General features: G+C 61.7%; 2 protein-coding genes across 4 annotated transcripts in view; one reads left to right on the top strand and one right to left on the bottom strand.

Annotated features, from left to right (window-relative positions):
* Window positions 1–13,337, bottom strand: part of KLHL36 (kelch like family member 36) — a 19,028-nt gene extending 5,691 nt beyond the window's left edge. The window contains exons 1-3 of one of the 3 annotated variants that reach the window (XM_051847336.2): window positions 13,178–13,337; window positions 3,666–3,744; window positions 1–85 (exon numbers count right to left, since the gene is read on the bottom strand). The exon at window positions 1–85 is cut by the window's left edge and continues 989 nt beyond it. In XM_051847336.2, coding sequence (XP_051703296.1) covers window positions 1–85; window positions 3,666–3,725 — 145 coding nt within the window. In that variant the 5' untranslated portion in view covers window positions 3,726–3,744; window positions 13,178–13,337. Of the gene's footprint in view, window positions 86–3,665; window positions 3,745–5,685; window positions 5,918–6,167; window positions 6,302–13,177 lie in introns of those variants that run through there. The other 2 variants (XM_008251504.4, XM_051847337.2) reach the window with 2 other exon arrangements.
* Window positions 13,338–26,736: 13,399 nt separating this feature from the next.
* Window positions 26,737–61,191, top strand: COTL1 (coactosin like F-actin binding protein 1). Its single transcript, XM_002723254.5, has 4 exons — window positions 26,737–26,954; window positions 27,044–27,126; window positions 46,460–46,617; window positions 60,032–61,191. The coding sequence occupies exons 1-4, from the start codon at window positions 26,878–26,880 to the stop codon at window positions 60,140–60,142; spliced, it is 429 nt and encodes a 142-aa protein (XP_002723300.1). The 5' UTR covers window positions 26,737–26,877; the 3' UTR covers window positions 60,143–61,191.
* The last annotated feature ends 4,222 nt before the right edge of the window (window positions 61,192–65,413 follow it).

Raw genomic sequence — 65,413 nt, 5'->3', positions numbered from 1 at the left:
GGACCACGTCACAGAAGAGGCCGCGGAGCCGCTGCTCGTTCAGCCGCTGCAGCACCGTGGTGGAGTGCTCCGCCCAGCGGTACACCTGCAACACAGGGAGCAGGTCACGGAGCGAAGCCGGCAGGGGCCTGCCACCCGCGGGGGCTCGTGACCAGCAGGTCAAGGAAGGCAGGAAGCGGAGACAACAGGGAATAAAAGACCCCAAGGAAAGGCATTTCCGGGTGCACGCGCGTTGCTCCTACGGCCACGTGCTGTGTGACCATGACCCCGTAAGCCACGCACGGTACACAGGACCAGGGTCCTGGAGGACTGCGTGGCTGCGCCAAGTTGCAGTCATTTCCATGGACAGTGACATCGGCCAGTGACGCCTCTCTCGGCACTGGCCCTGTCCTGGCACGGGGATGCCCGCCCGTTTCTCCCTCTCCCTCCTATTTCTCAAATACGGCTCCCACAACAGCATTCCTGAAAAGCCCGCGGCGTCTTTCCTGTCCCGACCAGCAGGCTGGAACCGCTCCGGGCACAGCGGCGGAAGCCAGCCGCGGTTGTGGTGGGAATCCCAGCTCTGCCGCCCACCAGCCGGCCGGCCGTGGGTGAGCCCCGGGCGCTCCGCGCTCCGCCCCTCCCTGCTCACAGTGGAGGACACCGGCACATCCCCGGCGTTCGGGCGCTGATGGGCAGACCTGATGGGCAGACCTGGCGAGCAGCCGGCCCAACAGTAGCCCGAGAAAGGTCCCCTGCTGTGGGGTACGGCGCCCATCCTCGCTTTCCTTTGTGTCTCAGAAAGCACTGGGCACCCTCGTTTCTACGGCTCGGCCGAGGAGGTGGCAGGGCCCGAGCCCCACTTTCCCATCCTAAGGCGCTCTGGGGACCCTGTGCTGGGAAACACGGCTTCCCCGGTTACCAGCAGGGTCCAGAACGTTCACGGGAAATGGAATGAAAAGGCAAGTCTATTTGGGTGCAAAACATCTTGGAACACGCACACATATGTGCACACCACACGCAGAGTGCGGGAACAGGGTCTCCCCAGGGACTCAGCCACGCCGAGCTCCGCAGGCAAGTCGGCTATCACACCCCCATTTTCCACAGGAGGAAAACTGAGGCCCGAGAAGACTAAGGAGCACAGCAGAGCCCGGCAGGCCCTGAGTGGCCAGGCTGCGAGGCAGCCCTGCTCTGACCACAGGGAACATGAGAATCAGCGCCAGCTACCACGGTGAGTCAATCCAAGTTGGCCGACACCCACGGCGTGCGGGCCCCGCCGCGTGCGCTGGTCTGCAGAGCTGTGTCAGGGCCTGGACGAGGGCCGCACAGCCCTGGCGGGTTGCTAGCGTCACCGTGCAAGGCTTCACTCACAAACCAACCTCAGCCTTCCAAACAAGGCACTTGAGAACGTACAGCGGGCGGCTGCTCCGTGCGGGGCCCCGGCCGGCTGGGCACTGAGCCTGCCGGGGAAGACGGCAGCCGAGGGCGTCTCAGGCGTCCGCCTCCCGGCACATGAGCTTCTCCCCGACATGGGCCCTGCGGCCCGTGCCCTCCTGGGCTTGTCACTCAGATCCCTTATTCCCCGTGGTCCTTCCACGCCCCGCAGAGGCCAGTACCGGACGTCAGCCAGCTGCCACGTGGCGGCTCCCAGATCAGAGAGCGAGGCTCCACGGCTCTCTCTCACGGCAGGGCGGTTCTGCAACCCCTCAGGGAGAGCCAGGCTGGCCTCATCTTGTCTTGGCTTCTACTTAGGTAGGGACGGTCTGTGGACGCTGGCCGTGGAGGTGGAGGGGGTGGGTGTGGACTGAAGGCAGAAAATGGAGAGGTCCTACAGCGCAGGTGAGTGAGAAGCCAGCGGGGGGTGCCAAGTGGGCCCTTGGGTGCCCCCACACAGCCCCAGGCTTTGCCATAGCCCCAGACTTCAGGGCAGGGACAGGGAAACCCAAACAGCTGCCAGGCCAGGGCGAAAAGCAGCTGTGTTTTGCCATCAGGCTCCACACTGCCGGCCCACTGGACGCGCCACCTGTCCCGACCACAGCCTGCGTGTGGTGTCTCCGCATAGCTGCACGGACGGCAAGTGTCACCCGGCCCAGATGAATGACAGGGCGCCGGCTAAGCAGGAACCCGGAACCCCAACCCCACCTTGGGATGGCACCAAGCCCATTCACGGCGTAAGTCACCACCTCAGAGCCATCACTGAAGGCGAGGCCCGCGGCTGACGTCAGAGAGGTCACAGAACTGAGCATCGGCGTGGACGCACACATTCCAGGTACCACGTGCACCTGGCGGCCGCACAGCCCAGCCGAGCAGAGCGACCGCCAGCACCATGCTGCAGCGTCCCAGAGCTTCCTGCCCAACACACACGGGTCCCCACCGTAATAAACAGGAGCCAGTCCAGCTGCAGGTGAAGCCACGGGGGGAGAGGCTGTGGGGCAGGGTCTTGTTTTGCCGTTCGGGTGCTGACCTGTGGGTGCCTCACGTCTAAGACACAGGAAGGGCACGGTTCTGACATGGGTGTGCTATAAGTCAAGCATCAGAAACGTAACCCACTGAGGAGCAGGGAGCCCCACTCCCGAGACCCGGCCAGGATCCAGATCCCGGCGCTGAGGGTCACGGGTTCCCTGGGCTTAGAGGGCGACTGTGCGGCCCAGCTCCGGAAGCAGCAGTCGGAGCTTTCTGGGCTCTCCGTGAGAGCCCGCGCGGCACGGCGGGAGCCTGCTTGGGAAGAAGCCGAGCGGGGGTGGGAGATGGAGGCTCAGAGGGCCACCTCCCTGGCACAACACAGGGGCTCCCCCGTTCCGTCTCCACAGAGCGCCCTTCCGTCCAGCTCGTAGACCTCTCGATCCAAAGCAGGCTCCCCGTCTTTGGTCATCATCACCCCCCAGACACCACCCACTAATTTTTCCCAACAGCCCCTCCCCCATCCCAAATGTGAGCACAGACACTCGGATGCCTGCTGGAGTGCCCACGGGAAACGCAGATTAGGAACAGACTCGCTCAGAAACTTTTCTTTCCGACCCATTTTTCCATGAAACCCGCACTACGCGGACATGTGCTTTATTCATAGAGAGTGTGAATTCTCTCCACACGCCCAAGAACCAAGGTTCACCGCAGAGGGACAATCCTGCCTCCCTCCCCCGGGCAGCAGCCCTTCTGCTCCCAGCGAGACCATAGCTGCCCCCTCACCCTGTCTGCGGCGGTGGGACAGGCCTGGGGAGTGGGGTGAAAGACAGCTCTCTGGTCCCCGCAGGGGTCAGGTGTGCGGGTCTGGGTACTTCTAATGAGACGTCCCCCTCCCACTCTCAGGGTGACCGCAGGGCCAGCGTGGCAGGAGCTGGCAGCCTGGCCCTGGAGGACCCCACCCTTGCTGGCTCCTAGGGTCCCAGAGGGTCACGACCAGGCCCTTAGCATCCAGGGTTAAGCAGCGCCTGGCCCTAGCCTGGGGCCGCCGTGCCCCTTGGTTCTCATCCTGTCCCACCCCTATCCTAGTGTGAGTCAAGCTGTGACGCAGAGGAAGCTCCGGAATGTCACCTTGCAGATAACAGCGTCTGGCCCTGGGGTCCCGGCAACCCTGCACGCCAGCCCACTCTGTGCTCTTCTGGCCCCCCGCCCACTTCTACCGCAGCCCCAACCACGGCTGGCCGGGCGTGAGCTGGGAGGCACGGGGGTGAGCGCGCACCACTGACCTTGGAAGACTCGCTGATCTTGTACGGCCGAGACACGCGCGCCTGCCTGCTTCCCTCCATCGTACACGAGAGCGCGGCCCTGCAACGAGAACAGGATCTTGAGCGGCGACAGCGGCTCCGGGTCCCCGGGGCACGGCTGGCAGACGAGGACAGTGATGGGGGACAGGCGCACCTCGGGGAGAGGCAGAGAGGAGGTGCAGCCGAGACCTCGGTGACACTGGGAGTGGCAAACCATCAGGTTGTCAGAACCGTTTAGGATGCGTAACCCCTGCTCCGTTCACCTAAAACTCGACAGCATCACTTCTACAAAGACCTACCTGTGGATGCCTGGCCGAACCGAGGCCTGTGGACCAGCTCAAGGTTACGCTCACGACAGCCATCGCTACACCTCCCAGACGTCCCAGACGATGGCCCTGACATCACGCCACCTCCTCAAGGTGGACGGATCACAGCCATGAAGCTGGTCAACAGCTGAGAACCAGGCGTGGGGCTGTCTGGCCTTAACACCAAGGCCCTCCCCTGTGTTGGACAGCTGAGGGTGGCCCAGCCTCTGAGAGCAGCACTTGGAAAATACTGTGGGGTTACACGTGTGGTGTGATGACTAACACGCGTGCAGAACACCCTAGACACTGCCCTAGCTCATCTAATCCCCACCACAGCCCCAGAGCCAACAGCACGATCCATCGTCAGCCTTCCTTCAGGAGGGAGAGAGCTGCATCCCCCGCCCAGCCTGACTGCGGCTGGGAGGGCGGGGAATCAGCATTCATGTAGTACCGACTGCATACCAGACTTCCATCAGCCTTGAGATAACTGGGTCCACACAGCAGGCAGCAGCGGGGTGGTTGCAATCCCAATCCGGGCCGGCGTCCATGTTCCTAACCCCTAGGCTACACTGCTTAGACAGACAGGCAGAAGTGTGCACACCGGGAACCTCAGGCCTGTCTGCAGCTTGAGCAAGTATATGAAGCTCTCTGAATCCCACCCCTGGCTCAACTTTCTGCCAGAGTTTAAATGCCAACAAGTCCTCACAACAGAGCCAGGCTCTGCAGGGACCATGGGAAACCGGGGATGGGGCCACCTCGGCGAGGACCCCGCAGACAAGGGCACGAACCTGGACTGAGGGTTTGCTATCTGAGTTCACGAAAAGAGGCAACTTGTTACTTCCGAAGCAGATAGCCTGTGTTCATAGAGAACAGCGTGACAACAGTCAGCACTGTTCTCAGATAATCCGGGACACAGGGAGGGGGCTCCAGTGTCCCTGGGGAGGACCGAATCCGGGCACGGTCCATCCTGTCCAACTCCCTGGGGGTGAGGGGGAAGCAAGGGACAAGCAGACAATCAGGACAAACTTGCCACTTTGTGATCTTAACAAGTTGTACCCACCCCCAGGCTTCCCAACTGCCCCCAGGCTGCTGAGAGAGAGAGAGAGAGAGAGAGAGAGAGAGAGAGAGGGAAACACCAGCATTTGTGTAGTGCCGACTGCATACCAGACCTCCCTAACTTACCTTCACCCTCTGAGACCAGTGCCACCATGATTTCCACAATGAGACACCCACGCTCTGGGTGCTGAAGGGCTGCCCCAAGGTCACACAGGCCAAAGTGCCAGGTGCCCCTCGCTGTACACCCCACCAACCTGGCCACCTGGCCAAGGCTGTTTTGCCCTCAAACGCTAGAAGCTTGTTCTAGGTCAAGACAACCAGAGAGAGTGCCCCAGGGCTGCACGGGCCCCTTTGATGCCCAGGGGTTTGGGGGGACGTCCACCCAGGTGTTGGATGCCCGCGGCCTCCCGTGCTCTGGAGAGGCAGGTGGGGATGGGGTCAAGGCCATCCCCACACTCAGTGATCACTGACCCCGGTGCATAAGGTCTTGAAGTAACCTCGGGACAGAGCCCACGTCCGGGACCAGGGTCCCGGGGGCGTCTCTGCTCCCGGCCCCCTCCAGGTCTCTATCCTGATCCCGGGCGTCTGCGAGGAGGAACCCGAAACGGCTGAAACCCGCAAGGCTGCCGAGCAGCACTCACCCGTCCCGGGTCTCGCTGGCAGGGTCTCTGGGGACACCGCTGTCGCCGCTCGGACCCCGAACTCCCTGGCGGAACCACCCGCACAACCGCCGCCCGGCAGGCTCGAGCCGGCTGCGAGGAGGCGGAGGGAGGCGGAGCTGGGTCGCGCCCGGGGCCAGAGCCCGTGGCGGGACACGGATCCTTTATCTACGCCCTCGCGGGGGGCGGCCCCAGAGGCCGCACCTGTCTCACCTGCGGGGGCGGCCTCTCCGGTGCCCCGCGCGCGGCCGACGGACCGTGGGCAAGGGTGCGCGCCCAGCCCGCCTACCCTGCGCGCCCAGTCGCACCCACCCAAGCACAAAGGGACGCTGGTGGTAGTGGAGGGACGCGCAGCTCTCGGGCGCTGGGGAGTCCCCGACCCCTGCCCACCCCCGCCCCGGCACCCCAGGGCGCCGCGCGCGGAGGCTCCGGGAGGGGAGGGGTGGGCGCGCGCGGAGGCCCACCTGGAAGGACGCGCTACGGACGCAGTGCGGGCAGCCCCGGCGGTGAGGCTGGGCTGGCGGTGCCGCGCGGCCCGGGCGCCGGAGCCCCTGGGCCGGCCGGGTGCGCAGCCATGGCTCCGCCAGGAAGTGCGAGGCCGAGGGCGGAGGCGGCGCGCGCGGCCAATGGCGGCGGCCGGGAGGAGGTGGGCTCAGGCGGCGCGAGGCGGGGCCTGCGCCCGGGGCGGACGGCGCGCGCGCGGGCGGGCTGGGCGCGCACCCTCGGCCGCCTCCTGGGACCCCCGACGCACCCTCCCGAGGCGGCCGCAACCTCGCATCCGGACAGGCCCCCTGGTGTCCCCGCGTCCCCGGCGTTGCGACGCGTCGTGGAGGGGACAGGCGAGGAGCCGGCTGTCGCGGGAGGGACCTGAGCGCGGGCCGGGGGCGTCCTGATGGCCACGTCGCCTCGTCCCCCGCCCGCGCGGCGGTGGGGCCTTCGCTGACCGCCCTGCGCGGAGCCACGGCCCGCGCGCTGCCCGCCAGCCCCGTGCCACGCGCGAGCGCGGACCCCTGCCCGATGTTTTCACACGGTTTGCGCCTCAGTTTGGTTTCCTGTCCGGCTGCCCCGTGAGAAGGCTGCACGGCACGGTTTACTCTGGGTTTTGTTCCCGGCTGGCCCCCAAGGTGCCCGGGCTTTTGTGGAGCTGCAGCCTGGACGCAGCTCACAGAGGTGATGCCGAGTCCACGAAGTCGCACGCAGACACGCACCGTGCTCGCCCGTGCCTGCGTGCGATGTGGGATTCGCAGGACAGACGGGAGGCAGAGCGTGGCCGGGGCGGGAGTGCGGAGAGAGGGGGTGCCTCCTGGGGCGAGGGAGTGGAGGGTACTTTGTGGTCTCACAACTCCGTGATTCAGCCAAGGACTTTTTTTTTTTTTTTTTTTTTTTTTAATTTTCATCCAGTCCAGTGCCAGAGCAACACGGAGAGGGAGATCTTCCATCTGCTGGTTCACTCTCCAAATGCCAGCAACATCCCCGTGCCTCCCCCTCCTTCTCTGTTCCGCGGGATACCTGGGTTCCAACTTCCTGCTGCTGCACTGGGAGGCAGTGGTTATGTCGTCCATGTGGGAGACCTGGATTGGGGTCCCAGCTCCAGGCCTCAGCCCAGCCCAGCCCAGCCCAGCCCAGCCCCAGCTAGAGCAGGCGTTTTGGGAGTGAATCAGTTGGTGGGAGCTCATTCTGTCTCTCAGATAAATCACATTTTTTAAAAAGGGAGGGTATCTTATGTTATTTGCATATGTCTCTGTAGTGCTGGTTTAGAAACACAAACCAATCAACCAACCAAACAACAACAACAAAAAAACCCAAGGCTCCCCCCCCCCCCCCCCCCCCCCGTGGCGGAACTGGTAAAGCCACTGCCTGCAGTGCCGGCATCCCATATGGGCGCTGGTTTGCGACCTGGCTGTTCCACTTCCGATCCAGCTCTCTGCTGTGGCCTGGGAAAGCAGTGGAAGATGCTCAAGTCCTCGGGCCCCTGCACCCATGTGGGAGACCTGGAAGAAGTTGCTGGCTTCAGATCAGGGCAGCTCCGGCTGGCGCAGCCACTTGGGGAGTGAACCAGTGGATGGAAGACCTCTGTCTCTCTCTGTGTAACTCTGACTTTCAAATAAATAAATAAATAAATAACAGAATGTTTCTTTCTCCCTGTTTCTTTTTCCATTTTGCTTTTCCCCTCCTCCTCCAGGAAGAGTTTAGAGCACCTGCCAGGGCTGCAGGAAACGCAGGGATATTCGGAAGAGAGGCCAGCAAGCGGGTCAGCAGTTACCACATCGTGCTCAGTTCTGTGTTGGGGTTATGGTCAAGGCTATGTGGGTGACTGGGACATATTCTTATTTAGAGCGCTCATATGGGCGCAGTTCCAGTCCTGGCTGCTCCTCTTCTGATCCTGCTCTCTGCTGTGGCTTGGAAAAGCAGTAGAAGATGGCCCAAGTGCTTGGACCCCTGCACCCGCATGAGAGACCTAGAAGAAGTTCCTGGCTTCAGATCAACCTGGTTCTGGCCATTGCAGGTATTTGGGGAGTGAACCAGCAGATGGAAGATCTCTCTCTCTCTCTCCCTTTGTAACTCTGACTCTCAAATAAATAGATTTTTTAAGCCGCTGGGGCAGGTGTGTAGTGCAGCGTTAAGCTGCCACTTGGCGTGCCTGCATCTCATGTCAGGATGCCTGGGTCTGAGCCCTGCTCTGCTCCTATGTCATCTTCCTGCTGGTGCAACACCCTAGGGGCAGCAGCGATGGCTCGAGTAGGTGGGACCCTGCCACGCACACGGGCAACTGGGACTGAGTTCCTGGCTCCCACTTTTAACCCCTTTGGCTATTGCCAACATTGAGGGGTGAACCAACAGATGGGACATCTCTATGATTCTACATACATAAATTTTGTAAAAAATGCCCCCTCACTGGTGTCTGTGCTGTGGCACAGTGGGTTAACGCCCAGGCCTGAAGCGCGGGCATACCATATGAGTGCCAGTTTGAGATCTAGCTATCTGCTATGGTCTGGGAAAGCAGTAGAAGGTGGCCCAGGTCTTTGGGCCCCTGCACCCGCATAGGAGACCCGGAAAAAGCTCCTGGCTCCTGGCGTCGGATCAGCGCAGCTCCGGCCATTGCGGCCAATTGGTGAGTGAACCATCAGATGAAGGACCTCTCTCTCTCTCTCTCTCTAGCTGCCTCTCCTCTCTCTGTGTAACTCTTTCAAGTAAATAAATAAATCTTTAAAAAACATTTCCCCTCATCAACTGTAAAAAAAAGAAAAGTGTTTTGCACCAAGATGAGCTGATCTTTTGATTTAATTTTCCACTCTTCAGAGCCCCCATGGATATGACTCAATCTATCAAGCAGTTCCACTATGGGGATTTTCAGAGGCCCTAACTCTACATTGCCATCAGCTGTCCACGTGCTAGCCTCTTTACGAATGAGAAGATAGGAAAGGGGTCTGGGACAGCTCAGAGATCTGCACACGACCTTGACCTGAAAGGTGAGATTCGGCCACCCTGGTGCCATCCCCTTCCCCCCAACAACATGGAGCAAACCACACACCCCACACCTTTCTCTTTAAGCTGCATCTCCTTCCAATCACAAAAGTAACAGATGCCTCACTTAACCGGAACGCACACAAGAGTTGCAAACAGAAGCACTCATTTGTATATTCCCTAAAACAATGCAGAGCCCTGCTGTCTGTGGACAAGTCCCCTCGCAGAATTCCTGCGCAACAGTGCCGGGACTAGCGCCAGGGGTTAGTGAGCTCACCGTTGTCCAATGCTCCCTGCGCCAATGAGCTCACCTGGTCTCCTGGGCCCTTTGGTGGAGGTATCGTCCCTTTCCCTGTTGGCAGAGTCATCAAATCTCTCACCCACAGTCACAGAGGTTGTAGGGAGCAGAGCTGGGCTTGAACTCGGGCGTTGCCCCGCCCTCTGCCGCCGGGGGCCCGTGTGCTACGGAAAGCGACGCCCGTTCAGCACAGAGCTAAAGGAGCCGACAAGTGCAGGTAAGAAAAGTCACCCTCCAGAGGAGAACACACCCTCCCATGGAGAATCAGCGTTCACAGACAAACCCACCCGACTCCATCTTTGGTCATCATCATCCCGCGTTATCCCGCAGTGTGGACTGTGCCCTGGACTGCATGGTGTACCCAGCTGGTGTCTTAGGATCGGTGACACCGAGGTGCCTGTACCCCCGTGCGCCTGGCTGATGGTGAAGTGCAGGTGCTGGGTCACAAGGAATGCATGTGTGTTGGGCTCTAAGCCACTCCCTTCTCCCAAAGGCTGTTCCCAGCGATGGCCGCATGCCGCCATTTCTGAAATTCAGGCAGCATCCGAGGGAGGTGGGAGCAGCTCCATTGTCTGCAGGGCCCGGTGTGGAGTAAGAATGCAGGGCCCTTGCTCACCTAGCAGGGAGAAAGCCGCTCTCGCTCCCCCGCAGTCGCTGCCCCCCCCCCCCCCGTCACGGCACTCTCAGGGGTAGGTGCACACCCGGTGATTTACTGGGCGCTGTGCACAGCGCACAGACCGAGCCCAGGCCTGCCTGCACCTGTGCCCAGGCCCCCACCAGGTGGCAGTGATCACCGCGCAGGGCTGAGGGCACCTGGGGAGGCAGGGAGGTGACGGGAGGGGGATGAGTCGGAGCCAAGTTCTAAGCCCCTGGCGATGCTCCCTGGCCCACAAAGTCAAAGACAAAACTTTTGAGAATTTCAAGACAACAACCCCAGGGTATTGGACCCTGAGTGTGAACTTTCTGGCTTGACCTCGGCTTCACACCCAGACTCTGGCTGGTTTCCTCGCTGGGACAGCGGGAGCTGTCACACAGGAGGAGCTCGCCACGCTTCTTCCCTTCCAGCCTCGATGCCTCACTCAGGAACAAATGCAGAGCAGGCGTTGTACGGCAGCGGATTGGGCCGTCACGTGAGATAGCCACACCCCAGAGCAGACTGACGGTTTGAGCCCCGCGAATGCACCTGCGAGGCCCAAGTGCTTGGGCGCGCGCCACTGATGTGGGAGGCTTGGATGGATGGAGTTCCTGGCTCCTGGCTTCAGCCTGGCCCAGTCCAGGAGAAATGTCCACCCTCTGGTTCACACCCGAAACGGCCCCAACAGCCAGAGCGGAGCTGGGCTGCAGCTATTGACCTGCGACTCCTTCCAGGTCTCCCAGGTGGGTGGCTCTGACCTGAGACCCTGGGCCATCACCTGCTGCCTCCCCAGGTGCATTAGCAGGGAGCTGCATCAGAGCGGGGTAGCAGGGACTCAAATAGGCCCTCCGAGACGGGAAGTGGCAGCACCCACTGTCCCACAATGCTGGCCCCATGAGTCCTTTCTTTTTTTCAAGCAAAGAATGTCACAGTACAGGACCCAGCCTAAGGAAGTGCCTCATCTACACACCCAGCAAAGCAAAGGGTAGGGGGCCGGGTCGGTCAGGCCCCGTCACGCGTGGTGACTCCACCAGCTGGGGCTCACGGCTCTGCTGGCTCACCTGGCCGGTACTCACAGTGGCCCCAAGGGCCCGTGCTGTTATCATCCCCACTTCCCAGATGGGGCAGCTCAGGCCCCGAGCAGTGAGACAACTCGGCCAGCATCACTAAGTGAAACACCGTAGGGATCGGGCCAAGGAGCCAGGCTGGTTAGACCAGCGTGCCGTCAGCCAGCGAGCTGCCCTCCCAGGTCGCAGTGGGTCCTGAAGGCAGGTGCTTGGAGGGGTGTCACCCAGCTGGACCCAGGAAAGCTGGGTCTGGAGGGGCAGGGCCTGGGGGCCTCCTTGCCCCAGGTCCCAGGTCCCAGCTGCAGGAGGAGAGGCAGGGAGGAGCAGGCGGACTTGCCTCTCGAGGTTTGTCCTTCCCAGCTTCCCTGCCACAGCCTGGCACAAAGGAGCAGGCCTCAGGGACCACATCCGCCTGTGGAGTCCTTGGCCCCCGGAATTCTGTAAGTTTGTAACCCCCTGGAGGTCTGGAGGCAGTGAGGCCGCCCCAGGGACCAGAGCAGCCCAGGGGCAGAGCAGCGGCAGGTGCCTGGGCCCATCCCTCAGTCGGCAGGAAGGGCACGCCCCCTCGGAGCCTCCTCCCCTCTCCCTCTCCCCCTTTCCCCTCCTCACTGGGACTGAGCTAAGCTCTGCCTGCATCTGAGCCCTGGCCTGGCTTCCCCCAGCTCTGTGAACCCCAACACCTGTTAGCTTTGCTGTGCCTCAGTCTCCCCAGCTCCACATGCGGTCATACTTGTTCCCCTCAGGGGTGTGGTGCAAGGTCAGGGGAGGAACACACACTGGCCGCATGGACCAGGCCCCGGCCGTAAGTTCTTGTGCTGGCAGGAACGCGGGTTCTCTGGGCGGAGACTCTGGCTGCTGGTGCGTAGAAACCGTGGGGAACATGCTCAGAGCTTAGCATCGGGCATTCCCTTGAGATCACGTCAAGGCTTGGGGGGAGCGGGGAGGCAGAGGCCAGGCCCCAGGGAGAGGTATGGGGAAGAAGGGGAGGGAAACAGGTGTCAGCCTCCCTGTCTCACAGGGGGGCTCACTGGCTGCTCCCTGCCTCCCAGGTGGAACCGACACGCGAAAAACTGCCGTGGGCCTCTGTGTCTGTGCCACACCTTGCCGTGTGCTGTCCACGTCACGGGATTCAACCACAGCCTCAACCTCTGCAGAACCGTAGTCGCCAGCCACATGCAGCCGTCTCAACCTCGACTTCAATTCCAGTCAAAATACAGGGGCTCGGTCACACGAGCTGCTTTTCCAGTCTGAGTAGCCACAGGCGGGCGGCTCGGGGGTGTGGTGCTGGACAGTGCAGCTCAGAACGCATCACAGTCACAGACAGTTCCAGCGGATACTGGAGTCCCAGCCCGGGCCAGCACTTGGTGGCTGTGCCCTTGACCAAGATGCCACGCTGAGCCTCAGGGTCACCACCTGCAAAACGGGTTTAATGGACTCACCAGGACACACTTCGCTGAGCACCTGCTGTGTGCCAGGAACTCAGGTGCAGAGGAGGCAGCATTAAACAGCACAGATTTAAATATTCATGGCCCTCATGGGGCTGAGGCTGAGCTTGTAGTTTAGGGACAATAATAGCATTTATCTGAGGGCTAGCTTGATGATTACATGAGACAGAGCAGGAAACGCATTTAACATGCCTGACGTAGTCTGAGCGCAGGGTAAATGTTAGCCACTATCATTCCTTGTAATCTGCCCCGCTCCCTTTTCCATGGCTCTGCTGCTGGGGACGATAACAAGTAGCATGCATGCCTCCACTTTTCATCTCATGCCCATGGCAGACATTGCTAATTGATTGCAGCACATCTTCCCTCTGGGATTCTGAGAGCAGGCCAACAGGCAGCACTAACCGATGCAGCTTCCCAGAACTCACAGTCACGCTCTGCAACCAACACCTCTTGCATTTCCCGACAAACTGCCTGCCCTGCACAATCCCACAGGCAGGACCCCTGCAGGTTCAAGTTCAGGCTCCTGCCTTCCCCTAGGGGAAACAGCCAAGTGCAAAGTCAGTACCTGTGAGCTTAGCGGCTGCTCCTGCTCTGAGCTGGTGCCAGAAGCGGGCTTCCTGCTTGGCTGCCTCAGTTGTGGAGTCTGGTTGTATTCCAACCAGGAGTTCTGGAGCCCTGGAGAAGGGTTGCTTCTAGGCTGGGCAAACAGTCCTGGCCACAGAGGGCTCTGTGAGTCCCGACCCTTGCTTTTAAAGTGGGAGAGCCAGACACGTGCTCACACAATTGTAACATAGTGAGATAAGGGCAGGCAGAGCTGGCCCTCGGCTGTGGGAACCAAGGGAGGGAGGAACGCAGGGTTCCAGGGAGTCTGCTTTGCAGAGGGAGTGCCCTTCCTGACCGCAGCCTCCCACCTGCAGTCAGGTCCTCCTCTCCCCCAGCCCAAACTGACCCAGAGAGCCCTGCCTCCACAAACGGCTGCCGCAGTCACGGCTGCACCAGGCCAGGAGCCAGGAACTCTCTTCAGGTCTGCCACGTGGGTGGCGGGGACCCAGACACTTGGGCCCCCCCTGCTGTGTTCCCAGGTGCATTAGCAGAGCACCTGACCTTCGGCAGAGCCGCCGGTGCTCCCATATGGGTTACCGGTGTCATAAGCCGAGGCTTAACTCCCTGCGCCACAGCACCGACCCCATGCGCCTGCGTCTCAGAAACCTGACCCACGGAGCCGCGGGTGCGAGTGTGTGTAGGAGCAGGGCTGTGGCCCCCCACGGCTGCCTCTCTTTTATTCCTGCCAAGACATCTTCTCTTGGTCCAGGTTTTCCCCAAGGCAGGTGCTGGGGTTAGGATTCAGGCTCAATGGTTCATTTGGAAAGCGCAGAAACCGGGGAGGGGAGTGAGACAGGGAGCGGAAGGAGCCAAGGCCCAAGCCAGGGTGCCTGGGGCCTCGTGCCGGAGGCAGCTCCTGGCCAGGGTGGGACCCACTCCTTGGTGCCGTCCCACCCAGGAGGAGAGTGGGGGCAGACACAGGGATCCCATCCAGTGTTGCCTCTTTATTAGCTTGCATTCCAGCCACAGTCTGCAAATTTGGAGAAAAGCCTTGAGGCCCAGAGGCACAGATCCTGGAGCCGAGGGGTGGGTGAGTCCCCAGGGATTCGGACCGAACAGGAGCAGCACTGCCCTGAGACTCTGCTGACACCACCGTCCCCGCTGAAGCCGCCCATCTCACAACTCCACAGAGCTCTGCGCAGAATACAGGCACAGCCCAGCGCTCACCAAGCCCAGGAGCTTCTACCTAGAAGACAGTGACTGCCCCAGCGGGTGGACAGAGCCAATCGGGTTCCTTCCCTGAGATTTTATACAGTTGCTGGGAATGAGGTCAGCTCTTAGTGCTGTGCGTGCAAGTAGCTCATGGGCGCCAGAAGTGGAGGTGACCCCTGCAGTCACAGGGAGAGACAGAGTGACAACCATGGCATCCCCGGGTTCCGCTGTGCCTCTCCTTTCTGCGGGGTGGTGACACGCACAGCGGGTTCCCCATCTCTGCCCACCCCGAGCTTGCCCTAAGCTGGTGGCACCGAGTCCTGACTACTGCAGGTTCTAGCAACGGTTCAGTCGCTCAACTCGGGAGCGGCCGTGCCTCGGGGATGAAGATGGACCTGCTGGCCGAGGGCCTTGGCTTCCGGGTCTGCGTGCTCCAGGACAGGCCATTCTTGTGTTGTAGCTTCCAGAGGCCTGCGTGCAACTGGCGAGCTTCATGCCTTTCTTTTCCAAGTTACGTAACGCGTGCGATCCCAGGAAACAGGAACGTAGCACGGGGGCGTGGGGCAGACGAGGGGAGCCGGCCTGGGAATGTCACGCCATCCTGCGTTCCCGGGGCTGCGTGGCCAGCTCTGAGGGACTTCCCAGGGAAGCTCAAAAAGCCACACATTGGTCTCCGGCTCCTGCATCAAGGCCTGGGCAGGACAGCGGCTACGCTGCAGGGGCAGAGGGGATCGGAGGGTGAGAAGGGGGCAGGAGTGAGAGGTGGGGAGAGAGGCTGTGAAGGGGCCATGGAGAGCCCTGGCCCGGACCCTGGCCGCCCCCTGACGGCTTCTCGGACTGGCACCAGTGCTGCCTGGCGGGTGGGTCCTCTCCCTGTGCCGTCACACCCTCATGGGTCAGTCTCAGAGAAACACTAACATTTAAAGAGACAGGATGCTCATCCTCACACCATGGAAAGTAGGGTGGGCTGGTGGCTCCTCCACTGTCCTCCGGCTCCACTCTCTCCTCTGCCCGCGTCCTGGAGTGCTCGCCTGGATGGACAGCACCGCCTGCCTCCTTCCCCCGTGACGTCCTGTTGGGTTTGGCCAACAGGAGGCATTGGAGGGGCTGAGTGTGGGGGGAAAGGGGCCAGCGCGTTTCCTGCCCCTCTCACTGCTCCAGGCCCAGGCCTCCGGTGCAGCGTCCTGCCAGGTCCCCTGCTCCCAGCAGACCTTCCCGGAACTCGGGAGTGATTCTGCTACTTTCTGTAAGATTGTCGCAGTAGTGGAATCAGCCTGAGCTCGACTCCCAGGACAGAAAAGGCGGCCGGGGGTTGCCAACTGGCCAGCAGAGCCAGGGCTGGGCGGGTGTGAAATCCCTAAGACAAGACGTCAAGGTCAGGGGTGCTTGCCAAGTGCACAGACCAGGACTGTGGCTAAAGGTGGGCCAAGGACTCCGACGTCGGGGTGGGCGGGTGATGCACTGATCGGGTATCAGGGGTGGGGAAGTTCTCCCTAAACAGGCTTCACGGGGTTCTCTGCCAAAGACTCGGGGGCCAAGGTCAGACAGAGGTCCAGGGAGCTGGCCTGCCGTTCAGCCCAGGAGGGCATCCGTGTCTGGGCCCCGGCACAGCTCCGTCCTCCCTGCCTCTGCCCGCCCCCGGTTGCCTCCGCTGCCTCGTTGGTTCTTCTCATTCGCACTGGAATTCTCTCTGGAACCCACCTGCCTGCTGGCCCCCTGCCTCCGGGCACCGGGACACTCTGACTTCCAGTCCCCTCATCTGTCCTTTCCAGCTGGCTTTGAGAGTTGGCTGCGGCCACCCCGATCTGTCCACTTGCAGAACCCGACCCCGTCTGCCACAGGGGGAGAGACCATAGCTGCCCACACAGGCCAGGCACTTTCACTTACTGTGTGTGGGACCATGGTCAAATGGCGGAGCCTCAGTCTCCCCAGCAATGAAATGGGCACGATAACACTGGCCCTGATGGACAGCCTGCAGTATGTGCTGTGTCCAGTGTTGGGGGTCACAGTGTGTCCAGAGTCAACACTGTGTCCAGTGTTAGGGGGTCACCACGGGGATGTTTGCTGGATGAAAGCCTGAAAGACTGGGTGAGATGAGCTGGTGTAGGAAAGACACCTAAGACGTAACCAACCACACCTTCATCTTATCCATTTAGGTTTCTCAGATGCCCTCTTGGGGCCGCCGCTGTGGGGTAGCAGGTAAAATTGCTGGCTGGGTGGACATCCCATATGGGCACCAGTTGGAGTCCCGGCCGCTCCACTTCCCATCCAGCTCCCTGCTAACGGCCTGGGAAAGCAGTGGAAGATGGCCCAAGTGCTTAGGTCCCTCCCATGTGGGAGACCTGCAGGAAGCTCCTGGCTCCTGTCTGGCCCAGCCTGTGCCATTGCGGCCATTTGGGGAGTGAACCAGCAGATGGAAGATTTTTTATTTTAAGATTTATTTATTTTTATTTGAAAGTCAGAGTTACACAGAGAGAGGAGAGGCACAGAGAGAGAGAGAGAGAGGTCTTGAGAGAGGTCTTCCATCCGATGGTTCACTCCCCAATTGGCCGCAACGGCCGGAGCTATGCCGATCCGAAGCCAGGAGCCAGGAGCTTCTTCTGGGTCTCCCACGTGGGTGCAGGGGCCCAAGGACTTGGGCCATCTTCTACTGCTTTCCCAGGCCATAGCAGAGAGCTGGATCGGAAGTGGAGCAGCTGGGTCTCGAACTGGCGCCCGTATGGGATGCTGGCACTCCAGGCCAGAGCGTTAACCTCCTGCACCACAGCGCTGGCCCCAGATGGAAGATCTCTCTCTCTCTCTCTCTCTCTCTCTCTCTCTCGCCATTTCTCTCTGTGACTCTGCCTTTCAAATAATAAAATAAAATCTTTTTTAAATAAATATAACTTCCACGTAAGTGACTTGCCGTGTTAGCAGGCTCGTCCTCTTTGTGGGTGACACACGCACACTAACAGGTGCCCGCGGGGTGCAGAGCCCTGGTCCTGGGGACGTGTGCCCCGGTCACCTGGTTCGTGCTGCCTGTGTGCCTGGAGGCGGCTGCGCAGGCTCCAGGGCGGCCATGGCCGTTACCGTCCTCGCTGCTGTACAGACCGTGATGGCGTAGGGGAGCACGAGTGTAAGGAAAGGAGGAGGAGGCGCTGTGTCCACCGAGGCTCCAGAATGCTGGAAGGCAGGAGCGCTGGGGAACACCTGCCCTCACTGCCGGTGGGGCCGGGAAGACCCGCGGGGGCAGAGCAGAGGGCTGGGAGGCCTGGCGTGCACAGACAGGACCCGTGTGGGGTCTTCAGAAGTCCACGGCAGGGCTGCAGTGGCGCAGTGGGTGAAGCTGTTTGTGACGCTGACGTCACAACTCATTCAGTCCCAGCGGCTCAACTTCCGATCCAGCTCTCTGCCAGTGCACCTGGGAAAGCAGCAGAGGGCGCTCAAGTGCTTGGGCCCCTGCACCCACGTGGGAGACCTGGACCGGACTCCTGGCTTCCGGCTTTGGCTCGGCCCATCCCTGGCTGTGGCTGACATTTGGGGAGTGAACCAGTGGATGGATGATCTCTCTCTCTCTCTCTCTCTCTCTCTCCACGTCTCTCCCTCTGTCTCTGTCATTGAGCTTCTCAAATAAATAGAATACATATAGTTTTTAAAGTTCAAGGACCATGGATTTCTAAATTTTTTACACTGAAATAAACTCATCTTTTAGAATGATTTATTTATTTGAGAGGCAGAGAAACACAGATAGGAGAGATATAGGAGAGAGAGAGAGAGAGAGAGGGAGAGCGCGCTCCCACCCACTGGTCTACTCCCCAGGTGCCTGCGATGGCTGGCGTCAGAGCTGGAAGACAGGAACTCCACTCTGGTCTCCCGTGCAGGGGGCAGGGACCCAGTCACTGGCGCCATTACCGCTGCCCCCCAGGGTGTGCGCTAGCCGCAAGCTGACGTGGTGGGCAGGTGTCCCAGCGGGCGTGTTACTGCTGGGCCGAAAGCCCGCTCCCAGCGTGTCTTCTCATTCCATTTTCCAAACCTTTCTGCGGTTCCCTTGTATGAGGCCCAGTTCAGGAATCAAAGAAGGAAACCACCCCCCCCCGGGGGGTCGGGGTGAGCCAAGCTCTCAGAGGAGTTCCAGGTGACTCCGAGTGGGCTAACGCCTGGTGCTCACGGTTGCTGGTGGACCGGGGCCCCAGCAGCACGGGCGAGGCTTCCGAGGTCGTTGGCCATGGCTCTGTCCTGTTCTGGCCATTTCTCTTTTTCTGTGTTATTTCCCCTTTGTTTTGCTCTATCGATTATCTGTCCAATGTGGAACTGCAGATTTAAAGTTTGTTGCTGGGCCGGCGCTGTGGCGTGGCGGGTAAAACCGTTGCCTGTGGCATTGACATGCCATGTGGGCACCGGTTCGAGTCCCAGCTGTTTCACTTCCGATCCAGCTCTCTGCTGTGGCCTGGGAAAGCAGTGGAAGGTGGCCCAAGTCTTTGGGCCCCTGAAGCCGTGTGGGAGGCCCCTGAGGAAGCTCCTGGCCTCAGATCAGCTCAGCTCCGGCCGTTGCGGCCATCTGGGGAGAGAACCAACGGATGGAAGACACCCCCCCCTTGCTGCCTCTCCTTTTCTCTCTGTGTAAATTCGCCTTTCAAGTAAGTAAATAAATCTTTAAAAAATAAAGTTTTTTGCAGATTGCATCGAGTGGAGTAGTTTCTGGTGGTTAACGTGCTGGGTGTTTCTCCCAGTGCCGCCTGCTGCTGTCCGGCTGCTGGAAGCAGGGGGAAGCGCGTGATAGCAAACACGGCAGGTGTTTGTGATTTTCGGTTTGCCTTTGGCCCGTGTCAATTTCTTCTTTCCCACCTCCCCAGCATAGCTCTCCCCTTTCTCCCCATGGGCTCAACATCCAGAACCAACCCCGGACGAACCAGGCTTTTCGCTGCCGCTGCTGATGTTTGCTTAGTCAGCAGACGTAAAACAAGCTCCTGTCGGAGACCTGCAGCTGGGCGACAGGTGCAGAGGTTCAGCTGAGGACCCGCCCCCTGTCACAGACGCCTCTGACAGCAAGGGGGCAGCCAGCTGGGAACGTGACAGTGGCCCGGTGGGGAGGGACGCTCAGGAGCCCTTTGCCGTGACCATGACGGGGACCTCGCCACCTCCCAGGGGCCCCTCCCACCCGCCCTGGGAAGAGCCTCTGTGTACGGAGCCCAGCACCATTTCTGCAGCCGCTGTTCTGCTCAGCAGAGGCTCCTGGGAGAAGTGGCGTCTCCCTCGGGATGGGAGAGCCGCCCCTCGTCCGAGTCCCTCTCCTGAAGGCAGGGACAGCATCGGGGCTGCTCCTCCTGCCCCAGGTCTGCTGTGTGGCGCCGGGGCCCTGGAGGCCTGTCGGGACGCTGTGTGCATCACAGAACACACACGGACTCCCCGGTGCTGGGGGCGAGTCCTGCTCAGAAGCTGTCTGGTCTGCCCCAGGCTTTTGCCCTGCCTGCTCTGCTCTGAGTCTCTGGCAGGCTGGGGGAGCTGTGGGGGCGGTAGGGGGAGCCCCCCACCCCTGCAGGCTGTGTTTCCCAGGCTCCCTGGTCACTGGCTTGGGTTGGTCTGGCCAGAGACTGGAGGGGGCTTTTCACCCCTCTCTGGAGCAACCCCAGTGGCCACACTTCCTCTGCACCCCAGTTTCCCTGGGGGATCCCAGTCCCTGGGCTCTGGTGCCCTCTCCTCCCTCTGCCCGCAGCCCAGGGCTGGTTGCTAATTTCTGGGCTGTGGCCAGGCTTGGGGTCCCTCCCAAGCTGCCCAGTGTCTTGGCGCTGCCATCCTTGGTGTGGTTAAGACCTGCAGCAATTTCTCCGTACTTGAGACTTGAAAACATGTAATAAACACAGACACACACTGGAGTACACAAGGTCTTCAAAACATCCATGGAAATCGGAGTTACACAGACAGATTAGGAGAGGCAGAGAGAGAGAGAGAGAGAGAGAGAGGTCTTCCATCCACTCGTTCATTGTGCACTGCATTTGCCCTGAACTTTTGAGATAGTCCCTAGTGTGTACCTGCGTGTGTATGCTTATGTGTCTGTGTGTGTCTGTGCACGTCTCCATGTGTGTGCCTGTGTGCGTGTGTGTCCGTGCATCTGTATATGTGTGTCTTTGTACATGTGTGTGCATTCCCATGTGTGTGCGCATGTGTCTGTCTCTATATGTGTGTTCTTTTGTGCATATATGTATATGTCTCAGTGCACGTGAGTGTATGTGCACACCCGTGTATCTGTACGTGTCTCTGTGTGTGTCTTTCTCTGTGTTCACGTGTGCAACTTGTGTCTGTGTCTGTGCACATGTGTGTCGATGTGTGTGCACATGTGTCTGTGTGTCTGTGTCTGTCTGCATGTGTACCTGTGCCAGCACGTGTGTGTGCGTGTGTGAGATTATTTCTGTTTTCCAGTGTGGAGTCCAGCCCCCCCGCTGTTCCTAGTGCCCACACACCTATCAGGGGGCGTCGTGTTCCTGTACATGGGTTCTCCACGCAGCGCCTTCAGCAGTCCCTCTGTGGGAGGGGCTCCATTGCATGGAAGAGGAAACTGACAGGGTCCTAGTGAGTGCTGCCGAGCCTTTAACCACTAGGCCACACTGCCCCGGCAGTGCCTGGGCCCTCTGCCCTTCTCCCTGGCAGTTAGACCCCCAGCTGCAGGGCCCCGGGAAAGACCACCCTGCAAAGCTTCCTGATGCCTCTTTGCCGCGTTCTGACAATCGCTGAGATCTGGCACGGCCGGTCAATACCGTGTTCTATAATTACCCGCTCTGCCCAGGGCGCCCGCGGTGCAGCGACAGCCACGCTGCGAAGGCAGCTGCAGGATTGCAACTGCTTCCGGGTCTCTGACTACAGCGGAGGTGGGAATTCCGGGGTTTTCACTTGTAGCCCCGAGAACATGAAAGGCTGGCCACTGACTGTGCGTGTCTCCGCAGAGAGCAAAGCTGACCCTGCAGCACTGACGCTCCTCACCGGCAGCGCCAGTTTGCCTGCTTTGTCCATTTTTTCCGCCTCTTTGCTGTAGGCGCTAAGACCCCTGAGGTCAACCATTGCCTCTGCAACGCTCAACACTGGGGGCGGAGCCTCTGGCTGAGAGCTTGGGGAGCCCTGGGCGTGGTGCCAGGCGCCTTGGAGGAAGACCCACTAGGCTCACTCCCACAGGATACAGTTGCTACCTGACAGTGTGAGATACAATGTAATTACCACCGACCACACCGGAGACCTCCGGAGGGCGTTGTCCGTTTCCTGGTCAACAGCAGGTTTAAGAATCCTTGTGCCTGTCCCACTGCCCCGCCCACTTGCTGGCTCGCCCCTTCTGCTCTGCCTGACCTCCCCAGCCGGGGTCCTCTCTTTTCCAATGTTGGGAGCCCCCATTGCCTGAAACGCCTCCTGTCTGAGTTCCTCTTCTGTGACAGAGCCCAAGACCGGTGACAAGTTCATCTTGGCTCGTGGTTCTGAGGCTGGGGCAATCAAGAGTGTGGTAGGGCCCCTTCCCAGCGTCTGGTGAGCACCTCGTGTCGCAGGCGGGAAAGCAGAGGCTGTGGGGCCGGCCTGTGACGTAGTGGGTAAAACCGCTGCCCACGGCACCGACATCCCATATGGACACCAGTTCCAGTCTTGGCTGCTCCACTTCTGATCCAGCTCTCTGCTGTGGCCTGGGAAAGCAGCAAAAGATGGCCCAAGTGCTTGGGCCCCTGCACCCACGTGGAAGACCCAGAAGAAGCTCCTGGCTCCCGGCTTCAGGTCGGCCCAGCTCTGGCCGTTGCGGCCATTTGGGGAGTGAACAGCAGATGGAAGATCTCTCTCTCTCTGCCTTTCAAATAAATAAATATATTAAAAAAAAAAGCAGAAGGTGCCCAGGAAGAGCCAGCCTGCTCGCTCTGTGATAACTAATCCAGTCCCGGGGGACTCAGCCAGTCCCAGAGAAAGGCCTGAGTCCCTCCTAGCACACAGCCACGCCTGAGAGCCCCCGCCGGCACTGTGATTTCAGCCTGAGTTTCAGGGGGCTCCCCACGTCCTGACCACAGCGTCACCCTCTCCTCTCCTCCCTCCCTCTCTGGAAGTCCTCCTCAGCTCCCTGTGCAGCATTTTTTGTCCCTCCATACTGGGCTTTTGGGTTCCCTGTGTCCGAACTCTGTCCAGGTAAGCGCCCTTCCTTGGCCACATCATGGGAGAGGGACCAGTTGTAGGATGTGCTCAGTCACCTCTTTGCCCACATCCTGGTCACCACCCACAGCTCCCACCCAGCGTCTGCCCCGCACCCCTCACTTGCAGGTACCTAGATGTCATTTCCCCGTCACACCAGTGCTCCAGAGCCGCGGACCCCAAACCAGACACGTCTGCTGCACGTTCTCAATCTGTTTTCCACCCGTGTGTTCAGGCCTCGCCCTGAGGGCCTGCCTTGCTTCTTTTCATTTTTAGCCCCAAAACATATTTTGAGTGTCCGATTCAGCTGGGACTCGAACCAGTGCCCATATGGGATGCCAGCGCTACAGGCCAGGACTCTAACCTGCTGCACTACAGCACCTGCCCCACAACTATCTTTTTTATTTTTTAAGATTCACTTATTTACTTTAAAGTCAAAGTTACACAGAGAGAGAAGGAAAGGCAGAGAGAGAGAGGTCTTGCATCTGCTGGTTCACTCCCCAGATGACTGCAACAGCTGGAGCTGTGCCAATCTGAAGCCAGGAGCCAGGAGCTTCTTCCGGGTCTCCCATACGGGTGCAGGGGCCCAAGGACTTGGGCCATCTTTTGCTGCTTTCCCAGGCCATAGCAGAGAGCTGGATGGGAAGTGGAGCAGCCGGGACTTGAATTGAACATATTTTGAGTGTCCGATTCAGCTGGGACTCAAACCAGTGCTCATATGGGATGCCGGCACTACCGGCCAGGGCTTTAACCCTCGGCACCGGCCCCACAAGTATCTTTAAAGCCAACTGTTTTGTGCAGGTTTCAGTCCTGGCTGTTCCACTTCCACTTAAGCTCCCTGCTAATGCACCTGGGAGGGCAGTGGAGGATGGCCCAAGTGCTTTGGGCGCCTGCTACCAATGTGGGAGACCCAGAGGAAGCTCCTGACTTCTTGTTTGAGGCCATCTGGGGAGTGAACTCGGAAATGGAAGACTTCTGTCTCTCTGTAACTGCCTTTCGAATAAACCACTAAATCTTGAAAAACAAAAAAACCCAACCCTATTACACTTTCATCCCAGTAGGGGGCGCCCGCAACAATGCAGAGAAAGAGAACAATTGAAGGAAGGGCTGTAGGGTGTCCCAGCCACGGCACACTCAAGAGTTCATCCTGGCACGCCGCACCCTGAGACACCCATCATGCCCAGTGTCACGCGTGGGAGGAGGGCCACTTGGGTTTCTGGTAACTTAACACGCTGGACGGATCTGGCGTTCACAAGGTTCAGAAGCAAAATAACTCCAACGCAAGTCGGCGGCGACCCCTCCCCTGCAGCCCCCTGGCCCCCGGCTCTCTGCTTGGCCTGCTCCCAGGTAGGCTTCTCCTCCGCTCTCCCCGGGGATCCCGTGCGCACACAGGCCAGGCTCCACAGTCACGCTCATTCCTTCCGCCCCGAGGGCAGCGTGGTTCCGTGCACCTTGCTCTGTACCCAGCACCGTTTACCATGGATCTCGTCCACTGCCCCAGTCAGAACCCAAGGGCGCCTCACAGACATTCACTGGAAGCAGAATTTAAAAGATATGTTTCTGGGCCGGTGCCGTGGCTCACTAGGCTAATCCTCCACCTGCGGCGCCAGCACACCGGGTTCTAGTCCCGGTCGGGGCGCCGGATTCTGTCCCGGTTGCCCCTTTTCCAGGCCAGCTCTCTGCTGTGGCCTGGGAAGGCAGTGGAGGATGGCCCAAGTGCTTGGGCCCTGCACCCCATGGGAGACCAGGAGAAGCACCTGGCTCCTGCCATCGGATCAGCGCGGTGTGCCGGCCGCAGCGCACCAGCCACAGCGGCCATTGGAGGGTGAACCAACGGCAAAGGAAGACCTTTCTCTCTGTCTCTCTCTCACACTGTCCACTCTGCCTGTCAAAAATAATAATAAAAAAATTGATACTGTAAAAGATATGCTTCTTTGGTGTAAAAAAAAAAAGCTGAAATCCACGCATATAAGGGGTCTTCAAAACACTCTTGGAAAATGTGTATCATGGAAAAGCTATGCATGGGTTTAAAAATGTTTTTTTGCATCCAAACAAACTCATTGTTTAGTTCCGTTTTCCCATGAACCCCAGGCCGTGCTCTTAGACAGACAAGGTCTCCTTCTTTTTCCTTTCACAGCCTCCTCCTCCTCCCTGGCACGCCTGCGTCACCGTCCACTCGCCCGGTCCCCAGTGGAGAGGCGTGAGGCTCATTCCTGGCCTGCTCTCTTAGAAACAAAGCTCTCGCGCAGGGCAAGGCTCCCGCAGCCCCAGGCACATCCCAGGCACGGGCAGGCCACCCCCACCAGTGTCTCTGAGCGTGGGACCAGAGACTGTGACTGCGGGGTGCAGCCAGGGCTGCGCGGCAGGTGCACAGGTGCGCACACAGCTCTGGGACTCTGCTCGACACGGCCACGCGGCCTCCATCCAGGGTTGTGTGGACTGCCTCTCCTGCCAGCAAGACGCGGGAGGGCCTGGGTCTTCACAGCGTCCGTCAGCAGCGAAGCAGATTTGTTGCCAAGCTGCCGGTGGCGCTCTAACTCCGTTCCCCTTCCTAGGGGCTGAGGCCGAGGATCTTCCCCTGTGTTTAAGGGTTGTAGGATGTGCTCAGTCACCTCTTTGGCCCAGTTTTGTTTTTTGCAGGTCGACCCCTGCAGGTCAGCAGGATGGAGATCTGCGCTCCTGGGCTTTTCCCTGCTTTGTCTCGCAGGTGCACGGGGCGGAACCTCCTCCCTACAAGCAGCCTTTGCATGTTGGACGGAGCAATCGGCGCGGTGGCTCCTGATTTCCAGTTCTGGCCGGGGAGACCTTTCCCACTCCAGGCTTCCGGAGGAAGCGACCCGCACTCTGCTCCGGCCAATTCCTGTTTCCATCTTTGAACGCACCGGATCATCCGTGAGGAGGGGCCTATCCTCTGTCCCCTCCCAACAGCCCATTGTCCGTCCCCCTTATTGAGGAGCGAGGAAGGAACCACTCGGGCTGCACCGAACAGGAATCGCTTTGTCTTCCTTACGGCACATCTGTTCCACTGGTCTGAGCCGAGCCGCCTGCCCAGCCGCCCGCCCAGCCGCCCAGCCTCCGGGTCTTCATTCACTTGTTTCTGGTTTTGTTTCTGCTGACTGAGAATTCTAACAATAATTGGAAACTGTCGCTGACTGTCGGCTGTGGATTTAGGATTTAACTAGTTAATCACCAACAACATGTCAGTTACACCGGAACCTAAGCCGGCCTCGCGGGCATGAGAGGGGCGACCTCAGGGCTGCCTGGCCTGCGGCCGCAGGAGAGAGACAGCCCACTCTCCAGGGGCTGGCCTTCGCACCTGGTCTGACTCAGCGACCTGGGGGAGGGACAGCATGAGTCAGCTCTTGTGCCCCTAGCAGCCCGGAGCAGCTGGAGGGGCAGCTAAGCACTAAACAGTGGTCCCACCACCACCGGAGGCCGGGTGCTCCCTACTCCCCTGCTTTCCAAGCCCTCCCCACCCAGAGTCACAAAGCCCAGGACTGGACTGGGGGCGGTGGCCAGCGGTCATGCAGGAGGTCAGCCATTGGGAGGGGCCTGCAGCCTGGGGGGGGGAGGGTGGGGAGAGGAGAGGGGGAAGGGAGGCGGAGGGAGCGAGGCAGGGGAGGGGGTGGGGTGAGGAGAAGGGGGAGGAAGGGGAAGGGGGGGCCTGGGGTAAGGGGGGAGTAGAGGGGGATGCAGTGGGGGGGAGGGAAGGGGAGAGAGAGAGGGAGGGGGGGAACCTGGGCAGGAGGGTGGGCTCTGCAAGCAGAGGGAGGGAGCAGAGAGGAGGGCACAAAGTAGGGGGGAGGGGGCACGGGAGAGGACACAGGGGGTTAGGGAAGTGGGAGGAGCAGTGAGCGTGTGGGGGAAAGCCTAGAGTGGGGGGAGGGGAAGGAGAAAGAGGGTGTGGGGGGAAAGGAGTTGAGGAAATGAGACGTGGAGGCCTTGGGGACGAGGGGCAGGAGCGGCGACCGGCAGCGGTGCGGAGGAAGCTGCGGGGCGGCGCTCGGGGAGGGAGCGGGAGAGGGACCAGGGAAGAGCCCCGCCTCCGCCCCCACCGGCGCAGTGTTGCGCAACCCGAGCGTGCTGGGATTGGCCGTCGGGGAGTGGACACGCCCCGCCCCCGAGGCTGGGCTGCCAATGACAGCCAGGAGGCGGGGCGTCCGCCGCCAGCACGGCCAATGGCCGGAGGGGGCGGGGCGTCCGCGGCCCAGGTCCCCGCGCGCTCCCGGTCCGCAGTCGGAGCGGTCGCCGCGCTCGGAGCCCGCATCCCCGCGTCGCCGCCCGCCTGCCCGCCTCGGCGCGTGCCCGCCGCGCTCGGACTCCTGAGGCCGCGCGGGGCGCGCTCGGTGGCTCCGGCAGGACCCGCGCCGCGGCGCAGCAGCCATGGCCACCAAGATCGACAAGGAGGCTTGCCGCGCGGCGTACAACCTGGTGCGCGACGACGGCTCGGCGGTCATCTGGTGAGGCGCCCTCCCGTCCGCGCGCCGCGCCCCCGGGGCCGCGCGGCGCTCGGCCGGCTCACGCGCGTGTCTCTTGCTTCCCGCCGCAGGGTGACGTTCAGGTACGACGGCTGCACCATCGTCCCCGGCGAGCAGGGAGCCGAGTACGAGCGCTTCGTCCAGCAGTGCACAGGTAGGCGCGCCCGGCCTCGCGCGCAGGTGCGGCGGGCCCCGCCGAGGGCTCTGCCCGCGCGGCCCGCGGCTGCTCCCCCGAGGCTGGAGCCCTTCGCGTCCCCTCCTGCGCCCCCGCCCCCAGCCCTTGGGAGAAGTAACCCGGTTAGCGAGGAGGGGGCCTTTTTTTTTTTTTTTGAATTTGGAGACCACAGAGCCGGATACAAAGGAGCGCTCGCCGTGAGTCTGTGTGTGTCGGAAATCCGGCTCTGTCAGTGAGAAGTGAGAACCGCGGGGGCGCGTGGCCCTGGGCGGGAGGGCGCGCGGGATGCTCCGGGAGCTGGGGATGTCTCTGGTTTTATTCCGGGAGGGGCCCGCAGGTGTACGCTTAGGTTGAAAGGTTCCCGGTGCAGGTAACGCGCACGGTGCTGTCTGTGCTTCCCGGCGCCCTGGACCGCGGAGGGGCGGGCGGCACCGGGTGCAGCCGGAAATCTCAAGGCACAGAGGGAGGCCAGAGGACCTTAAGAGACCGAAGGAGGCCCTGACCCTGCCCCCAGCCCGGGGCCTCAGGTTGGGAGCCTGACTCCAGACAAAGGCGGCATAGCCGGGAGGTGAGGGCCGGGCCACCTGGGTCCCCAGGGCCACTTCCCTCGGGCATGTGGCTTCGCCTAACCCCACCCCCCTCCCCGGGGGAGGCCTGGGTTTCCTCGGTGTGCGGTGTGTGCGTGTGTAGTGGCCAGGGCGGTACTGCTACGGCTGCCCAGCCTTTTGTGAAGTGAATAAACCCAGAATTGTGCCAGCCGTGGCGTGGGCGCCTCTGTCCTTAGCTGAATGATATTTCCTATTTAGGTAGATTCCAAGCATATTTACGAAGTATCTGCTGTGGGCTGGGTGTAAGACGTGTGTGAGTGTGTGTGTGAGAGAGAGAGACAGAGGGAGAGAGAAAGAGAGAGGGAGGGAGGGAGGAAGGAAGAAGAGGACAGCTTGGGGGGAGGGGAAGGAGAGGTTTCGGAGAGAAGGGGGGGAGAGGAAGTCCCTGAGGAGGCCCCCACCCCATGCACGCTCCTGTTCACATGCAGATTGCACGTGTGTGTGTGTGTGAATTCCCCCCCCCCCCCAGCTGCCTGCGCACTCTCGGTCACGGTGGCAGAAGTGCACTTTGGAAGGTGTGCAGGGCCACGCGGTGTCAGGATCGGACCTCAGGCTCTGCCTCTGGAGCCCTGGCGCCCAGCCCCCTGGGCAGCGAGGGCACGAAATGCAAACTGCAGCTCCGCCCCCCGGCTGCTCACCCTCACAGCTCTCCCTGAAGCGGGGGAGGGGACATGGCCTCTGGTTCCATGCACCTTGCAGGGTTTCAGGGACTGTGGCTTCTTCCTCCATTCAGTGTGTGTGTGTGGGGGGCTTCCTCAGGGGCTTTCTCTCCCGGCTGCCACTCCCTCCTGGGCTCCCCCACCCCCCGCCCTCAGGTGATAGGGAAAGACACTGTCCTGTTGTCCTGTCTTTGTGGTCCCAGCCGGTGCCCGGGCCCGGGGCACACGTGGTTCCCCAGTGGCTCCGCGGCTTGTGTTCAGGACCCCTGTTCCCTACACGGTGGTGGGAGTGGGGAGTCTGGCGGGGGAGCTAAAAATGCTCTCCCTGCTGCTTGTTGGTCCCTGAGCCGGGCTGCTGCAGCCGGAGTGTGCCTGTGCTCCGCGGCCATCTGTCGGACCCGCACGTAGGCGAGTTCTGCTCGTGGGTCTGTTTTTGTTCCTCTCTGAGAACCTTGTCCCTTCCCGCTGCCATGTCCTTACCCTGGTCCCTGTGCCTGTCGCTTGCTGCCTGTGGTCCCTGCACCTGCCACACCTTACCTTGGGTATGTCTCCGAAGAGCTCTGTGCCACCGGTCCAGAGACCCGTCTGCCCTACAGGGAGGCCCCGAGGGGTTAAGTGGCTTGGCTGAGATCACACAACCGGGGAGGGGAGAGGTGGCAGGGAGGGGAGAGGTGGCGGGGAGGGGAGAGGTGGCGCTGAGCTGGGCCTCGGGCTGTCTGTCGCCAAGGCAGTGGTTGGGGTGCTCACCTCTGTGGCACTGTCTGCTTGCTCGCTCCACTGCAGGGCGGGCTCTTTGGTGGCCCTGAGTCCTGCCAGGTATCCTGGGGGGGCTCAGAGGAGAGATGCCCCCATCCCTTGGGCCTCTGGTTCCATGCACCTTGCAAGGTTTCAGGGACTGTGGCTTCTTCCTTCATTCATTGTGGTGGGGGGGGCTTCCTCAGGGGCTTTCTCTCCCGGCTGCCACTCCCTCCTGGGCTCCCCCCCAGCCAGCTCTGGGAAGTTCCTTCCCCAAGCCCTCAGGCCTGCTGTCTCTCTGTTCTAGGCACTGCCTGCCCACCCAGCCCTTGGCCCGGCCTCTCCCTGCAGCTGCTGCCGGGCTCCCTCTACCTCCAGGTTCTTTCTGTGGGCCCCGCCCGGTGTCTTCCCCGGCACCAGCCTGGCTCCGGCATCCCAAGATGCTTGTGGCGCAGTGGGGGAAGCCCAGCGCACACTCGTTGAAGCCAGACATCCCCGTGCAGCTCCTGATGAAGATGCAGTGTTGGTACACAGCGGCCGGGAAGGCTGCCTGGGCCCCACCTGGGGTGCTGCTGCTCCACCTGCCAGCCCCGGGGGCGGCGGGGGACGCTGGCTTGGGTGGGGCCGCCAGCTTTGATCTGTGGGCAGGGCTATCCAGGTGGAGCCTCTGCCAGGGGTCCTGTGTCCATCTTCCAAGCTCTGGGGGACAGGCCTGGGTCACATGCCACCCGCTGGAGTGGGGGAGGGGGCAGTGCCACCCAAACCACAATGCTGAGGGCTGGGGGCTTCCTGAGGGGAGGGTGGGTGCTGCTTCCTGAGGGGGGCAAACCAGGAGCAGGTGCACCCTCTGCCCCTCAGCCATCCTGGTCTCGGGGGCCTCCGTCTTCCTTGTCTTGTGTCCCTGCTCCTCATTGCCTGAATAACTCTCCCCAAAGCAAGCTTTTACCCAAGTCGCTCTGCTCGTTAACCTTCTCTGGCTGCCCGCTGCCCACTGAACTGAGCGCAGGCTATGGGATCGGCTTCCCAGGTGGCTGGCCCCCACCACGTCTCCAGCCCAGTAGCTGTGCAGGGACTTTTGTGCACCTGCAGCCCGGCACTGGGTGACACACCCCCGACAGGGAACTCCTCCTCCCTGTCTGTCCCAGACTCCGCTGCTCACTCAGGCCCGTGTGATCCTTCAACTGCTGGGGTACAGTGCAGTCAGAAAGTTCCCGGCTCTGCCTCGCACGCGCTGTGTGGCCCTGGGCGGCTGCACCCCTGCCTTTGTGGCAGGCTTCTGATCTGGGACAGGGGCTCCTTCCTGCCAGTGCCTAGGCGGGTTAACTGAGACGGCTTCCAAGGTGAGAGCCCGGGCCCCTGGTGTGCGGCTGTCCTCGTCACTGCTCTGCAGCGGGAGCTGGGCTGACCGTGGGCTTTGCCCGTTCACAGGCTTCCTGTGCACGCCCAGCTCGGTACACAGAAGGTGCCTGCCCCAGGCTGCCACGTGGTGGGCGTTTGGTCAGTGTGGCACGCGTACGAGTGTGCCTGCACGAGCTGCCAGTCCTTGGTGAGTGTTTAGCACAGTGTTTAGTACAGTGGCTAGAGTTTAAGAACCTGCTAGTCACATGACTGGGGCCGGTGAACTCCTGTAACCCTGGTGCGCCTCCTGCCACGGTGTGGGCACCGGGAAGCCGCGGTACCCAGGACACAGTAAGTGCTGTGTGATTGTCATTTTGTTTGTGGGGCTTAAGTGCCGCCAAAGTAGAGCACACGGCAAGGAGGGTGGGGCGGGGAGGGGTGGGTGCCGTGCCCCACCGCGCCGGGTGGGCCGTCTCTGGGTCACCAGCAGAGCTACAGGCAGGCAGGAGGAACCAGGGCCCCAGGCGGCAGAGGCCAAGGGAAAGGGCCCTCAGCCAGACAGGGCGTGTGACCGCTGGCCGCAGTGTAGGGACTTGCAGATCACGGGTGGGTGGTGAGACGGTGGCCTGGTCTGTCTGAGCAACCACGTTCCGTTCCTGAGTCTTAGCGATGATGCGTGTTCCCTGTGGATCACTGTGGCAAAGCCAAGAAGAGCGCGGCCCAGCTAGTTCATTCGTTCAGTGTATGTGGGTGGCTGCCACAGGGGCCTTTCCTGGGCACTGAGGGCAGGGGAGGCCCCCGTGCCCACGGACGGAGCTCTGCTCTCAGCACCCAGGACGGAGCACTCAAGTTCATCTGTGTTCCTGAAATGTTCCCCGCGTGTATTTTCCACTAGAGAAAGGGATCCTACAGGAGGCCCCTCCCCCGACTGTGGCCCCCGCTGCCCTCTGAAATCCTCTAGGGTGTTCTCCCCTGGAAACACCACCTAGGGTAGGGCCCCCAGAGGCCCTGCGGCCGGCAGTTTTATTTTGGAAGGAATCCGGGCATCCGGGAATGAATCCAGTTTTGGGCTGGCGCGGATTTCAGAGCACCCGCGGTGAGGCCATGTCTCACCCTGAACTGTGGCCTCCTGCCCGCGCTCCCAGTTTCCCCCTCTGCCCGGTGGGGTGCTGGTTGCATGCAGCCCTCAGGTGTGTAGCCAGGGAGACGTGGCAGGGTGCATGTGAGACTGGCAGGGCGCTGCCTGGGGTGCAGTCGTGCCCGGTGAATGTGCTGTACGCCAGCGCACTCCATGGATAGGTCGGCGCTGGCTTGACGTGCGGGTGGTGCCCAGAGAAGGTTCACTTGTGGGGGTGGTGTTGGCTGAGAAGCCTGACTTGGGGTAGGTGCCCTGTGATGTTGCCGGGATGATGGCACAGGCGATATTCCCATGATGCTCTGGGCCGCCTGTAGTGTTCAGCCCAAAGCGTGGCTCACGGAGAAAGACGTAGGCGTTGAGGTTTCTCCTTGCTGCATCTTCTGTTTTGGGGGACTCTCTCCCTTCCGTTTCATCGAATCCTGCCCAGGTAGTGCCATTCCAGTGGGACTGAGCTTGCTCCTCCCCATTGCATGGACACATGACCCGGCCTGGCCAATCAGAGGAAGCTGTGCCCTCTGCCAACCAATTGGTGCAGTTGGGTTCATGTGGCTCCAGCCAATCACCTCTGTCTCTGAGACTTTGGACAGAGTTGTTGGGAAAGGGTCCCTTTATCTTTTGTCTGGGATTAAGACTGGGAGAATAACGAAGGCCCCCTCTCCCTGAGGACGCTGAGTGGCGCTGGAGGAGGGAGTGGCACCTGGATGGCAGGGTTCAGGCTCTTGCTTCCAGCCCTGCCCCGAGCCCTCGCCTTAGACAGTTCACTTGCATGAGCTGATTACTGTGTCTTGTTCTGCAGCCTGCTTGAGTGGATTCTGTGTCCTGGTCGGGGGGGGGGGGGCAGAATCCAGGCTGGGCAGCGACTTGAAAGCCTTTGGGGTGAGCTGGAGAGCAGACCCCCTGGGGAACGCAGTGTGGGGGACCCTCACGGGGAGGGGTGGGCGTCATCAGTGTTCCTCTTCCCACCCTAACCCCACGTGGCAAAGGGGGCTGAACGATAGACGTCTCATAGATTTTGGGTTGATGTCACAGGAGGTAGTGAGATCCCCGTCACAGGAGGTATGTCAGGAAAATGGACTCACTGCTTGGCATGGTTGTTAAAGCCGCTGGGAGAGACTGTCCTTGGCCGAGCACTGTCCTCTCTTATCCCCCCCCCCCCGGGTGGGGGGAGTGACAAGTGGCTTCAGCAGAGGCCTGGGTGATGGCCCTCTGAGGCGGGGTCAGCCCTACTTGGATGACGGGCACTGAGGGTGAGCGGTGGCTCCTGAGGAAACCAAAGGAGAGAACTGGGAGGCAGAGGAGGCGCTGGCCGTGTGGAGCCTCCGGGCAGCTCCCGGCACGGCACACGTGCAGTTGGCAGTGTCCCCCCCCCCCCCCACCGGCTGCGCATGTGCAGGGATTTCAGGTGTCCAGGAAGGAAGGGCAGGAGAGAAGCTGCCCGCCGGGCCCCAGGAATGTGACACCCAGGAGAGCGTGGCCTCTGTGACGGTGCCAGGACGACGGTCTGTCGGGCTCACGATCAGCAGAGATCGCCGGGCGCCCGCCGAGTGCTGCGAAGGCTGCTGACTCAGGGCCCGTGCGCTCTGTCCGCTGCCTGCCTGCCCCGCACCTCTGCCGGGGTGGGGGGGGCCTGGGGCCCCATCGCCGGGTGTTCTGTGGCAGAGGAGCGTGGGCCTGTGACGGCGCCTTTGTCCTCTGACTCGGTAATCTCCGTGCTCGCTTTTGTGTCTGTGGCCGGTCTCCCGGGGTGCAGGCTGAGGGGCGTGGTGGGAAGCGTGGGTGTCCCGGCAGGACTCGGTGGGTCCGCAGAGTCGGCGTGCAGGTTTGGGGAGCGCGCTTGTGGGTTTTGTAGGGGCAGCGGCCCGCCCAGCTCCCATCCTTCCCTCTCCCCGTCGCGGCCGGGAGCCACGCGGTGCCCAGGTCCAGTGGCCTTTCCTGGTCTCGGTTGCACTTTCTCCCCCTCCAGCGTTCATCAGTGGTGCCGCCCCCCCACTTCCGCTCGTCCCGCGCGAGTTCCCCTTTTGTGTCTGTCTTGTCTTGTTCTCACTTCCTTCTGCAGCCTCCCCTTCCCCTTTCTGCCCCAAGCGTGGGTGTTCCCCGGGGCCCCACCCTCGGGCGTGGCCTTGTCCCCTCTTGTTGAACCTGCTGGGTGCCACGCCAGACATGGTTTTCGAAGCTTCAGGTCGGTGGCACCCCCTGCCCCAGAGCGTTTGTAGCGCCCACCCGGCAGGGCCCCGCGCGCAGACAGCGTGGCAGGAGCTGGACAGCTCTGTCCGCCCGGCGCGTGCGCCGCCGGGGACTCTGCCCACGTTCATCACGCGGTGCTTTGCCTGTGTTTGCTCGTCTGCTTTTCCCATGAGGACATAACAAGTGTGCTGGCACCTGTGAGTGGGACTTGTCCCCATCTCTGATGAGGAGCTGACCCAAGGTTGCTGGCTTGAGATGGAGCAGGAACTGGCTTCCCACCCCGCACCTTCCCTGTACCTTGTGGACAGCTTTCCGTCGGCCTGCGCCGGGGACTCCCACACAGCCGTCAAGGCCCGTGCACGTGTCCCCCCATTCACACTGTGGCTGGCTGCACGCATGTCTGCTTCAGTTCCTTGTCGAGGGCCTGGAGAGCGGGCTGTCTCTCGGGTGCCGGTCTTCCTGGAGTGGGCCCGAGCCACAGGCCATAGCCTGGGCGAGCGGTTTTCTCACTGAGTGCTGGGTCTTCCTGCCTTTGTCTCTTGCTTCCAGAACAGCCTTCGAAGCCACCTGGGCTCCCGTCTCAAAGGGCTCCTTGTCCCGCTGTGACTGCCCTGGGCCCCTGGAACCCCAAGGCCTGGCTCCTTGGAGGACCCCATGGAGCACAGCCCTAGGAGGTGGGGCTCACAGCCTCACTCTTGCTCCCCAGGGGCCAAGGGCTCACCCGGGGGCTTGAGGGGCTTTTTCCGTGTCGGCTCGCAGCCCTGGAGGCCAGAGCCCCGCACAGGGCTCACCAGGCTCCCTGGGCTCCCAGGCGCCTGTGGGCGGGACTAGCCGCTCTGCAGGCTCCAGGTAGACGCCTTTGCCAGTCCTTGCCTCCTGGCCCGTCCCTCCGTGGTCCGTCTCGTGATGCCGTCTGCTTGTCTGGCTCAGACCCTCCCACCTCCCTCTCCTTCCTGTGATAACTTTGGGCTCTTTGTCATCCCCCCACCTCCGCCGCCGCCATGCTCTCTCCATTTGAGAGCCTTAGCTTCCACCTGCACAGCCCCTTTTGCCACGGGAGGTCACGTGTTCACAGCTTTGGCGGCTGAAGCCCTGCCTGCCGCCGCCATGCCTCGGAGTTTCAGTTCATCCACACCGTGACTCGGCGTCGGCAGCACTGTTGTTAGGCCCATTTTGCAGATGAGGAACTGAAGCCCAGAGACAGGAAGGCACCTCCCCGTGTCGTCCCGAGGCGGAGCTGTGGCTGTTGCCTGGCCCCCAGTCCTGCCACCTGCTGCTCCCCAACACCCGCAGCCTAGTGTTGGAGGAACACGGAGAGGGGACACTGGAGGGGACAGGAGAGGGGATGCTGGGGGGGGACAGGAGAGGGGACACTGGAGGGGACAGAAGAGGGGACGCTGGAGGGGACAGGAGAGGGGACAGGAGAGGGGATGCTGGAGGGGGCAGGAGAGGGGACACTGGAGGGGACGCTGGAGGGGACAGGAGAGGCGACGCTGGAGGGGACAGGAGAGGGGACACTGGAGGGGGACAGGAGAGGGGACGCTGGAGGGGGCGCTGGAGGGGACAGGAGAGGGGACGCTGGAGGGGACAGGAGGCACCTCTCGCAGCTCAGGATGGAGCATGTCCTCTGGCCGGCTGCCTGGGAACGTGCTGCCCTGGGTGATTTTCCTGCCTTTGTGGCTGGAGTGGAAAACCTTGGGGGGCTTCTGGGAGCGACCCTGGCTCCCTCGCAGGCTCTGCTTCCCAGAGAGGTGGGGGAGGCCCTGGAGGTCATCGCCTCTGCCCAGGAGCCATTGGGTCTCCTTTCTTGGGTCTAAAATGTGCCGTATTGTTCGGGTCTGCGGGTGGAAGAGCGGGAGCCCCCGGCAGGCTGGGGTCAGCTGGAGGCAGGGGAGGGCTGCAAAGACCCTGGCTGCAGAGGCAGGGAGGGGCCGACCCTGGGGGCCCGCGGCAGAGGCCAGCGGGCCTGTGTTCACCGCGTCTGGGCCTGGGACGCCACTCAGCCTGTGTTCTGGCCCTGGCCCATCCTGGCTGTGGCCTTCCTGTCTGTCCCGCTGGTTTCCGTTTCCTCATCTGTCCGTCCGTCTGGCCATGCGCCTGTGCACTGAGGGCCCACTGTGTGCTGGGCGCTGCCCCTGGAGAGTTCAGTGGGGTGCGTCGCGGCGCGTGCCGTGTGGCTGGACCGAGGGCACGTTTTATGTTGTGATCCCTCAGCTTCTGAACACAAGGGGAGGAGGGCCCCCTGTGGCGGCGGGGACGCGGGTGCGTGGGTTTTGCAATTTTGAGCCCCCAGATCAACTTACCTTTTGATTCTGTTTTCACGCACTCTCTGAAGTCGTCGCATGAAGGGAGCTGGAGCCGCGCTCGCGTCCGTGGCTGACCTCGGCCTCCGCTCTGTGTCTGCAGGGGTCAGCCCTGCCCGTCCGTCTGTTCCCACTCTCACAGAGATTGCACTTGAAAGATTGATTGATCTGAAAGGCAGAGCAACAAAAGGAGTGTGAGGGGCGGGGGGCCAGAGAGAGAGAGAGAGAGAGCGAGCGAGCGCCATCTTCCATCTGCCAACTCTTTCCCCAATGCCTGTGACAGTCAGGGCTGAGCCCAGGGGCATCCAGGTCTCCCCCGTGGGCGGCAGGCGCTGAAGCCTTGGGCCATGTTCCGCTGCTTTCCGGGGAGCTGGAAGCGGAGAACTGGCGCCCGCCCGTAAGAGATGCTGGCTCAGGCGGCCGCACCACAGCCCAGCCCTGAAGTGGCGCCTTTAACATCCCCAGAGGAGGGTTGGTTTTATTCCCATAAGACGTCACCCCCCCACCCCCGAACGAAACTCTGCCGAGCACTGGGTGAGGACACTTCTAGGGAGTCGGTGAGGATGTGTGGGTGTCTTTCACTTACTCCACAACTTCGTGTGTTCCAGAAGTGTTTACGGAGCCCGGCACGGGGTGTCGGAGCCCGCCCGCCCAGGCACCTGCGACACAGCAGGGAGCAAGCCCGCCTGGAACAGGAAGGGACGCGCTGAGCGTGCCCAGCTGGAAGGGGCCTCCTAGGCAGAGACAGAGAGGGGCTGGTGGCCGAGGGGCAGACCCCGTGCGGTCCACCCTCCCTCTGCAGTTGGGCCGAGCCCCTCCCTGCCTGCCCTGGCGGCGATGCCTTCTGTCGACCCAGACCACACGTGCCCTCCTCGTGAAGCCCGCTGCGGTGTAGCCAGGGGTAATTTGCTCCTTCCTCTGCAGCTCCTTGCTGGCCAGAAACCTCCCTTCCTGCGGCCTGCCTTTGTCCTGTTTGCTCTGCTCGGCTGTGTCGTCTGCAAGGCTCTGTCTCACTCAGCAAGGCGGCCATCCCAGACTGTTGGTCGGGTGGCTGAGTGACAGCAGCGGAGACACAGCGAGGCTGTGGAAGCGGAGGCCCGGACGCGGAGCAGCGCGCAGCGCTGTCCAGGGCCCTCCGCCGCCGCCGCGTCCTGCACACCGCGGGGGGAGTCGCACACCTCGATTCCGCGCCCGCGCGTGTTGTCAGCATGGGTATACAGGGCCACTGCTGGCCCACTCGCTGCTCAATGTGGGTATCCAGAGCACGGCCCCCCTGGGGATCGGCAGCGTAATAGCCTTTCTTTGCCTCTGGCTGTTCCGGCTCCGCTTTCTGCTGCTCTCTGGCACACCAGCAGAGCTGGGTCGTTCGCACTGATCGCTGACTTGCTTAGTTGGGGATCGCTGGAGCAGCTGCTGCTGGGGGGGGGGGAGTGGGCGGGACCACAGCCGCGGTGGGGGGGGCCACGTAGGGAACAGCATCTCCCCCGGCGTCTGCGAGAAGCAGGGCTTTTATTTCTGGGTAATGGTTTTTATTTTATATTTATACTTCACAGATTTTCAAAAATTTGAAAAATTTATTTGGAGGGTTTTAAAGAGACAGAGATAATGAGTGTCCTTGGGTTCATGCCCCAAAGTCCCACAGGGACCCAGACTGGGCCAGGCCAAAGACAGGAGGTGGGCCCTCCCTCTAGGTCGTCCACGTGGCGCCCAGGGACCCGAGCCATCGCCTGCTGGCACCCAGGCTGTGTATTAGCAGGAACCACAGCAGGCACCCCGAAAACGGGTGTCCTGGCTGGTGCCGCCCCTGCCGGGCCCGAGGCCTGCCCCTGCAAAATTTGTTTATTGTGGGACAGGAAGCTTTTGGGTTTTGTTCTGTTTAAGGTTTCTGCAATCAGGGGAAATTCTCAAAGTGACTTTGAGACGAGAGAGCGGGCGACGAGGGCCCTCGGGGAACCACAGCTCTCCCTGCAAGGTCAGCAGGGGATCCGGGCTCTGTCCAGCCTCCGGCCTCAGAGCCCAGGCAGCCGAGCCGCCTTTCTCTTGGTTGCCGGGAGGCCGCTTGCCCGGCTCAGGCCTCGCCCCCTCTGCCTGACACCCCCTTGCTGGGAGCGCCTGGCAGCTGGGCCCTGCCCTGGGCAGCGGGGTCTCAGCACTCCCGCCCACTTCCTGGCTGGGAGCTGACGACTCAGCTCTTCGGCTGTGGGTTGTTTTCTCCCTGGCTGAGCCCTGTTTGCATAGCTGCTCCGAGTCTATATAAGGTAAGGTCATCCTCAGAGTAGCGGCTTCCTCCTTTCTTTTGTCTAGCTCTGAAGTTTAGTGCTGGCCCGCAGACGCTGTGTGGCAGCACACTGAGATCAGTGTGGGGTGCGACAAAGATGGGCCCCCGGGAGACACCGGGAAGACCAGGAGCACTTGTGTCGCCCCCTTGCCAGGGGCTCCCGGGGGGCGAGAGCCATGGTTCTGCTTGTTGGCGTTGCTCCTGTCCCACACGGCCTGTTGTCTGTGAATGAAGAAGTGGTTGTTCAGAGCAGTTGCGGGAGTGTTAGGAAGTGGGGCGCTGCCCCTTCACGCAGGGGTTGGACCTGGGCAGGGCGGGCTCTGGGGACAGCAGAGGAGACTGGAAACCCCCGCGGCAGGAGGCAGGGACCCGGGGTCTCTGGTGAGAACGCTGGGTGAGGAGGTCAGCAGCGATGCCCTGAGATCGCAGATGGCGTGGGCGTGGCAGGGAGGGGCGCGGGGAGTCCCACATGCGTGGGGGGTTTGTGTGCCCTTCCTAGTTTTGGGCACTGACTGGAGGGCTTGTGTGGGTGGCTTGGTGATTCCAGAGAACCCTGGCTCCCCCTTTTTGCTTTGTTCCTTCTCCCACCGCATTTTTGTTGTCATTCTGTTTTCTCCTGCCACTCAGCACCCCTGCGTGGTCCGCACTCACCCCTCTGCTTTGTCACTTCTGCCCTGTGCTTATCCTGGGACTCTCCGCCCTGCGCACCTCTCCCTCCTCCTGATTCCCTCACTTTGTTCCAGCGCTGGCCAGAGAGGTCTGCAGGAGGGAAGAAACGGAGGGAGGTGGCACACTCGTGGAGTTGGAACACTCGAGGAGGCACACTGGGGGAGGGACACATTCGGGGAGGAGCACACTCGGGAGGAGGCACACTGGGGGAGGGGGCACACTGGGGGAGGAGGCACACTCAGGGAGGGAGGCACACTGGGGAGGAGCACACTCAGGGAGGGACACACTCGGGGAGGAGCACACTCAGGGAGGGACACACTCAGGGAGGAGTACACTCAGGGAGGAGGCACACTCGGGGAGGAGGCACACTCAGGAGGAGCACACTCGGGGAGGAGGCACACTCGGGGGGAGCACACTGGGTGAGGAGCACACTCAGGGAGGAGTACACTCAGGGAGGGACACACTTGGGGAGGAGGCACACTCGGGGAGGAGCACACTCGTGGAGTTGGAACACTCGGGAGGAGCACACTTGGGGAGGAGGCACACTCGGGAGGAGGCACACTGGGGAGGAGCACACTCGGGGAGGAGCATACTCGGGGAGGAGGCACACTGGGGAGGAGCACACTCGGGGAGGAGGCACACTCGGGGAGGAGCACACTCGTGGAGTTGGAACACTCGGGAGGAGGCACACTGGGGAGGAGCACACTCGGGGAGGAGGCACACTCGGGGAGGGGCACACTGGGGGAGGAGGCACACTTGGGAAGAGCACACTGGGGGAGGAGGCACACTTGGGGAGGAGCACACTCGGGGAGGGGGCACACTCAGGAGGAGCACACCCGGGGAGGGGCACACTCGGGGAGGAGCACACTCGGGAGGAGCACACCCGGGGAGGGGCACACTTGGGGAGGAGCACACTGGGGGAGGAGGCACACTCGGGGAGGAGCACACTCGGGAGGAGCACACTCGGGGAGGAGGCACACTCGGGAGGAGCACACTTGGGGAGGAGGCACACTCGGGGAGGGAGCACACTCGGGAGGAGCACACTCGGGAGGAGCACACTTGGGGAGCTGGCAGGAAATGCATATTATGAACTGTGCGTGGGTTTCAAAGATTTCTGGTATCAAATTAAACTTGTTTTTAGTAAAATTTTCCAAGAACTTTTAAGATTTATTTACTTATTTGAAAGGCAGAGTTACAGAGAGAGAGAGAGAGAGAGAATCTTCTATCCTCTGGTTCACTCCCCAAATGACTGGAAAACCTGAGCTAGGCCAGGCTGAAGCCAGGAGCCAGGAGCCTCCTCCAGGTCTCCCACGCAGGTGCAGGGACCCAAGGGCTTGGGCCGTCTTCTGCTTTCCCAGGCCACAGCAGAGCTGGATGGGAAGTGGAGCAGCCGGGACTGGAACTGGCGTCCCCATGGGATGCCGGCACTGCAGGTGGAGTATTAACCTACTGAGCCACAGCGCTGGCCTCTCTATGAACTTCCTGAAGTACCCTTGTGTGTGAAGTTATTTGTTCAGTAAATGAAGGAAGCGAACCCTGACTGTCCCCTTTAGCTCCTCCTGGGCTCGCCTGGGACTTCTGCCCTGGGGGACTTGCATTTAGGGGAGCGGGTGGTCCCGGAGCTGTTTCACAGGGGTGGGCCCCTCTTGGCCCGTGATAGACTGAGGGGTCGTGCTTCTTGGAGAGTGGAGTTTTAGCATCTCTGACTGCACAAACAGGACTCTGCCTGGGCGGGAAGGGGGGTCCACAGACCCTGAGCTGGGGACACGGGGTGGCAGCAGCCTGGGCTTTGGGTGCCCAGCGCCGGCCGGGAGACGGTCAGCTGATAGCTGAGCATCCTGTGTCGCCGTGACAGCCCCTTGCGTGACACAAGCAGGAACCCGTGGCACAGGTGACCGCCGTGCCCAGCGTGCCACTCCGCGGCTCTTCCTAACGGGTTCGCCCTTTGCTGGGAGCAGTGCGAGGGCGAGTGGCTGGGGCCGGCCTGGGTCTCGGGGAGGGGGGAGGGCTGCTCGGGAGCTCGCCCTGCTGCGGTGGGGGGGGAAGCACCGAGCTGGCCGGGCCTCACTTCCTCCAGGTGCAGGCGGACGGGGTGGGGTGGGGGGCGGCCCCCTGCCCCCTGCCCCCGCCCCCAGCACTTGCTTGTGGAGTGGCCCTGGGCATTCCCTCGTCTGGGTAGCTCCTGGGTGCTGGGGCAGAAGGGCTGCTCTCCGTGTAAGCGGAGGGTTGTCTGGTACGAGCTCACCTCTCTGAGCGCACACACGGTGAGGTTTAGCCGCGGGAGCCTCTGCCTGTGTGCAGAGACGTCGGCAGGGGGCCGTGAGGGTGGGGGCCAGCCACCGTGCTCTGGTGTGAGGCTCACAAGGGCAGGGGTCCAGCGTCGGGGGTGCGGGGCGAGAGGCCGCAGGTCTGCCGGGTGGTGATGTGGCACTGCTGGATTTCTGTCACCAGCCTCGGCTGGCTTCTCCCTGTCTCGCCAGATCGCTAGCGGCAAACATCAGTAAGCATAACGTGACTGCTGGATTTTTAAAACCACATCAGTCAGCAGTCTTGGTGACCGAGCCATTGTCAGATAAGCACGCCCAGCCGCCCTGGAGCCTGGGCCCCTCCCCACCCCTCCACGAGGATTTGAATGACGTCAGCCTGTGGTTCTGGAAGGTCCCGGTGTCCTTGGGGGTGGGGTGTGACTGACTGGCTGGGGTCTGTCTGGTACCAGCGTTGGGGCTGGTACTGGGGCTCCCACTGGGTGAATGCTCAAGGCCTCTCAACAAGAATTGGGGACCGTAGAGGGGACGGTGCCGTCCAGGGTCAGCTGGGGAGGCCTGAAGAGGCATGGGCTGGGCGTGGAGGGTGGGAGGCGTGTGGCGGGGCTGTGTGGAGGCCATGGGGAGCCTTGGGGACGGTGTTGTGTCGCAGAGCCGCTGGCCGGAGCGAGGGAAGGCACAGAGAGGGGCTGGGGGAGCCGAGTCCACCAGGAGGCTCTCGCTTGGCCGACCCGTGTGCGGGGTCTGCGGAGTGGCACTGGCAGCTTCCCCACATGGCCAGGGATTGGCGTTGGACCCAGATGCCATCCTGGGAGCCGGAAAGTCCACACTGAGCTGGGGGATGTGGGGAGAGGGGCGTGGTTGCCACGGACACATGCTCCCCACGCTCTCTGGCCAGTGAAGTCCAGTGGGGGGCACCTGGCAGATGTGGCTCCCCCACCCAGGTCAAGGCTGCAGGTTAATGGAACACCTTGGTGCTGGGTCTCTAACACCCAGGACAGGCCGCTGGCCATCTGAAGGCCTCTCCTGTGCTCCCTGTCCCCACCAGCCGCATGGGGCCGTGTCCCTTGTCCCTTGAAAGCTCCCTGCCTCAGTTTCCCCAGGTGTGTGTGCGCAGCTCTGTCCTGTGGAAGTATCTTCAGGTAGAAGCTTCCGCTGTGTTGTGCCAGGGCATTTTTAAAAAAAGAGAGAGAGAGAAGTCTTCCTTCACTGGTTCACTCCCCAGATGGCCACAATGGCCGGAGCTGGGCTAATCTGAAGCCAGGAGCCAGGAGCTTCCACTGGGTCTCTGTGGGTGCAGGGGCCCAAGCACTTGGGTCATCCTCCACTTTCCCAGGTGCAGCAGCCGGGGCTCCAGCAGTGCCCGTGTGGGGATGCCAGCGCCGCAGGCAGCAGCTTTCCCTACTGCATTTTGACATTTCATGCTGAGTCCCGGTAGTCGGCCGGTGATGGCAGTTGTCACATTGCCCCCGATTATTTTTCAAGTGCTGAATAACCAAACAAGGTCCGTCCATGCTGTGGGACAAGGAACGAGGCCCGTGCCTCAGCAGAGGCACCTGGGGAGCTGTGGAAGCGCCCAGACATTCCTGTGATGCACCCAGAACAGGCGGCTCCACAGGGACAGAAAGTGGGTCGCTGGTGGCAGGGCTGGGAGGGGTGGGGTGTACAGGGACTGCCCTGGGGGCAGAGTCCCTCCTGGGGACGTGGCATGCTCAGGGGTCAGGCAGTGGAGACGGCTGCACAGCATGGTTGGCTTCGTGGATTGCGTGCCGCTGAGCCGGGGGCTTTGAAACGGTTAACCTGGGAAATTTATCTTATGTGACTTTTATCTTGATAAAGAAAAAAACCAGTTGGCAGGAGAAGAACGAGTGCCCCATTTTTTAGGAAGTCAGTATCCCTGGGGAGAGAGAGAGAGAGAGCGAGCGAGAGAGCCGAGCTCCTGCCCTGCAGGGCCCCCTGTGGCCCCAGACTACGGACTACCCCTTTCCTCTCCTGTGTGGCTGGTTTCCAAGCCCTGTCACTCCCCTGTGAAGCGGCTCTGAGACCACCCGGCCCCCCTCACACTGACCCCCACGGGCAGGCCCCATGGTGGGTGCCTCCAGAGTATCACGGCCGTGTTGGGGCAGGCTCCCTGAAGGAGGCATCCAAGTGTGTGACCGAGAGATCATCCATCCGCTGGTTTACTCCTCACATGGCTGCAGTGGCCGGGGCTGGGCCAGGCTGGAGCCAGGAGCCAGGAGCTTCTTCCAGGTCTCCCACGTGGGTGCACCTGTCAGTACCCTGCAGCGCCCTCTCACTCCTGTGGGAGGCCAGGATGGACTTCCTGGCTTCTGGCTTTGGTCTGGCCCAGACCTGTCTGTGGAGGCTGTTTGAGGAGTGAATCAGCAGATGGAAGATCTCTTCTGTCTCTGCTCTCTCTCGTTGCTCTGCCTGTTAAATAAATAATAAATACATAAATGTTATGTGTATATAAAACCTTAAAAACAAGCAAGCCCTGACAAGCGCTGGGCGGGCAGGAGCGCTGCTGGGGATCCGTTTGCTCCCTGGACCCTGAACTGTGGTTTGCGTCACAGCTCCCCGGGGAAGGTCCGAGGGGTTACCCATTACACAGAGGGCTCCTCCCGGAAGGTGTGCCGCCGATAACTCCCTCCTGGGGCTTGAGATTGTGGCCAGGAAGTGAGCTTTATCAGCTCAAGGCTGTGTCTGCTGTTGACAGAGGGTGGTGGCTGGGTCACGGGCTCTCACGTATGTGCTGTGGGAGTCAGCGTGGCCAGCCTGCAGGGACTCGGGGAAGAGAGGTGTCTGGGATTTTCTTTTTCAAATCTCCAAGTGTGGTCCTTTGCCAGGCAGCCTTGGCATCAGCTGAGAGCCTCTTAGAGGAGCAGACCGGAGGCCACCCCACACCTGCTGCATCCTGCCTGATTAAAAGCAAAGTTACAATGTATCGTCATTTTACTTGAAAGAGACAAAGGGCGATCTGTGCGTCTTCCATCCCTCAGATGCCTGCAGCAGGGGGCTGGGCCTGCGTGAGACCCCAGTCGGGAAGTCAGTCCACATCTGTGCGGGGCGCAGGACCTGAGTGCTCGGGGCATCACAGCTGCCTCCGCGGGGTGCGGTAGCCGGGAGTGGACCGGAATTTGAACCCTGACACTGTGATGTGGCACGCGGGTGCCGCCAGCTGCGCGTCAGCCCCCGAGCTGGACACCTGCCCCGGCTCTGCTTGGGAGACCCCATATTGGAGTCTGAGTTCTGGCTCCTCTGCTTCCGGCCCAGCCTCCTGCCAGTGTGCACTCTGGGAGGCAGCAGGTGGCTCGCGGGCCTGGGTCCCTGCCACCCACGTGGGAGACCTGGTTGAGTTCTGGGTTCCTGTCTTGGCCCAGCGCAGTCCTGGCTGTTGTGTGTATTCGGGGAGTGAGCCAGCAGATGGAGGATCTCTGCTGTCTCTTTCTTCCTTTCAAACGAAACAAAAACAAATCTAAAATAATTTTTATTTTTGTTTGTTTGTTTGTTTTTTGACAGGCAGAGTTAGACAGTGAAAGAGAGAGAGACAGAGAGAAAGGTCTTCCTTCCGTTGGTTCACTCCCCTAATGGCCGCTATGGCCGGAGCTACGCCGATCCGAAGCCAGGAGCCAGGTGCTTTTCCTGGTCTCCCATGGGGTGCAGGGACCAAGCACTTGGGCCATCCTCCACTGCGTTCCCAGGCCACAGCAGAGAGCTGGCCTGGAAGAGGGGCAACCGGGACAGAATCCGGCGCCCCAACCAGGACTAGAACCCAGGGTGCCGGCGCTGCAGGTGGAGGACTAGCCTAGTGAGCTGCGGTACCGGCCTTCTAAAATAATTTTAAAGAGAAAAATGCTGCAGTGACCCGAGTCCGTGTGAAGTGCGAGAGGCAGGTGCACTGGGCTCAGTGGTCACTGCGAGCCCGAGGGACCCTCTCAGCCTGGCGAGGATGGACGAGTTTCACTGCGTGGACACGAGATGGGCAGCCGTAAACCTGGCACTCGCCAGTTGGGCACTGCGGTGAGATCTGGCCGTGGCAGGTAGAAGGTGGATGCCTCGTGCAGTCAGCTGAGCACGGATCTGAGTTCCTCGCCGAAGCGCGGAGCTTTGCTGGGAGACACAGAGGGGATCCTGCATGAAGGGGACAGTGTCCACGCCAGGTTTCCAGCCAGGCCGAGCACCCCGGACATCTGGCAAAGCCTGGGGGGAGTTCTGAGTGTCGCCCTGAGGGTGCTGCTTGCTTCTCCAAGTCCTGGTGCACCTGTCAGCACCCTGCAGTGCCCGGGGCACCCACTCAGAGAAGTGCCCAGTCCGGGATGAGAGTCAGGAGGGCCGAGGCTGGGGAATCCTGGACTGTGCTAGTGGGACACACGCACACATGCACATGTAACGCACACACATGTACACACGTGCCCACATGGGTACGTGTCCACACAGGCCATGCCCAGGCACGCACACGCATCACTTTAAAAAGGCAAGGGTACCGCTGTGGGTAACTCATCCCGGTGGAGTCCGGGGGAACGTTAGCAGGAGATCTGGGGGAGATTCTGAAGGTACCGTGGTGGTGAGCGAACAGTACTGAAGTTGGATAAGCTCAGCGAAGCGGCCTCCGAGTGTGGAAGTGAGCGTCTGAGGGGTAGCAGGTGTAACACAGCCAGTGGAAGCACCGTGAAACCCCGCCCACAAGAGGGCCCCTCTGCCTTGGGCTCCTCCATCCCTCTGTGGCCCCCGTGTGGCTCTCGTCTGTCCCCACAATGTGGCTTCCATGTTCCAGGAAGGGGCGCCCAGGTTGAGGGCGGCAGGAGCCGGGTGACTGCTGCCCGCTCCATGAGGTCAGTGACCAGAGTCTTGAGTTGCTGGGCCAGAGGTGTCGCCTCCAGAGAGGCCGCGTCCACACCTCGGTCCACCCAAGCAGCCTCTCTGGGCCTCCATGTCCCAAGCGTAGAGTGGGCATCAAAGCCTCCAGAGCCGTGGTCAGGGCAGAAGCGGGGCGTGCCGGCAGGGGTGGTGTGCGAGCCTGCTCCCTGCTGTGTGCACCTGCCGCTCCTGGGCGCCTGCGCGGCTCTGCGCCTCTCCCCGGGCACGCGGCCTGGGTGCTGGAACTGACCACTGCGTCCACTCTGCTGTTGGCCACAGATGACGTGCGGTTGTTCGCCTTTGTGCGCTTCACCACCGGGGACGCCATGAGCAAGAGGTCCAAGTTTGCCCTCATCACGTGGATCGGCGAGAACGTCAGCGGGCTGCAGCGGGCCAAGACGGGCACGGACAAGACGCTGGTGAAGGAGGTGGTCCAGGTACTTCTCCTGGGGTCTTCTGGGGGCTGGGAGGGCACAGCTCCCCGCAGGCCGCCGCCCAGCAGGACAGAGAGGCCCCGTGCAGCCCCGGTCCTGTGTCTCTGGGCACAGAGCCGCCGCTGGGGCCAGGTGACTGTGTTTGCTGTGCTGAGCTCACGTCCAGGAAACAGTCGGCGGCCGCCTCGCTCTGCCGCTGGTGCCGGCGGCTCCCACAGACGAGGGCCCGGGGACGCCTGCGACCTGGCTGCACCATGGACAGCTCCCCGCGGTGACCCGAGGAGGCCGTGTGAGGATGTGCGTGAGCCCCTCGGCTCGGCAGCGTCACCGGGCAGGGGTTCCTTTTGGCTCTGGTGGCGGGGGATGCCGTAGGCTGGGTCTGCTGCTATACCGATGCCTCCTGGGTCCGAGACGCCCCCGGTGGTGCATGGGGGGGGGGGGGGGATGTGGGCTTGTGCGAGACAGCAAAGGCTGGATTCCGCATCCAGGAAGTGCGGTGAGGGTGCGGAGGGAGGGAGCGCTTCCTTCCGAAGGCTGCACTCTGCGGAGGGATTCCTCCTGGCCCCGGAGCCACAGAGCCCCACCAGCCCCACTCAGCACGTTTGCACCGCTCCTGCAGTGACCAGAATTGCCGTGTCGCTCGCCTGTGTCTGTGGCAGAGGGCAAGGGGTGCCGTCACCCCCTGCCACCACCACCATGCACGTGCTGTTGTTTTTTTTTTTTTTTTTATATTTATTTGAAAGGCAGAGAGAGAAATCTTCCATTTGCTGGTTCACTCCCCAAAAGGCCACAACAGCTGGAGGTGAGCTGATCTGAGGCCAGGAGCCAGGGGCTTCTTCTGGGTCTCCCATGGGGGTGCAGGGGCCCAAGCACTTGGACCATCTTCTGCTGCTTCTCCAGACACACTAGCAGGGAGCTGGATGGGAAATAGGGCAGCCAGGACTCGAACTGGTGCCCATATGGGGCACTGGTGTCGCAGACAGTGGCTTTACCCACTAGGCTGCAATGCCAGCCCCAAGATGCATGCTGTTTTAAAGACACAGCACCGTGGGACAGGTCCATAATAAAGGGTTTTTAAATCACAGGCAAATGATGGGGTGGTGCAGTATTTCCTCCAACTGCTGGTTCACTCCCCAATCCGTCACGATGACTGGGGCTGGGCCGGGCTGATGCCAGGAGCCAGGAACTCCACTAGGTCTCCCATGTGGGTGACGGGGACTCAAGTTCTCGGGTCGTCAGCTGCTGCCTCCCAGGCGGGTTAGCGGGGAGTGGATGAGAAGTGGGGCGGCGCTCTGACAGCCGGACGCCGGGTAACTCACTGCGCCGCAGCATCAGTCCCAGGCTTCCTTTTCCAGGTGATGTTGGCTGTTACAGGGGTCGCACCTACCTGTGCACTGTAAAAGACAAACCAAAAAAGTCAGCTATGGTGCCGGCGCCGCGGCTCACTAGGCTAATCCTCCGCCTAGCGGCGCCGGCACACCAGGTTCTAGTCCCAGTTGGGGCGCCGGATTCTGTCCCGGTTGCCCCTCTTCCAGGCCAGCTCTCTGCTATGGCCAGGGAGTGCAGTGGAGGATGGCCCAGGTGCTTGGGCCCTGCACCCCATGGGAGACCAGGAGAAGCACCTGGTCCTGCCATCGCATCAGCACGGTGCGCCGGCTGCAGCGTGCCAGCCGCGGCGGCCATTGGAGGTGAATCAACGGCAAAAGGAAGACCTTTCTCTCTGTCTCTCTCTCTCACTGTCCACTCTGCCTGTCAAAAAAAAAAAAAAAAAAAAAAAATCAGCTATGGTGTCCTGGATCAGACCCCAGAACAGAAAAACCAGTGAAATCTGGATCAGTCCGGAGTTCAGTGAAACGCAGCAGGCTGAGGCTGGCTTCTCGCTTGTGACGAATGGACACACATAAGATGTCCACGCTGGGGAAGCGTGTACTGCGTGCGTGTGCGTGTCCGTGTGCGTGTCCGTGCCTGTGTGGTGGGCAGGGACCTCTTTGTACTGTCTCTTCCAGTTTTCCTGTTAACATAAAATCCGCCCAAAGTAGAACTTTTATTTGAAACTGTAATGGGGGTGGGCCTTTGGCCTGGAGGGTAAAACACCCGCTGGAATACTGCATCAGCCCCAGGTGCCCGAGGTGGGGTCCCAGCTCCTGTCCTGCCCCTGTGCACCCTGGGAGGTGGCAGGTGATGGCCCAAGCAGTCGGGCCTCTGACGCCCGTGTGGGAGACCCACGTTGAATTCCTAGCTCCTGGCTTTAGCTCCCATTGTGGGCATTTGGGGAGTGAACCAGCAGATGGGAGGCTTATTTGTCTCTCTGCCTCTCAAATAAATACATATTAAAAATAATAATAGGAAGTAATGGATCCATTTTTCCCAATACTGCCCACTTTCCTGTCCCTGTGGGTGTGTGCACCTGCCCGTCTCTGCACTGTGGTCCTGGCCACATCTGCTGCTTTTTTTAGGTTGATAACAATTTCATAGACCGTGGGGCTGCACAGTCATTGCTGTCGGTGTCCCCGTGGCGGCAGAGCCCTGTTGCACATGTGCGCTGTAATGTACTGAGTGTTCCTCGCACCCTGGCCTGCTGAGTTGCTTCCAGGTTTGCTTTTTATAAATAATGTTCCACCCGCCCCGTTGGCGCCCGTGGCTCTGTTCTCTGCTCCGTGGGCTGCTCTCTGTAGGCTGCGTGCTCGGGCGGGGGGCCGGAATGCAGAGGCGTGAGCGTCAGGGTGCCTGTTCAAAGGGCTCGCACCGGGCGGGGACCAAGAAATGCTCAGTGAAGGCCATTCCTTCCCCTCTGACGGGCGCTGCCCGTGACCCCCTGTGTGGCACCGGACCCTGGCTTTGGCTCAGCCGTATCAGCTGATTTTTTGCAGACCAGTGGGATTTTCATGGCCCACTGGTTACAGGCCTTTCCTGAGTGGCAGCAGACGGAAAACGCAGAAGATCCTGTGTTCTCTGGCCCCTCCGTCTGCAGCCAGCCCCCTGTGGGCGTGGCCAGGGAGAGCCCGCAGGGAGAGAGGCGTGGCAGGTGTGTCCGGGGGGTGCACAGTCTTTGGAATCCTTGATGTGGGCAGATGAGGCTGCACAGGTGTGCTGTGGTCTCTGGCCGTAGTGGGCCCTCATCCGCTGCCTCTCCCACCTGTTCACACGGAGGCTTCTGGCAGCCTCCCGCTGGTGGTGCAGTTTCCAATCCAGCCGTTCCGGTGGCACAGGGCCCGCTGTGTCGAGATCCTGGTGTCTGCCCGGTCACTGCCGGCACGGCTCGGCCGGCGGCTGTCCCCTGCGTGGCGTGGGCACCGGCCAGAAGCTCTGTGCAGCACTGTCCAGGTGGGCTGTTCTGGATTCCACGTCTTAGGGCCTGGATCCCAGCCTCGCTCCTTTGCCTCTGTTTGTTCATCTAAGATGCCTGGTGCACGCTGACTTCCCTGTCGTGGGTGTCTCCCACCCCCGTGAAGAGCTGCGTGGTCGGCGCCGGGCAGGCGCTGGGCAGATCTTTCCGCTCTGCGCCCGTCTCTTCCCCTTCCTGGGCCTCAGTTTCCCCATTTGCAAAGTGGGGAGTTGGATGAGTTGACTTGCTCTGCCGTGTTCTCATTGATACACTCTGAAATTTTTGCTTGTTCTTTTTCCTTTATTTTATTCATTATTTTTTTTAAAGATTTATTTTATTTATTTGAAAGATAGAGTTATAGAGAGATGTAGAGCCAGAGAGAAAGAGAGAGAGAGAGAGAGAGGTCTTCCATCTGCTGGTTCACTCCCCAAATGGCTGCAGTGGCCAGACTGGGCTGATCCAAAGCCAGGAGCTTCTTCTGGGTCTCCCATGCGGGTGCAGGGGCCCAAGGACTTGGGTCATCTTCTGCTGCTTTCCCAGGCCACAGCAGAGAGCTGGATCGGAAGTGGAGCAACCGGGACTCGAACCGGTGTCCATATGGGATGCCAGCACTGCAGGCGGCAGCCTTATCTGCTACGGGGAACTGGCCCCTTGGGAGAGCCGCGGCCACCAACCTGCATCTTGTTCTCCCCTGGTGCTCGGTATATTGCCAGTGGCTTGGCCCAGAGGTGTAGCCCCTGGGGAGGTCCTGCCTTTGCCCCTGCTGTCCCTGCTAACTTCAGGTGTTTCTCCTTCTGTGGCTGGCCATGTCCCTGCATTGCCAGGTAGGACCCAGGCCCAGAGCAGGGCTGGGGCTCGGAGGCATGACCCTGGGTCTCTAGTCTGTGTGCAGAGCTGGGCTGAGCAGCTGAGCCGTGTCTCTGGCTGCGGGAGAGGAGACAAAAGGAGACAAATGCCAGGGGGGCGGCACAGGCTGCGGGGGAGTCGGGCTGGGTGGTGGGGAATGCGCTGAGCAGATGCCACGCACGGCTGCTCCGCCGTCGCCCTCACTGCCTGCCCGGAAGCGCCCGGGACAGAACACCCCACCGCATTGTTCTGGGGCCTCTGTAGGATTGTGGGGACAATGCGGTGGCCGCTGGGAGGCCCTGCGCAGGGCCTGTGCCAGCCGTTCTGGGGAGAGCCAGGCTCGGCTGGCGACGCTTCAAGCTTGGCTTGCAGAACGCCGTGATGGACAGGGTGTGCGGGTTCCCGGAGCCGCTATCTGCAGGGGCTGTCTCGGGCTTGGGTGGGTCAGGGCACAGCCGCCTGGGCGCGGCCCAGCGGGGTCTGCGCTCCTGACTTGGGCAGCAGGAGCAGGTGCGGCTTGAAGTCTGGGCCCCGCCCCCCAGCCCTCCCTCTGAGGGCCTGTTGGGTGTGCCAGGGCCGTCGCTCCGTTACTGACTGCAGTGTGAAATCACTGACTCTTCACAAGGCCAAGGGCAGCACTGTCCGCATTTTGTACCTGGACAGCTGAGACCTGAGGAAGCTGAGGAATCACCCAGGGCCCCAGTGCTGGGAAAAGGGGGCCAAGCCGGGGCCCGGCTCGGTCATTGCCCAAGCACTGCCCACAGCCCCCAGCACTGCCCTGAGGCCACATGGGACCGGAAACTGCTTTCGCAGCTGCGTGTTACACACGGTGCGTGCACTTTTAAACTTGCCCGTTCTGTCTTGACGATGGAACATTGCTTAGAAACTTTATTTCATTTTATTTGAAATGCAGAGAGACAGAGCAAAACCTATCCCAGCTTCTCTCCCCAAATGCCCACGTTGGCAGGGGCTGGGCCCGGCTGACGCCAGGAGCCAGGGGTGAATGCAGGCGCGCACGCGAGTGGCGGAGTCCCAGGTGCTCGGCCGTCTCCGGCTGCCTCCCTGGACGTGCGTTAGAAGGAAGCGGGGACGGAGGCGGAGCTGCGCTCAGACCTGGGCGCCCCGTGTAGGATGCAGGCGTCTCCGCCCGGGGCCAGCACATCCCCCGAAACATCTTTCCAACTGCGGACTGAGCGTTGTCGCCTGTGCTGACTGTTAAGAAAGTGCGCTGTGTCCGACAGAAGAACCGGGGTGAGCTCCACGCCGTGTGCTCGCGCGTCAACCCACAGTTCGGGGCCCTGGAAGGGATTTCGCGTCCAGACTCCGTGTGAAGGAGAGAACGCCAGTTCTCACAAGGATTAAAGAAACAGTGCGTGTGCAAAGGGCTTCTCCGTTTTGATACCCGGGGGACTCCTATCCGTCCTTCAAAACCTTGAGGCTTTATCAGAGCTACTTGCTTCTGTATCTGTTTCTATTATGGTCCGAATTCCAGGAATCAGAATCAAGTGCCCAACTAGAGAGCGATCTTTCTGAGGGCAGGAGCCACGGCTGCCTTAGGACATTGCACTCCCAGCGGCCAGGGGTCCCGTGGACTGGCTGGAACACGCGCTACAGGAACGGAGGAACGAGGGCCCAGGCGTTGGCTGTGGCGGCTCAGACGCCCGCATCCTGGTTTGGTTCCTGGTTCCGGCTTCTTGCCAGTGTGGACCCTGGGAGGCAGTGATGATGGCTCAAGGACTGGGTTCCTGCCACCCTCGGGGAGACCCGGAGGGAGCTCCTGGCTCCTGCTCTGACCTGGGCCAGCCCTGCCCGTTCTGGGCATGGGAGGAGTGAACCAACAGATGAAAGATCTCTCTCCCTCCCTCTCCCTCCCTCTCCCTCCTCCTCCCTCTCCCTCCCTCCCCCTCCCTCCCCCTTCCTCCCCCTCTCTCCCTCTCCCTCCCTCTCCCTCCCCCTCCCTCCCTCTCCCTCCTCCTCCCTCTCCCTCCCTCCCCCTCCCTCTCCCCCCCCCCCCCCCAATCTCTGCTTCCGAAGTGAAAGCTGGGCCCTGCACTGTTCACGGGGCTGCTCAGGAACTGTGTAGGGCTGAGGCCCTGGAGGCCCGGGCAGGCCTGGGGACTGGGTTGGACTTTCCCAGGGCTTCTGTTCTTGTGTCTGGGGGTGTGTGTGTGTGTGGGGGGGACAGTGAGACCCCTGCTTGGGGCCTCCCCGTAGTGAGATTTACAGATTGACGGCTGCCCCCCCCCCGGCATGGCCACGGCCTTGACTCCAGGGGAGGCTGCAGAGGCTCTGTGGCCCCCAGAGGGGGCTGCCCTGCCGGGTGTCTAGGCCTCTGAGCTGTGGTTCGTGGACGGGCCTTGTCCTCATGCTCCCCGCACGAGCTTCCTGATGGGCAAAGCCGGAGCTGCCGGGCGCCATGTGTCTGGGGCAGAGACCCCTGGAAAGGCGGGGCCTTGTCAGGAGGGGTGGGGTGTGGTGGGGGCGGGGCAGAGACCCCTGGAAAGGCGGGGCCTTGTTAGGAGGGGTGGGGTGGGGTGGGGGCGGGGCAGAGACCCCTGGAAAGGCGGGGCCTTGTCAGGAGGGGTGGGGTGTGGTGGGGGCGGGGCAGAGACCCCTGGAAAGGCGGGGCCTTTTCAGGTTGGGTGGGGTGTGCTGGGGGCGGGGCAGAGACCCCTGGAAAGGTGGGGCCTTGTCAGGAGGGGTGGGGTGTGGTGGGGGCGGGGCAGAGACCCCTGGAAAGGCGGGGCCTTGTCAGGAGGGGTGGGGTGTGGTGGGGGCGGGGCAGAGACCCCTGGAAAGGCGGGGCCTTTTCAGGTTGGGTGGGGTGTGGTGGGGGCGGCCTGCTGCTGGGTCGGAGGGGCGCCTGGGCCCTGGGTGTGAGTGCGGCCGCTGTAGTAAGTGCCCGGGTGCACACAGGCAGCAGCCGAGCTGCCCTTCACGGAGCTGCACGTGGGGCCCAGCCTGGCGCCTGCCCAGGTCCCCAAGCAGTGGCTGACCTCGGCTCTGCGGCCATGCCTGCCGTGGCAAAACAACGTGCGGGTCTCCCAGTGGGCATCTGGGGTGTGGCCCCCACATGCATGTCTGGGGTGTGGTCCCCACGCGGGGGTCTGGGGTGTGGTCCCTGTGTGGGGGTCTGGGGTGTGGCCCCCACATGCATGTCTGGGGTTGGTCCCCGCGCGGGGGTCTGGGGTGTGGTCCTGTGTGGGGGTCTGGGGTGTGGTCCCCACGCGGGGGTCTGGGGTGTGGTCCCTGTGTGGGGGTCTGGGGTGTGGTCCCTGTGTGGGGGTCTGGGGTGTGGTCCCCACGTGGAGGTCTGGGGTGTGGCCCCCACATGCATGTCTGGGGTGTGGTCCACGCGCGGGGGCCTGGGGTGTGGTCCCTGTGTGGGGGTCTGGGGTGTGGTCCCTGTGTGGGGGTCTGGGTTGTGGTCCCCACGTGGGGGTCTGGGGTGTGGTCCCCATGCGGGCGTCTGGGGTGTGGTCCCCACGTGGGGGTCTGCGGTGTGGTCCCCACATGGCGGTCTGGGGTGTGGTCCTGTGTGGGTGTCTGGGGTGTGGTCCCCACGCGCACGTCTGGGGTGTGGCCCCCACGTGGAGGTCTGGGGTGTGGTCCCCACGCGGGGGTCTGGGGTGTGGTCCCCACGGGGGGGTCGGGTTGGTCCCATGTGGGGGTCTGGGGTGTGGTCCCCACGCGGGGGTCTGGGGTGTGGTCCCTGTGTGGGGGTCTGGGGTGTGGTCCCCACGCGGGGGTCTGGGGTGTGGTCCCTGTGTGGGGGTCTGGGGTGTGGTCCTGTGTGGGGGTCTGGGGTGTGGCCCCCACGCGGGGGTCTGGGGTGTGGTCCCCACGTGGAGGTCTGGTGTGTGGTCCCCACGCGGGTGTCTGGGGTGTCCCCACGGGGGGGTCGGGTTGGTCCCACGTGGGGGTCTGGGGTGTGGTCCCCACGTGGGGGTCTGGGGTGTGGTCCCCGTGTGGGGGTCTGTGGTGTGGTCCCCACATGGGGGTCTGCGGTGCGGTCCTGTGTGGAGGTCTGGGGTGTGGTCCTGTGTGGGGGTCTGGGGTGTGGTCCCCACGCGGGGGTCTGGGGTGTGGTCCCCACGCGGGCGTCTGGGGTGTGGTCCCCGTGTGGGGGTCTGGGGTCCCCGCGCTGCCCGCTCAGCCCTGAGCCCGCCGCCCTCTCCAGCTGCCTGCCCTCGCCTCCCGGTGCTGCTGCACACTGCGGTCCTCCAGGCGCTGGTGGCCCCGGCTTCCGCCTCCTGGGCCCCATCGTCCCTGCCGTGGTTGCCCGGGGCGTTCAAGGTGCAGCACCCACGTGATGGGGGCAGCGTCCCCCTCACACAGGCGCACATGGGCCCTTCCTGGACCCGTGCCCCTGCCTGTGTCCCCTTGGCCTTTCCCAGGGAGACAGCCACTGCCTTCCACAGCCAGCTCACACTCACCCGCAGTTTCGGAATTTTGGTGGCAGCTGCCATTCTGTGAGCAGAGGTAGTTCATGAGGTGTAGCTTGTGCTGTGTGTGTGTGTTGTGTGTGCATATATATTGTGTGTGCATGTATGTGTGCTTGTATGTGTTTGTGCATGTATAGCGTGTGCTTGTATGTGTGTATGTATATTGTGTGTGCATGTATGTGCTGTGTGTGCATGTATATTGTGTGTGTATGCATGTGTGCGTGTATGTGTTTGTGCATGTATAGTGTGCGCTTGTATGTGTGCGTGTGTGCTGTGTGTGCATGTATATTGTGTGTGCATGTATATTGTGTGTGCATGTGTGCTGTGTGTGCATGTGTATTGTGTGTGTGCATGTGTGCTTGTATGTGTTTGTGCATGTATAGTGTGTGCTTGTATGTGTGCTGTGTGTGCATGCATGTGTCTGTGCATGTATATTGTGTGTGCATCCATGTGTCTGTGCATGTGTGCTGTGTGTACACATACGTGTTGTGGGTGTATGTATGTATGTGTGCATGTTGCTGTGTGTGCATGTGTGTTGTGTGTGTATGTATGTGTTTGTGCGTGTATAGCGTGTGCTTGTATGTGTGCGTGTGTGCTGTGTGTGCATGCATGTCTGTGCATGTTGCTGTGTGTGCATGTGCGTGTTGTGTGTGCATGTGCGTGTTGTGTGTGCACATATGTGTTATGTGTGCATGCATGCCTTTTCCTTCTCCTGGTGGCAGCCTTGGCTGGGAGTCAACCACGGGACTTTGACCGGCTCCTTCACCTTCCTGAGCCTCAGTTCTGTCATCTGAGAAATGGGCACGATCATATGCAGCTCATGGGTTTGTGACCGTTAAGCGAGACTATATAGTAAATACCTGGTGTGTGACATATTCAGCACAGGTGCTATCCACCTTCCGTTGGAAAATGGAGCCGTCCTGTTTATAACCATGTTTATGTGTCGTCATCAAAAAGTCTGTTGAATTCTTTCTTTGGGGAAAACTCTGAATCCTGGGTGTGTGGGGATTCCAGGCACGGTGTGGGCGGGCAGAAGTTGAAGGCCTCAGCCTGGATTAAGCTCTGGCTTTTCAGCTCTGGGTTAAGGAGGATTCTGAAGTTAAGTCTGGACCTGGCGGGGGTGGGGTCGGGGAGGGGAGGGAGTGCTGTGCTGGGTTTGCGACGCTGCAGGAGGAGAAGGGGCCGTGGTCCCCACACCGCGGCCGCCCCGGCCAGGATGAAGCCAGTGTCCAAGGTGAGGTGCCGGCGTCCGCCGTGTCTGGTCAGGGTGGCCTGGGGGTAGCCGCCAGGCGGGGGTGGGGGCACGGCCTGCAGGGCTCCGGATTCCAGGCGTGGGAACAGCCGCTGCTCCGCGGTGACCCAGATCCGCAGGCTTCCAGGGCGCCGTGCCTGCCTGCCTGCCTGCCCTCTTCCTAGCCGAACGGCCGCGGGCCTCTGCCCCTCCGCGGTGAGCAGGCTCCGGCCCCTCGGCCGCGGGGGTGGCACGGGCCTCTGCCCTGGAGCCCGCCAGACCGCTCACCGTTTGCTCCCTTCCTGTGAGACTCAGGCCTGTTGCAGGCACCTGCTCTTTCTGGGGAAATCGCACCGTACTGGCAGGCACTTTTTTTTTTTTTTAAGATGTATTGATTTATTTGAAAGGCAGAGTTACGGAGAGGCAGAGGCAGAGAGAGAGAGAGGAGAAGGGGGAGAGAGAGAGAGAGAGGAGAAGGGGGAGAGAGAGAGAGAGAGGAGAAGGGAGAGAGAGAGAGAGGGGAGAAGGGGGGGAGAGAGAGAGAGAGACAGAGAGAGAGAGGTCCTCCATCCACTGGTTCACTCCCCAGATGGCCACAATGGCCGGAGCTGGCTAATCTGAAGCCAGGAGCTTCTTCTGCGTCTCCCACACAGGTGCAGGGGCCCAAGGACTTGGGTCACCTTCCACTGCTTTCCCAGGCCACAGCAGAGAGCTGGAGGGGAAGTGGAGCAGCCAGGACTTGAACCGGCGCCCACATGCGATGCCGGCACTGCAGGCGGCAGCTTTACCCGCTGTGCCACGGCGCTGGCACCGCTGTTAGCATCTTTAGGGCGTGCACGTGAGCATGCTTGGAAGTCACAGAGACAAAACTGCCCTGCCCCGGGCAGCTGCCTGCGTCCACGCCGCTCTGGTGGTGGCCACGCTGCCCCGGGCCAGACTGTGCAAGCTGGGGCCTCTCCTCGGAACAGTGCTGCTGAGGCGGAAAGGGGGGTCTGTCTGGGAGCCTCCGGAGGGGCGCGGTGTACTGGCCACACAGAGAGCTTTCTGGAGTCAGAGGTGGTGGTCATGCCTTGGAGTCTGTGGTCGGTTGCTTGGGCAGCCTTGGGGCCGCTGATGGGGGTCGTGTGGGGGCGGGGCAGGCTGGTGTGACCACGGAGTCGGGAGAACAGGGACGGGCCCTGGCCATGCAGGTGCTGTGTGCCCCGGGGTGCATCGCCCGCCCTCCCTGGGTCTCTCGCTGGGCTCTGGCTCAAAACGGGGTGAATGGCCGTGCTTCAAGGGCTCTTCTACAGCTTCATGTTTTGTGTCTGTTGTGTTAGAGAAAATATGATTAACGTCAGCATCACCCGTGCCTTTGGCTTTGCACAGCGTGGGCGTTAGAACATTCGAAGTCTCATGCGTCAGGATCGCTCTAGGCTCCTGGTCTTGCCACCTGCCCCTGGCTTAGGGAGCCTAGTAACAGTGAGGGCCTGGCCGAGGCTGTAGGTGAGGGTGCGGGCAGGCGGGAGGCGGCCGTGGCCGTGGACACAGGGCTCCAGCCACGCGGCACCAGCTGCAGCTTGCAGGCCCATCTGGATGGGGCAGGGACTCGGGATGCCACTTACAAACCAGCTATGCTACAGGGCTGGCAACCGGGCTTTTCTTTTGTTTAGTTTTTAACAGTTCGACCCGGAGTGTTTTTTAAAAGACTTTTTAGGTCCTTCATGTTGATTGTCGTGCCCTGCCTTGGCTGGACGCCACTGTCCCGTTCCGTTTCTCATTTCTGGTTATGATTTGCTTTCTCACGTGCGTGTGGCTTTAAGTCAGACTGTGCACGGCTCCAGGTATAATTCCCTGCAGATTTCTCGGACCTTATCGAACGTGTTTCTCAATCTGCGTCTTGTAACAGCTGGGTGACACGGGCCAGTCAAGGGCGTCGCCGTCCCCTGTTGCCCGCTGAAGCAGCAGCAGAGCTAACCTGGGACGGCCTGCAGCGCTGGCTTCCTCCTCGCTGCGCTCCGCCCACCCGTGTGCCACGGGCGCTCAGGGCTGAGAAACCTGTGCATTCTCCAGGCACCTTTCTGCCCGCCAGGTGCAGCTCGCGGTCTCCCGCCGCCTTGGTCAGGCACCCGAGGAAAGAAAGCTCCTGGTGGCTGGGGGTGGGTCTCCCCCAGCCCAGCCCATGGGGTTTCTGCTGATAAGCGGAGGGAGGGTTAGATGAGAACCGGCGAGAGCCGTGCCTGGCACGCAGCAGCCGCTGGGTAAACGTTCACCGCCCCTTCTCCCTCCCTCATCGCCTCCTGAGAGGTTTTACCGTCTGTCTGTCTTTAGAGACTGGAGCTCGAATGTTCTGCCGGTCCGGTCCCTCTTGGTGGAACAGAGGCTTTTGTTTTCCATTGAGGCGGAGCTCCCTCCACGTGGGGCCAGCCACGTTTCAAGGTGCAGCGTGGCGGCTCGTCCCCGGCAGCCCGTGGCCCCTGGAAGAAGCCCGCCTGGGACCCAGCCGCGCCTCGTGACCCTGTCCTCCGTGCGGGTGTCATCTTCAGCGTTTGTTTTCTTACCGATCATTTCGCGGGATTTAGAAGAACGCGCAGCTCCGTGGGGGCTTACTCGCCCTCAGCGTAGGTTCAGCGGCTTTGGGGACGTGTGCAGAGCTGTGCGCCCTTCGCCACGATCCGTTTTTAGAAAGTCTGTTGTTTCCGGTTCCCGTCTCCCTCCAGCCCCTGGAAGCTGCACACCTACTTCCTGTCTCCGTAGCTTTGCCTTTGTTGGAGGTTTCACAGAAATGGGCTCGGATCGGACCCTTTCGTGGCTGCTTCCTCCGCCCGCCGTTGGCTTCGAGGCTCCCCCGCGCTGTGGCCTGGAGCCCACGCTGGCTGGACAGCGGTCCCCGGTGTGGCTGTGTCCGCGCTGGGCTGCTGTGAGGGCCGCTGCTGGGAACACGGGTTTGCTCGGCCGTCAGTTTTGTTTTCCCCGGGCGTGGTGTCGCTGGGCCTCTGAAAGCCTTCTGTGGACGCCGTCTGCTCTCTGGGTCGGAGCCCGCAGGGGCTCACTGCCCGCGCTGGCTGTGCCGCCACTTCCCTGCAGGCCGCTCTGGGTGGGATGACTCCTGGCCTGTCCACCTGTCCGTGTGTCTGCCGCCTTCCTGAGACGCACCGCCGTTTGTCTCCGTGGCTCAGGGTTTTCTGAGAAGCCAGGACACCTGCTTCCCTCATCCCTGCCATGAGCACTTCGTGGGCCACACCTATGGGTTACGTGGGTGCAACCTGTACCCCAAGAAGAGCTAAGAGTCCCCCTGCTACCCTGTGAGAGCCACCCAGGCCTGTCCCCTCCCAGCCCCACACACCTGAGGCCAGCCCTGGTGGGAGCTCCGCCGCCTTTACAAGGGACCTGCTCAGGACAGCACAGCCGGGGAGCCACCGAGCCGGGATCGATCCCAGGTCCGGCCCTGGCCCCTCTGGGTCTCAGCCCCTCCCACTCACGTCTCATCGGGGTTTCTGGTCACTGATTGGTGCCCGAGCGCCCACTCCTCGCCCAGGGCACCCCGTGCCCCTCCTAACGGGAGTCTGTGTGTTTTCCTTGTTCTTGCAGAATTTTGCTAAAGAGTTCGTGATCAGCGACCGGAAGGAGCTGGAGGAGGAGTTCATCAGGAGCGAGCTGAAGAAGGCGGGCGGCGCCAACTACGACGCCCAGGCCGAGTAGCCCCAGCCCCGCCGCGCCCCTTGCCAAAGCCAGCTGCCACTCCCCGGGCGAGGGCACCGCCGGCCTCAGCTCCCAGCCCAGCAGCCCACCAGGGAGAGGAGAAGCGGCGAGAGGCCGCGCCCGCTGCCCCGTGTCTGCACCCCTATGCCCCGCCCGCCCCATGAGCTCATGCGACATCTTTCTCTGGTCACCTTTTTCTTTCCCCCTCTCTCTTCTGTTCTGAAGAAACATCCCTTTGATGCCAGGGTCATGGCTGTCATCAGATGCCAGGTGCCTTCTCTGGGGACCCCTCTCCCTGGCATTTCTCTTAATCACCACGTGGCCCGAGCCCCGCCTTCCCACCTCCCGTGGCTTCTGGGGCCTGGGCCACGGCCGCCATCTTGGTTGTCCCTGTGCCGGGCCGTGCCCACCGACTGCAGCCTTCGCACACACACGTTTGTCCCGCCGGTCGCGCTCAGCCCTCCCAGAGTCCCCTCCCGAGTTGCCTAGGCTCTGTGCACGGTGGCGAGAAGGCTTGGTCTTGCTCAGACCACAGCAATAGAGCAAATTTGCCTTAAAACGTGCCTGGCAGTGGCTGTGTCACCAGGGCTGAAGCCACTCATCCTCGCTGCTTCCACTGAAATCAGATGGCACGAGAGGGACAGGGGTCGGGGTCCAGGTCTGACTGGGGGGGCTCCCAGGCCGCTGGCAGGACAGACTCCACGTCAGGCGTGGGAGTCCCGGTGGAGCTGGGAGCTGCTTCCGTGGTTTCTGGAAGGTCGGAGGTGTGCACGCGGAGAGGCCAGGCCCCTCGCTGGGTGTGCAGCGCAGCCCCGGCCCCTAAAGTGGCCAGAAAACCTGGGGTTTTCATCCGGGGTCTGCACCCCGAACTCCCAAGGATCGCTTTGCTTGTTTCTGAAGAAAGGTGAGATTGGTTCCTCATGAGCTCTTTTCCTGTTTTCCTTGCTCATCGCGTTCTGGGGAAGAAGTCTGGACTGTATTGGGCTTGTGAAGAACATCTCTGCTCTCAATCAGTTTACAGAAATAAATGGTTTTCGTTTTTCAAAAAACGTTTGACTTCCCGATTTGTCTTTCAAAGTTTCTGCCCTTGCTGCACACAGACGCTCGGGTGAGAGGGGTGTTTGTGGAGCACGTTCCTACGCGGTGGCTGGTTTCTGTTAAGATTTACTTCTGCATTTGAAAGACAGTGACAGGTAGAGGTCTTCCACCTGCTGGTCCACTCTGCAACAGCCAGATCTGAGCCAGGAGCTCCGTTCGGGTCTCCCAGTGTGGGTGCAGGGGCCCAAGCACTTGGGCTACCACGTGTTGTGTTCCCAGGCGCACGAGCAGGGAGCTGGATCAGAAGTGGGGCCCGGACCTCGAACCAGTGCTCTGATGTGGGATGCAGGTGGCACAGTGGTGGCTTAAGCTGCCACGCCACAGCGCTGAGAGACAGCTGCTGTTTCGTCCCTAGTGTGCGAGGCTGACAGTGAAGAATTCACCTGTGGCCACCCAGGGATTCGGGGACTTAGCCCAGGCCCTCAGGACCCTGGGGAAGCCCTGGCCTGAGAGGGGGCAGTGCCCGTAGGTCAGATGCTCGAGGGCCCACAACCCTCCTCGCTGGCTTTTCAGGAAAAGGCAAGAGAACGCATCTCCCCGAACATGGCCGTGACACTGTTTCCAAGCTGAGTAACGTGGACTTGCCACACCCCAGTCCCCTGGGGGGCTCGGAATCAGGCCAGGGCGGCCGCAGACAGCGGCTGCCGGAAGTGGGCCAGAAGCCACCCTCGGAGCACGGCGTGGGCAAGGCCACGGCCACGCTGCCCGGAGGTGTGTGGCTGAAGGTCACCTCCAGCCCCCACCTGGCCCAGCCTCCCCTGGGCTCTCCTCCTTGCTCATCTGTTCCCAGCTGTGTGGTTTTTGGCACAGTAGGCAATCTCCTTGAACCTCTTTGCTGGCTGAATGGGCACCAATTTCCATAGCCACAGGGCCGGTCACTGCCGTCACTGGGGCCGGGAGCGCCGTGCACTTCTCTTTTGGCACGCAGAGAACAGGGGCGACTGAACCGGGTCTTTTGGTTGATGGCACTCGGGCTTTCGGCCGTGGCAGAGAACTTGGGCTTGGTAGATCCTAGGCACCGCTAGGCCTTCTGGACAACGGCTGACCCCGCCCCACCCTCACGTTAGGAGAAGGAGCAAGAGTACAGGGCCTTCTCTCACCCCTGGCTGGGAAGGAGAATCCCAGGGGGCTAGAGCTTGGGCCTCCGCTGGGGTTCCCAAGGGAGGGGCCTGGCGGGAGCCTGCGTGGTGCTTGACGCCCTCCAAGGCACAGGGGTTTTGCCCTTGTCCCCTGTGCCTCCTGCCAGGTAGGTAACACTGCCTGGGGCCGCCACACCCGCTCCTGCCCCTGACCTGGGCTGATTAGGCCAGGTGGCGCCTGCCTCCTCAGTCTCCTCGCCTACACACGCCTGAATTCATTTATCACCCATGATTCAACAGCTGTTCGGTGTGTAGAGCAGCAGCCAGTTTTAATTTCCTTTGATCTGGTGGGCAGGCTTTCAGGAAGGGCTCAGCTGGGCGGTTTCTCTTTCCCAGGGGCCTCTCATTAGGTTGTGGACGGATCAGCTGGGCTGGATGCTCAGAACACTGGCCTCCCTTGTGGCTGGAGCTGCTGCCACCTGTGGATCAGAGCCCCACCCAAGACCCCTCCAGCCCGGGGCCTCCGGGCTGCTGGGCTTCCGGTAGAGAGGCCAGCTCCCTGACCCGGAGGCAGGTGCAGGCTTTTCCTGGCCTGCACGTCTCAGGGCTCGTGGAGAACAGGTGTTGGCCTGGCGGGGAAGACGCTGGTTGAGACACCTGAGTCGCATTTTGGCCCCAGCTTGAGGCCTGGCCGATACTCCCGGCTCCAGCTCCAGCTAATGCAGACCCCGTGAGGCTGCCGAGGTCTCCCTGCCACCCGCGTGGGAGACCTGGATGGAGTTCCTGGCTCCTGGCATCTTTGCAGGCATTTGGGGGAGTGAACCAGAGGGTGGGAGCTGGCACACCGGGTTCTAGTCCCGGTCGGGGCGCCGGATTCTGTCCCGGTTGCCCCTCTTCCAGGCCAGCCCTCTGCTGTGGCCAGGGAGTGCAGTGGAGGATGGCCCAGGTGCTTGGGCCCTGCACCCCATGGGAGACCAGGAAAGGCACCTGGCTCCTGGCTCCTGCCATCGGATCAGTGCGGTGCGCCGGCCGCAGCGCGCCGGCCGCGGCGGCCATTGGAGGGTGAACCAACGGCAAGGGAAGACCTTTCTCTCTGTCTCTCTCACTGTCCACTCTGCCTGTCAAAAAAAAAAAAAAAAAAAAGTTTATTGAAAGCAGCCTTGTGGCACCATCTTCCCTGCACCGTGTTGGGGGCAGTGGTTTGGAGCCCTTAGGCGGGAGGGGCAGGGCACAGGGACCTGGCTCTGTGGGAGGGGTGCTGAGAAAGTCACAGCCTTTTCAAAAGGCCCCAGGCCCTGCCCCCACCCTCCTGCTCAGGGGCGGGGCCTACAGCCCAAGCTGCCACCTGGGTGTCCCCTGGGCCTTTCTCATCTGTCCTGGGGGATGCGTCTGCTTCCACAGCCTTGGCCAGGTCTCCCGAGGGGCTCTGGTGAGGGGCCGCACTGGCGGTGGGGCTCTCCTGAGGCCGGGCCCTGAGGCCGGGCAGGCCTCCCAGCCTCCCCCCTCCCCGTTCCTCTGAGAGCCGTGTACGAGGCAGAAAACAAGAAGCAGAGGAGGTCAGCCGAGAGGCCTCGTTAGGCAACGGGAGCTCCGAACTGGCTCCAGTGTGAGGCCTGGGCCAGCTCCTTCACCTCCCCCAGCCTTGGTCTCCTCCTCTCTGAAATGGCCCTGATGGTCCTGCTCACCCAGTACGTTTACTGTGCGGACGAAAGGAGGCCAGCCCTGGGGAGTGCTGAGTGCCGTGTTACAGGCCGGCTCTGGGGGGCCCCAGGGGGCCCGGCCCCCATGCAAGGAAAGGGCCGTGGCCGTGAGCAGCTCGGGCGGGGCGTGTGGCAAACAGACAGAGTCTAGACCCTTCCGCCTCTGCTTGCCTACACCATGGCCCCTGGCCACACACTGTGGCGCTGAGGACACGCCTCCCTCTGGGGTGTATTTTTGCCAGAGCTGATGGCCGGGGAGGGGAGGGGCTTGGAAGAAAGCAAATGGTGGGGCTCTTAGACCCCTGCCGGGTCGGAGGGGTGTGGGGAGCAGGGCTGGCCTGGGAGCCAGCACAGAGCGAAAGGAAAATGCCAGCTCCACGCGTCCAGACTGTGGGATTGGGGCGGACGCTCGGCCTCCCCGGGATACCCAGGCTGAGTAGCCAGCCCTGGCCAAGTTCAGAGGGGCAGGGCTGCACCATCCTCTGGCAAGGAGGGGCTCCTGCGCTGACCACGGGCCACTGTGCACACCCAGGAAGTGGCCAGACCGGGACTGGAGCCATGTGGTTGCCCGGTTCAAGCATGTTTGTTAGCCCAGGCTGCCGGAATCGCACAGGAATGAGTGAGTGAGTGAATTCTTAACATTCCACGCAGCAGGAAGTGATTGAGTGGCCTTGCCGTGGTGCTTGGCTGCCCCGTGGCCAGGACAAGGCCCCTTGGTGGGCGGCCCTTCCAGGCTGTGGGAGGGCAGTGTGACATTGCAGCAATTGGGCTGCTGCCCAAAGAGGGTCAAGTGGTGGGTAGCAGAACCACATGGCCATGGGGCCACGGCAGCGTGAGGACCACAAAGCATTGTCCCTCCAGCCTGGGCCACAGCAAAGGAAAGCCCTGAATGCGTCTCCCGGAGGAGGGGAGCCATGTGGTACCACCTTCTGGGTGGGCCCTCTGGGACACACGGGACCCTGACAGCGCCCCCTCCCAGGAAGCCCTGGGCGTGAAATTCAGTCAGGGCAGTTGCCCGACTGTGATTCTGCTGCCTTGGTCACAGCCGTGGAACCATGACCCCAGAGAAAAGCCTCAAGAACGTGGCTGGAGGCCAGGCACGAAGCTGGCACATGGAACAGGTGCAACGTGACCCTTCCTGGCGACCTCGAGGGGGAAGGAAGCCGACATGAGCCGCGGGTGGGCAGTGAGTGGGCAGACCTGGCCTTGGCCGTGGCCTGGGGCGTTCTGCAAGAACTTCCAGGCTGACCAGAGGGGAAGGCTATCACCACTCTGCCCCCAAACTTTGGGGGGTGGCTCTGTGGGGCATGGTGGGAGACTCCAGCGCGGTCCAAGAGTCAAAGGCAGGGCCTCCTGCCCTGCCTGCCTCTGTCTGAGTGGCACCTGCAAGCCCG

Source organism: Oryctolagus cuniculus, chromosome 18 (assembly GCF_964237555.1).
Source record: "Oryctolagus cuniculus chromosome 18, mOryCun1.1, whole genome shotgun sequence".
Classification (NCBI taxonomy): domain Eukaryota; kingdom Metazoa; phylum Chordata; class Mammalia; order Lagomorpha; family Leporidae; genus Oryctolagus; species Oryctolagus cuniculus.
The sequence above is the reverse complement of the archived record's forward strand: the minus strand, read 5'-3'. Positions and strand labels throughout refer to the sequence as shown.

Bases quoted from the DNA above. Each gene is read 5' to 3' on its own strand.
- COTL1 (XM_002723254.5), top strand. From the start codon at position 26,878: ATGGCCACCAAGATCGACAAGGAGGCTTGCCGCGCGGCGTACAACCTG. The intron at 26,955-27,043 runs GTGAGGCGCCCT...TTCCCGCCGCAG, and splicing joins GACGGCTCGGCGGTCATCTG to GGTGACGTTCAGGTACGACG. The intron at 46,618-60,031 runs GTACTTCTCCTG...TTGTTCTTGCAG, and splicing joins TGGTGAAGGAGGTGGTCCAG to AATTTTGCTAAAGAGTTCGT.